Source organism: Coregonus clupeaformis, chromosome 15 (genome assembly GCF_020615455.1).
Source record: "Coregonus clupeaformis isolate EN_2021a chromosome 15, ASM2061545v1, whole genome shotgun sequence".
NCBI classification, from domain to species: Eukaryota; Metazoa; Chordata; class Actinopteri; order Salmoniformes; family Salmonidae; genus Coregonus; species Coregonus clupeaformis.
Genome location: NC_059206.1, coordinates 65422657 through 65486339, shown reverse-complemented (window position 1 = coordinate 65486339; position 63683 = coordinate 65422657). Strand labels below are relative to the sequence as shown.

The window sequence follows — 63683 nt, the reverse complement described above, 5'->3', positions numbered from 1 at the left end:
TTGTATCCCTAATTTACTCAAGTGTTTCCTTTATTTTAGCAGTTACCTGTAGATTACCTCTAAAGTCTGACGTATACCTCACGGCACAGTGTTTAAAGGTTGCTCACAGTGAATCATTGACTGCTGTTATGCCCTTATCAGGACTGCAACTAGAGTAATGACGGAGTCACGAGACGATTATTGAGAAATGTCATTGTTGTTATTCCATGTGATTCAGAGGCCATCGATGATCCCTCAGTTAATTTTGCCCCGGTTGAGGAGGAGCAGGAGGAGGAGTCCTGTTTGGAACAGATGACTGAGACTGAGGCCATTGGTCAGCAGCATGTGCAGCTCATAACACACCCCGATGGAACCCAACAGGTTAGTATAAAAGAAATGGAGCCTGCACACTAATTTAGTCATTTCACCGGAAGTGTACCACACCCATATTTATAGACATAGGACAAGCATCAATTAGGGTGGTCTATACATATTTAGGTTGAAAGGGGATTTTTATATATGCTGTGTATATGTATTTATTTATTGAATAGTATAACTGTATAGACATTTATATCAGGTAGCCAAAACGTATGTTAATACCCAAAAGTGGTTAACATAATAATACATGAATCAGATGGCGTTCACAGGAAATGACAAAGGATCAAAAGTTGTTTGTTTGTGAATAAAGGTGTGTGGTGGAGCTTATGAGTGTGCAGGCTCTATTTATTTTATACTTGCTTTTTCGGCCCTGCACCCCTCTAAAGGCTGTGCGTTTGATTACACTTGACTACCCAACAGGTTAGCAAATACTAAACTAGAATGAGCATATTCATTCTATTTCTATGTTAGCAACCTCTCTTAATTCATGTCTCAACAACCCCATTCTATCCCTCTACATCTACACACCTTTATACCCATGGCACCATACACTGAGTATGTTTACATCACACTAATAATTAAATATTAAACTGATTATGGCAGATGGCCGAGTATGCCATTAGTACATGTAAACAGCTTAATCGGCGTTCCAGCAGTGTGTTTGATCTGTGCATGTACCAGCACCAGTAGTGCAAGCCTTCCCTCTTATGCGCGAGTGAAGTGAGTTTGGCAGTGGTGTAAAGTACTTAAGTAAAAATACTTTGAAGTACTACTTAAGTCGTTTTTTTTAGGTGTCTGTACTTTACTTTACTATTTATGTTGTTGAAAACTTTTACTTTTACTTCACTACATTCCTAAAGAAAATATTGTACTTTTTTACTCCATATATTTTCCTTGATAAAAAAAACTACTTGTTACATTTTGAATGCTTAGCAGGACAGGAAAATTGTCAAATTCACGCACTTATCAAGAGAACACGTGGTCATTCCTACTGCCTCTGGCCTGGCGGACTCACTAAACAGAAATGCATCTTTTGTAAATAATATCTGAGTGTGCCCCTGGCTATCCGTACTTTGCTTAATATAAGGAATTTTAAGTGATTTATACTTTAACTTTTAACTTTTGATACTTAATATATTTGAGCAATTATGTTTTACTTTTTGATACTTAAGTATATTTAAAACCAAATACTTTTAGACTTTTACTCAAATAGTATTTTACTTTCACTTTTACTAAGTAACTTTCTATTAAGGTATCTATACTTTTACTTAAGTATGACAATTGGGTACTTTTTCCACCACTGGAGTTTGGAAGAACTGAAAGTATGCATCTTAAATAGTTTTCACATACAAACTTTATACATTGAATGTGCACAACATTAGGAACACCTTCCTAATATTGAGTTGCACCCCCCCTTTTACCCTCAGAGCAGCCTCAATTCGTCAGGCATGGAGTGTACAAGGTGTCGAAAGCGTTCCACAGGGATGCTGGCCCATGTTGACTACAATGCTTCCCACAGAAGACTGCTTTGTTTAACTGTACAATAATTAATAGAGGGCAAATGGTGAGTTACAGTTAAAGTTACACTTAGGTTGGAGTCATTAAAACTAGGAATAGACTAACTCTTTCCTAGAAACATTGAACCACTGTAGTTTACAACAATTATAGTTTCTGAGGTGGAAGTTGGGAGAGTTATATTTGGGTGTTTCAGTGAAACGTAAGTGAGGAGGCCCCGCTCTCTCGCTTTTCCCAGATGTTTAGTTCATTTCATTCCGATCTCCTTTGCATTATTGTAGCCTTTCTCTGTAGCCTGTCAACTATGTGTCTGTCTATCCCTGTTCTCTCCTCTCTGCAAAGGCCATACAAACGCTTCACACCACGTGGCTGTTGCCACTCTAATCTTGTGGTCCCTCGCGACGACCCACGTGGATTTCCAGGTCTCTGGCAGCCTCTGGAACTGCCATTCTCGGCCAACAAGGCAGAGTTTATCTCAGCCTATGCTACCCTCCAGTCCCTCGACTTCTTGGCGCTGACGGAAACATGGATTACCACAGAAAATACTGCTACTCCTACTGCTCTTTCCTCGTCCTAACCATGTGTTCTGATACCCCGAGAACATCTGGTCAGTGCGGCGTGGCACAGGAATCCTCATCTCTCCAAAGTGGACATTCTCTCTTTTTCCCCTGACCCATCTGTCTATCTCTCATTTGAATTCCATGCTGTCACAGTCACTAGCCCATTCAAGCTTAACATCCTTGTCATTTATCGCCCTCCAGGTTCCCTTGGAGAGTTCATCAATGAGCTTGACGCCTTGATAAGTTCCTTTCCTGAGGATGGCTCACCCCTCACAGTTCTGGGTGACTTTAACCTCCTACGTCTGCCTTTGACTCATTTCTCTCTGCCTCTCTTTCCACTCCTTTCCTCTTTTGACCTCACCCTCTCACCATCCCCCTACTCACAAGGCAGGCAATACGCTTGACCTCATCTTTACTAGATGCTGTTCTTCTACTAATCTCACTGCAACTCCCCTCCAAGACTCCGACCACTACTTTGTATCCTTTTCTCTCTCGCTCTCCTCCAACACTACTCACTCTGCCCCTACTCAGATGGTAATGTACCGTCGCAACCTTCACTCTCTCTCTCCCGCTACTCTGCTAAATCCTTCTCCCTCCGATCTCCTGATTCTGCCTCCTCAACCCTCCTCTCCTCTCTTTCTGCATCTTTTGACTCTCTATGTCCCCTATCCTCCCGGCCGGCTTGGTCCTCCCATCCTGCTCCGTGGCTTGACGACTCATTGCGAGCTCACAGAAGAGGGCTCCGGGCAGCCGAGTGGAAATGGAGGAAAACTAGACTCCCTGCGGACCTGTCATCTTTTCACTCCCTCCTCTCTACATTCTCTTCCTCGGTTTCCACTGCTAAAGCCACTTTCTACCACTCTAAATTTCAAGCCTCTGCCTCTAGCCCTAGGAAGCTCTTTGCCACCTTCTCTTCCCTGCTGAATCCTCCTCCTCCTCCCCCTCCCTCCTTCCTCTCTGTGGATGACTTCGTCAACCATTTTGAAAAGAAGGTTGACGACATCCGATCCTCATTTATTAAGTAAAATGACACCACTGGTCCTGCTCACACTGCCCTACCCTATGCTTTGACTTCTTTCTCCCCTCTCTCCAGATGAAATCTTGCGACTTGTGACGGCCGGCCGCCCAACAACCTGCCCGCTTGACCTATCCCCTCCTCTCTTCTCCAGACCATTTCCGGAGACCTTCTCCCCTTACCTCACCTCGCTCATCAACTCATCCTTGACCGCTGGCCATGTCCCTTCCGTCTTCAAGAGAGCGAGAGTTGCACCCCTCCTCAAAAAACCTACACTCGATCCCTCCGATGTCAACAACTACAGACCAGTATCCCTTCTTTCTTTTCTCTCCAAAACTCTTGAGCGTGCCGTCTCTAGCCAACTCTCCTGCTATCTCTATCAGAATGACCTTCTTGATCCAAACCAGTCAGGTTTCAAGACTGGTCATTCAACTGAGACTGCTCTTCTCTGTGTCACGGAGGCTCTCCGCACTGCTAAAGCTAACTCTCTCTCCTCTGCTCTTATCCTTCTAGACCTATCCGCTGCCTTTGATACTGTGAACCATCAGATCCTCCTCTCCACCCTCTCTCGAGTTGGGCATCTCTGGCGCTGCTCACTCTTGGATTGCGTCCTACCTGACAGGTCGCTCCTACCAGGTGGCGTGGCGAGAATCTGTCTCGCACCACGTGCTCTCACCACTGGTGTCCCCCAGGGCTCGGTTCTAGGCCCTCTCTATTCTATCTATACACCAAGTCACTTGGCTCTGTCATATCCTCACATGGTCTCTCCTATCATTGCTACGTAGACGACACACAATTAATTTTCTCCTTTCCCTCTTCTGATAACCAGGTGGCGAATCACATCTCTGCATGTCTGGCAGACATATCAGTGTGGATGTCGGATCACCACCTCAAGCTGAACCTCGGCAAGACGGAGCTGCTCTTCCTCTCTGGGAAGGACTGCCCGCTCCATGATCTCGCCATCACGGTTGACAACTCCATTGTGTCCTCCTCCCAGAGTGCAAAGAGCCTTGGCGTGACCCTGGACAACACCCTGTCGTTCTCTGCTAACATCAAAGCGGTGACCCGATCCTGCAGGTTCATGCTCTACAATATTTGCAGAGTACGACCCTACCTTACACAAGCGGCACAGGTCCTAATCCAGGCACTTGTCATCTCCCGTCTGGATTACTGCAACTCGCTGTTGCCTGGGCTCCCTGCCTGTGCCATTAAACCCCCTACAACTTATCCAGAATGCCGAGCGCGTCTGGTGTTCGACCTTCCCAGTTCTCTCATGTCACCCGCTCCCCTCCGCACACTCCACTGACTTCCAGTTGAGGCTCGCATCTACTACAAGACCATGGTGCTTGCCTACGGAGCTGTGAGGGGAACGGCACCTCCTTACCTTCAGGCTCTGATCAGACCATACACCCAAACGAGGGCACTACGTTCATCCACCTCTGGCCTGCTAGCTCCCCTACCTCTACAGAAGCACAGTTCCCGCTCAGCCCAGTCAAAGCTATTTGCTGCTCTGGCACCCCAATGGTGGAACAAGCTCCCCACGAGCCAGGACAGCGGAGTCACTGACCACCTTCCGGAGACACTTGAAACCCTACCTCTTTAAGGAATACCTGGAATAGTATAAAGCAATCCTTCTACCCCCCATACAAAAATAAGAATAAAAAAGTGGTTGTCCCACTTGCTACCATAAGTTGAATGCACCAATTTGTAAGTCGCTCTGGATAAGAGCGTCTGCTAAATGATGTAAAATGTTATGTAAATGAGAGATGGGATTGGAAGATTAGATAAGATAAGCCCTTTCAGTACTATGACTTCTATTGAAATATTTTATTTGATGAGAACAACTGATCTATTCAAATTCTACAGTTTCCTGACTCAAGGGTATTGTTCTTAAATCAAAACATGGAATTCTTTATTAAGATTTATAAATATACATTTTGATATGGCTGCACAAGAGTCTGTAATGCTGAAACATCCATTACTTTGTTGATTAAGATGTGGGGTTTCTACATTAATGAAATGTAATGTGTTTTTGGACTTTTGGTACCATTTTTCCATGTGTGAATATTGTATTCTGTGTATATACAGTAAATAGCCAATGTTTTGAATCCAGCATATATTTCAACTTTGAATATGTACAAATAATGGATACACGTTGGTTGTTAAATAAAGCAGTACAATACTGTATATTTGCACTAACTGTTTTTGTAATAATGTTGTGGATTTATCATCTGAAATCTACTTAATTACAATTGAAACAGGATATTGATTAGTATTTTATTGAATTTATTTGTATGTGTAAGACTCAGTATGATTTGTTTATGCAAGTGCTTAAAATGTTTCTACCACATCTTTACGTCATCAACTCAAACTATTATATGAGCAGTTGACAATTCTTTTCAACATAAGATGTTTTATGGTTTTGGGGCATATTGGCTTTTTGAGTAAATACTTAATGATATACCAAGCAATATCAGAAATAATCAACTTCTACATTTACATTTTAGTCATTTAGCAGACGCTCTTATCAAGAGCGACTTACAGTTAGTGAATACATTATTATTATTATTTTATACTGGCCCCCCGTGGGAATCGAACCCACAACCCTGGCGTTGCAAACGCCATGCTCTATCAACTGAGCTACATCCCTGCCGGCCATTCCCTCCCCTACCCTGGACGACGCTGGGCCAATTGTGCGCCGCCCATGAGTCTCCCGGTCGCGGCCAGCTGCGACAGAGCCTGGATTCGAACCAGGATCTCTAGTGGCACAGTTAGCACTGCGATCCACTCAGGAGTTCTATTATGAATGCTAGACGATCAGCTAATCCGATCAAGGGCAATTAATTACAATACAGTACAAGGGGGACTAATGTTGCGGACAAATTAATTAAACGCCTCAAAGGATGAAAAATATCAAAGGATTCAATTCGCGCCAAAGTGACGTTCGTCTTAGAAATTTACTTAGTGACGTAACACTTTGCTTCAGAGGAAGTAACATCCACGTTTCAAACTTCAGGAATGTGTTCTCATTGGCTGAAGATTGGAATAATTCTGCCAACGGTCACGGGTAGCGGAGCAGTATGGGCAGAATAAGTTGTGACAACAATATTTCGGGTAAACAAACAGTCGACTGCATTATTTGACCTGGCTGTGTTTTAAGTATTTTGACAGCTAGACACAAGTACTAAAGTAATTATTTTGTTTTTTTGTAGTAAATAAGCGCTCAGCATAATTTATCGTGCGTTTGGCAGTACAGCGTGCTGCTCCTTATGGGACGAAGCTAACGTTACCATGCTAGCTAGCTAACCTCTTTACTTACAAAGCTAGTGAGCGAACGTTAGCTAAATTACTTAGCTAGCTTCTTGCTAGCCACGTCATTTTGGATTACGAATTGACTCAAGATTGTAGCGCCATGGGCACACAGATGTCAAGCTACTCGGGATAATTTGAAAAACGATTAACGCCGCTAGCCACTTTTACGTTACAGCCAACGTTACTGCGCCTGGGAAGTGATGAGTTACAGTTGCCGAATGTTTGTCAGTACGTCCCCGAAGATGGGACCTATTCGACAGAGACTAGACTTCAACCAGAGCGACGGCGAGGACGATGGCAACAACAGCATTGGAGTCGAAATGTACTCTCCAGTGCAATCGCCGAGACAGAACTTAAACCAAGACGTCTGTAACAGCACCATGAAGATACCTACGGCGGAGGATCGCGTTGAAATTTGGGATGAGGAGGGGTTTGGATGTCTTTCTCCCCTAAAATCACCAGGGACTTACTTGATGAAGGGGTCCCCTTCTCCTAGAAAGGGGACCCGGCCCTACAATAACAACTACAACAGCTCGTCCCCGGAGTTTTCCGACAATCAGGAGGATGGGAGCTCTCCCATTCCTGATTGTCCGGACACGCCGCCCCATAAAACCTTCAGAAAACTCCGGCTATTTGATGTCCCCCACACACCGAAGGTGGGTTAACTACAGTAACATGTTATTGTTCTCAAATTTATTCTTTCAGATCCATAATATATAAGGTCAGATCAAATTATATTTTTAAAGTTTTCAGCCAGAGATAACCAGCCACTGTGCAAGAGTTCTATTTCTGTCTTCAACATGTTTGAAAATGAGACTGAAGAATAGTTTGATTCTGGTCTCTATTACCATTTGTTAAGGGCAATGGGATAGTTGAGTTTTCCCTGAATCATTGATCTCCTTGTGACTTATTTTTCATATTATTTGTATTCATATGACCCTCACCAACCATAAAAATGTTATTCTTATCTAATGCAACATAATTTCCCTTTCAGAGTCTGTTGTCCAGAGCCAGGGCAGAGGCCACAGGATCCACAGTCCACCGGGTAGGAGTAGGTGTCTACATGAATGGGGACTCAACAGGAAGAACACACACAGACAGCAGGAGTAGACAGACACCCATGATCAACATCAATCCATTCACCCCTGACTCATTACTGATCCAGACAGCAACGTTACAAAGGAACAACAGAAAGAGATCACACAGGAATGAGTAAGAGAAGAACCTTGTACTGATGTCATTATCTACCAGCTGTTACATTGAGATTTTGTGGAGTGGGACTCTAATGGGACTGACCTATAATGAACTCCATTTCCTCTTTATGCTGTCCCCTATCCTAAGGTAGTTGTGGAACTCTTGTTTGTCTGAATCATTTTCTAAAACTCAAAAGTAGTTGCGGTTTGCCAAGTGTTGTAAAGTAGATCATATTTTACTACCGTGCCACAACTCAAGTTCCTCTGACTGTTAGACAACTCAAAAAAGTGTCTTAGAATTGGGAGATACTTATTTCTGTTGGTGTAAATGGAGCATGGCCTATTCTTAGTTGACAATAGATTCAGACATGCTTCTGGAGTGTGTGTTAAATCAGTTGACTATTGCATGCTTGTTGGCAGCAACCTAAAGCCACATGGTCACACTCACTAGGTGCACTTGTAGGGATTGTCTGCCCTCCAGTGGTTGGAATGTGATATAACACATTTTGGTTACTTTCCTTTGTCTCTACAGCTCATGTGGAGAGGACATGGAAGCCAGTGATGCAGAGTGTGAAGAGGACATCATTCCACCTTCAAAGGTACATTTTTGTAATCACAAATATAGCTTTATTACACACACACACTCAAATTGTGCTTTAGATAAGTGTCTAAGCAGCGCTGTCCTTTTCTTGCAGAGAATGACTCTTCTCGATAGCAACATGATGTCAAGATATGCCACAGAGTTTCATGAGCTGGAGAAGATAGGGTCTGGGGAGTTTGGCTCTGTCTTCAAATGTGTGAAAAGACTTGATGGTTGCATCTACGCCATCAAACGCTCAAAGAAGCCCCTCGCTGGATCTGTAGACGAGTAAGAGAAGCCCATGGATTTTGAAAAGTTGACAATCCAAGTATAAATTGAAACGACTCATTCACCTTAATGCTATGTCATTTTTGTGCTAATATTGTGTTCTGTTTTCCTCAGACAGAATGCACTCCGGGAGGTGTACGCCCACGCTGTCTTGGGACAGCACCCCCATGTGGTGAGGTACTACTCTGCCTGGTCAGAGGATGACCATATGCTCATACAGAATGAGTACTGTAACGGCGGCACACTGGCAGACGTGGTCACAGAGAACTACAGAACCATGCGCTTCTTCTCTCAGCTGGACCTCAAGGACCTTCTCCTTCAGGTGGCCCGTGGACTGAAGTACATTCACTCCACCTCACTGGTTCACATGGACATCAAGCCAAGTAAGTAGCTGCAGAGGTTTGGATACAGCTCCGCTATTGAATCAAATAAAATATTTATGATTTAACACTTGCCGTGCTTTACTTTTTCTCAGGCAACATCTTCTTATCCCGGAGGACTGTGGTGTGTGTCGGTGAATTTGACGATGATGAAGGACCAAATACAAATGTTGTTTACAAAATAGGTACTTAAAAGTATAAGGTCATGCAAATGAAACAAGCTAATAATTGAGTGGACTTGTCGACCAGGCAGCCTGATTCTAATGTTTTTGTATTTTTCCCTCAGGTGATCTTGGCCATGTGACCAGGATGGACAATCCTCAAGTTGAAGAAGGGGACAGCAGGTATCTGGCCAATGAAGTCTTACAAGAGGTAATTGGATAACTCCTCCTCCCCCATACCACCTCATTTGTTAAATTATTCCAAATCCATCTTATGTGACATAACAAAACTGAACCAACATGTTTTTCAGGACTACAGAAACCTCACCAGGGCAGATATTTTTGCCCTATCACTGACTGTGATCAGTGCCTCAGGAGCTGAACCACTCCCAACTAATGGTGACAAGTGGCATGACATCAGACAAGGAAAACTACCTGCGATACCTCAAGTGCTCTCACAGGAATTCCTAAGTTTACTGAAGGTATGACTAGAAACGACAAGGGGTGCATTCCAAATGGCACACTTTCCCTACATAGTGTGCATATATTGGATGCAGTGCTTCATTCTGCAATGGTGGTTTGTGTGCAGGACAGGCATTAGTAATAATGTTTAATTAGTGGTATTAATGTCTTCTCTGTGTGCTGCAGTTGATGATCCACCCTGACCCTGCCAGGAGGCCGTCTGCATCTTCCCTCACCAAGCACCCCGTCCTCCTCACTGCCTCCCGCATGAGCGCTGACCAGCTCCGTGTGGAACTCAACGCAGAGAAGTTCAAAAATGCGCTTCTGCAGAAGTACGTACACTCTTCATATGTCATGTCTCAAGGCTTGCCTTCCTTTTCATTTGTTATCGTATCGTAAGTATGACTGTTAGGGAGAATACTACGACATAGTGTTAGTTTTGTGAAGAAATTACATGATGCTACCTACTCTTTAAGGATTTAGGAATCCATTTCAGATGTAATTACTATTTTCTTGGTAGTTATGAATGGCTTCTCTAACAATGTGTTTTTCTCTCGTGCAGGGAGCTGAAGAAGGCCCAGCAGGCCAAAGTAGCCGCGGAGGAGAAGGTTCTGACCTCCGATAGGGTCCTGACGCGCTCCACCCTCCAGTCCAGCAGGAGCTCCAGGCTCATCGGCAAGAAGATGAACCGCTCAGTTAGCCTGACCATCTACTGAGAGGGCCGACTGCCAACCCAAATGGGTATCAGACTGGGTCGTATTCACTAGGCACGACATGGAAACAAACAGACCAAAACGGTGAGGGACTACCTGAAATAGTCCAAATAGAAATGCTTGTTTTCTGTTGCAAAACGTTTTGCTACCGTGTGCGCTAATGAATACGACCCTGGTTGCACTCGACAGTGAACTGGGAAGGCCTCCCTATGCAGACATGGACAGATGGGCTTCAAAGCGTACAAACCGACTATGATAGTTCTTACTGTTTGGTACTTGGAAAGGGTTAGTAAGACAATGGACCAAATGTATTTGACTCTAAAGAGTGAAAGGGTTGTGACCTTCCCAAGCACTTGGCATGTTCTGGCAATTGGTATTAAAGAACAAAGCCGGTTTTGTTTTTAATGAAATGTGGGTGCATGCTAGAACTTTCTGTTGCCAGTGTGAGGGTTTGGGATGGTGTGATACAAATGTGCACCTTACTGTCTGTGTTTTACCTGATGTCAGGTAGTGGAACTGGACCATTGACTAAGAATGATACAATGAGCACTTTGAACTTGCCTTATGCAACTGTTTGCATCCTGTTTTGCTCAGTTGGTAGAGCATATCGCTTGCAACGCCAGGGTTGTGGGTTTGATTCCTACGGGGGACCAGTACGCAAAGTATGAAAATGTATGCACTCACTACTGCATCTGCTAAATGTAAAAATGCATACTGCTGCTATATATGTTGGTTTGTCTTGAACTGTAGTAGAGTTCAGTGAATTTATAAATTCCATTCAAAAGTTTAGAATAGTTTCAGTAATCAATATCTTCTGTAAAACATGGAATTTCAATGTGTTGCACCTGTAATACATTTCCTATCTGAAGTTCATTAAGTACTAGGTTTGTACACTGATTGTTTTAAGATGTTTTACACATGTTAGTTTTTCATGATGAGTCATCCAATCGTGTGTGTGATGCGGTTGGTCGAAGTGGATCATTGTGTCAAGCCCCGGTGTCATTTTATTTTATATATAAGATGCACGGAGCCACTGAACAATTGTTTTAGTAAAGTCAGTATTTTAAGCTTGGACTTCTCTCCCTCTGTTCAAAACCTATAACTGTAGCATTATTGACTCATTTACATTTTCTCATGTTTTGCAACTATGTATATTATGCATGTAGATAATTTTGACAGCTATTGGTTTCATGTTACTTGTTCCAATTTCAATAAATTCATTCCCGACAATAAGGATGCCTTGGAACTGTCAAATGTTTATGGATGAATGTTGCTGTAAAAGAACATACACAATAGTGACAGTATACAAATAACATGGGACTACACATGGTAGTCTGGGAAAGACGAGTTATCTAATGAAAATAAATGAGAGGAGATGGTCTTTCAGATTATACAGACTGAAACTTTGTTTCATAATATAGTTTCTTGTAAATTGATCGTCTGTACCAACATTGCAACATAGGCTTGTTCATTGTCGGGACATGTTTTTTTAAGCAATTATTTGTGGCCAACTGACCGTTTACTCATCACAGTTGACTACTGATTAAACTTGCAACACGTTTGACAACTATGCGCTATGTGGTGCTACCATTCAGTCATTGGGTGATACAAGTTTATTTTCCTGCTGCGACACTCGATCACGTGACTGTCTTATGTATCAGTGTCTGGAAAAAGTTGCAGTTTTACTTTATGACATCGAGAGCACCAGGGGCTACGAACATGGGACTACTACGGGATGAACTTCTGAAGTCAATATGGCACGCATTCACAGCCTTGGACGTGGAGCAAAGTGGGAAAGTGTCCAAATCACAGCTTAAGGTAGGCTTTAAAGCTTAGCTAGTAGGGCTACAGTATTATTCCATAATGAAGTAAAATTAACGATTGTTTGCTTTTTGATCAAATACCAAAATTAAAATTAATTCTAACCTCGGAATATTTTATCATGTTGCTGATCCGAATATCAGACCCAAACAAAAAGTTATGATCAGCTGGAGAGAAAAAAAGATTTGACCATGTGTCTGAGATATTCAATTTAATTCAGTGTACACAATAATTGTATGTGCTGGTTCGCTTCCCTCACATTTGGGAACTTTGTGTCAACTGCCAAGTGATAATTCAGTCGGCAACATCAACAGCAAAGGAAAGACAAACGTCTGCTGTCCCTCAACTCACAGGCTACTCAGACAGTTTCTGCTCACATCAGTAGTATTTTCCCTTACTCATGTCTACGTTTAGCCTTTTCTCACAAAAACAGGAATAACAATGGTTCTATGGAGATAACCTTTGTTGATTATGGCATGAAAGATACCAATGAATGTGGGACATGTATGCCTTTTTGATAATCGTGCCTTACACACGATATTCTGTAACTTGGACAGATTCTACAGTAAGAGTGTTGGGCTTGTAAAAGGCAAGGGGCACTGCTGTGGAAGGCTAGGGCTTGTTTTCCTGTCTGGGTCTGGCTGTCTGCCTGCCTGGTGGTCTGTGTGCCAGCCAGGCTCTAATGAAGACACTCCACTAAAAAATTTTTTGGTGCAGTCCAGACTGGCCTTGATTTCAACGTCCAAGGATGTTGATTTCTGGTCCGGACTTTATTTGGCCAAACATAGATGTCTGGAAAATATGTATTTTCCCCTTTCATTCAGCACCTAAAATGCACCTGACCTATCACAACACTGCATAGTGAACATCATAACTCAGCACTGAGTTTGACTGGCTCGGAAATGTTAATATTGTTTTTCAGACAGTCCAGTCTGTTCCGTTTGTCTAGATTATAGATGTTCATGAGTAGTTTGTTTATAAATATCATACGATTTATTTTGATATATTTACTTCACTCTACATCTCAACAGTGACCTTTTCAACACACTTGGGCAGCGATGCTTGAACTGACAGCAACACGTGCTTTTTCATGCATGTCAATGTGATCTTAGACTAAACAGAGGTCCTTTTGAAAAATCACCTTGTAATTGTGTTAATGGGAGTATGATGCCCACTTGTATGAGGAATCTTTTTGATATCCCTTGGACACCCCGATATTACTGTAACATCATCTCTCTACTATGCCCAGTGAATACCAACAGTATGACAGTAACCTTGCCCTCAGACTCATTGTTCATAGCCTGTATAATATGCTTCTGAGCATTGGGAGGAAGTATCTGGTGAATGATATTACTATGACAGCAACGGTTTCCCTGACTGCATGACTGATCTGACTGTGGCTCTATAGGTGCTCTCTCATAACCTGTGCACCGTGATGAAGGTTCCCCATGACCCGGTGGCCCTGGAGGAGCACTTTAAGGATGATGATGAGGGCCCTGTGTCCAACCAGGGATACATGCCCTACCTCAATAGGTTCATACTGGACAAGGTGAGTAGTAACGAGCACCTAGCCTGGTGCCAGATCTGTTTTTGCTCTTTCCAACTCCATTGCTCATTGTCATGCCAATAAGTGACAAGGAGGTGGCAGACTTCAAATCAAAGTTGATTGGTCGCGTACACAGTTTAGCAGATGTTGTAGTGGGTGCAGCGAAATGCTAATGTTACTAGCTCCTAACAATGCAGACATTGCACTCAGGCTGCTGAGCACCTGCGTCATCCTGCCTCCTCTCCTCACCTCACCTCAGTGGGTCTGTTAGTGGAGGTCTCTGTTTGGTGATTTCATCAGGGTGTTGGGTCCACAGAAATATAATCACTATTTCTCTGTCGACAGATACCTGAGTATGAGGTGTAACTCTGGAGTGCCTTATCCCCATAGGGGATGATAAGCCTTAATGGGAAGTGTTTTATGGGTGCCTTTAGAAAAATTGTTTAAATCAATGTTTTTCTGTAAATGACTCTCCTTGCTCATAATATGATGAGCATTATTGCTATTTTCAGTATTTATCTTAGTTTATGCATGTCACCCATATTAAAATGTATTGCTTTTGAGAAATAAATGGAGCAAGCAGGATCTGTTTGACCTTGAACAAGGCTGCCATTGTTATGGTAGGTCTACTGTGGGAGTGGGAGAATTGTTCTGTTTCACAGCCATCAAGGAGGTGTGAGACCCACCATTGTGAGTTATCGGAAGAAAAAAACATGTGTGCTGAAAATTACTTCAATGAGTGCAAGAAAAATAGCCTTAGTTTCAAAACAAATGTTCATTCAGCTTACATCAGCTACTCCCATTTCCTCCTGTGTCATAGATTGCATTTAGAAGTGAAGGGTTAACACACACACTACTATAGATAGATTCCATGACATGATGATTGCATGACACAGAGTCTTTGGTTTTCTCTGAGTCTGTTTTCTAGAAAAGCTTCACAATCTGATTGGTAAACACCTTGTTGTTACATGTATTGCAGGGGTTCTCAAACTTTATGGGGCCGGGGACCCTTTTTGTGATAGCAAATGTATAGAGACCCACTCATAATCAGAACACAACTCGAGTGAGATAAAAATAGCATACAAGGAGTTTTATTATGATTTCGGCACTGCATGGGAAGGAAGATTTTAAAGGCCCATCTATTGGCATCGGAGAGATAATAATTACTCATGTCCTTTTTAATATTCAATCTGTCAGCCATTGGTAATGAATGCACTGACTTGGTAAACACCAGTGATAAAGCAATAAGTGATCTTCAAAGTTTTTGTCCTGAGTTCTCTAGTTGGCAGACCTTCAGATGTAGCCCACATCTGTAGACTTGCAAGGCTTGCCAACTGTTTCCATAGCAATAACACTAACACTGATGTCAATTAGTAAACTGCTTTAGTCCTAGCACTAGTTGTACTTGGGGCTATTTCCTTGCCTTTCTCCTCCGGAATCTGACTTGAATTGAAATGAAGAGATGAAGAACATTATGTTTGTACTTCACATCCCGTGGGCTGATACGTAGGGCAGAGAAATATTAGGCTACTACTGACCCTTTCTAATCGTATTGCCCTTACTTACAGTATGTTGAAGAAAAATAGGGGAAGTTGTTTTGTTCTGTTTTGTGTAAATGTTGGCTTTGTTTATGTTAATTACAGGTTAGGGATAACTTTGACATACTGGAGTTCAACAATGTGTGCTGGACACTGTGTTTCAAGAAAAACATCAACATGAGCCATCTTCTCATCTCCAACGATGACGCCTTCAAGGTCTGGTGCATCTTCAACTTCCTGTCTGAAGACAGGTACCCACTGGTCATCATCATAGAGGAAGTGAGAGACAAGACAACACCTCTAATACACATACATAACTTATTTGTTTAGCAGTAATTATGCTCTTCCAGTTAAAATAATTCCCATTCATACCACAGGACTGACTCGCTGTGTCCTCTCCTCCTCTCCTCCCCCTCCAGATTGAGTACTTCCTGTGGAAGCTGATGGAGGCCATGGGAGGCATTTGGAATCAGGAGAGGTTTGAGGATTACAAGCTCACGTTGAACAGGAAGCAGCAATGCCTGAGTGCCTGGGAGCTGATAGAGCTGGTTGGCTTGGGCCACTTCAGTAAGGGCATGAACCGCCAGACCCTGTCCATGGGCATCTCTGAGGTCTTCCAGGAGCTCATACTGGATGTGCTCAGACAGGTTCGCCTGCGGTACCCTCTCTCACTGCTCTTTCTGCATCCCAAATGGGACCATATTCCCTATGTAGTGCAATACTTTTAACCAGGACCCATAGGGCTCTGGTCAAAAGTACTGCACTACATAGGGAATAGGGTGCCATTTGGGACACAGTGACTGTCTACTCTATACTGACCTCTGTTAGACCTCTGCCGGTGGTAACAATCAAATAGATATAGATACGATATTACAATCTTGAGTGTGACAGATTCATGTATTTCTTCCTGAAGGGCTACATGATGAAAAAAGGCCACAAAAGGAAAAATTGGACGGAGCGCTGGTTTGTGCTTGGACCAAACTATATGTCATACTATGTGAGTGAGGACCTCACTGACAAGAAGGGGGAAATTTTGCTGGACCGCAACTGTTGTGTGGAGGTAATAACACTGTATTATTCCTTTGGTCACTCTTAATGCGATCATTTAACTCCTAAATAAACTGTGAGGAGCATTGGAATGCTTGCTAGCCCACCTTTGTTAACCAGCTTCCTTTGGCATTGTTAACCCATAGCCTACAATTTCCAAGGCCCCGCGGAAATGTAATTAACATAATAAAACAATCCCTATCAAAATCCGTCTGTTTATGCTAGAGATATCTGTTTATTTGCATGGGCTGCATCTCAATCCACCGCATCCGCCGATATCTGTGGTGAAAGGTGGCAGAGCTAGAGTGGTGTTTGTCAGACCATGAGACATCCCGAAAGTCTGTCTGTTCACGAAAACGTCTGTAGCGTCCGAACGGTTTAGCCGACAAACTATTATGTAGTGAATCTGTACCATGTAGTGAATCTGTTATTCAATGCCTTTCTATTGGCTAATAGCAGTAATGCCAAATGTGACCGAACGCGCTCGATTCGGTCTTATGTAGCAACATTTGAAATTATGTTTTTTACATTGGATAAAAGTAGAGACTCAAAGCTAGAAAATGGTATATCATGCACTACAGTTTAGGAACAATGGGAAAGTAATTCTGCTTTGAAAGTTGATAAACTTGTAACCTCACTTTTGAGAAAATGGCCCTTGAATGTTTTGGTACACCTACTGGAGAGCTCTTCTTTGTCTACACCCATTCAGCATTGTTCACACCCTCTTAAGCTTTAGCCACACCCACCTCTTTAAGGATTCACAATGTGAGGCCATGTACTAAACAACCAAAGATTTCAAGACTAAAGGCTGGTTTATTCTACAGGTGTGTTCATAAATTCAATCTGGAGTGCCAGAGTGTGCTCAGAGTGCACTCTGGACGTTCGTAAACTCAGAGCGTTGTCAGATTGTCAGTTCGTAAATTCAGAGCGCTTCTATCTAGGAGAGTTCAGAGCGCACACTTGACCCTCTGGCCGAGGAGTAGGGTTGATCCAAGCGTTCTGACCTAACAACAGCAGTCAAGCACCCAAGCTAACTAGCTAACGTTGGCTAGCTTGCTAGCTACTTCCAGACACAAATGAAGGAACAGCTTATGGTTCATTGCTAGCTAGCTAAACAATGAACCATAATCCCAACTCATAACGTTACTACCCTGCATGAATCTGCAGGTAGCTAACCAACAAGGTTTAATGTTAGCTAGCTAGCTAACATTAGACTATAACTAGCAATGCAAATGGCTCTGCAATACAAATAATATTACTACACAGATCATATACGTAACGTTAGCTAGCGAGCCAGCCAGCTAACGGTACGCTTTAACTTTAAATGAAAACGACTTTCTGACAAAATTAGAAACGTGTCCCGAGTGGCGCAGTGGTCTAAGGCACTGCATCGCAGTGCTAGCTGTGCCACTAGAGATCCTGGTTCGAATCCAGGCTCTGTCGTAGCCAGCCGCGACCGGTAGACCCATGGGGCGGCGCACAATTGGCCCAGGGTAGGGGAGGGAATGGCCAGCAGGGATGTAGCTCAGTTGGTAGAGCATGGCGTTTGCAATGCCAGGGTTGTGGGTTTGACTCCCACGGGGGGCCAGTATAAAGAAATACAAAAAATGTATGCACTCACTAACTGTAAGTCGCTCTGGAAAAGAGCGTCTGCTAAATATGTAAAATGTAAAAAATGTGTAATTTCTGAAAATGTAGCTAGCTAGACTATCTTACCTGTATACATGGATGGACGCTTCTCCCTCTGTCCCGGTTGCCTTAGTTTGAAGATGTAATCCGGAGAAAGGTGTTTTATACAACAGCCTTCTGTGTGTTCTCTTTTCTCCATCTCATTTTACATTTGAGTCATTTAGCAGACGCTCTTATCCAGAGCGACGTACAGTTAGTGAGTGCATACATTTTCATACTGGCCCCCCCGTGGGAAACGAACCCACAACCCTGGCGTTGCAAGCGCCATGCTCTACCAACTGAGCTACAGGGTATCTCCTTAGCTATCATACTCTAATACCACCGTGCATTCCACGGATTTCAAAACTCGGTCCTCCAGAAAGTGGAGAGCAAGACCTTTGCAGTTCTACTACGTGATATCTTTCAAAACATCTGCGAAAGGATTACCTACTGTACCAGTCAAAAGTTTGTACACACCTACTCATTCAAGGGTTTCTCTTTATTTTTACTATTTTCTACATTGTAGAATAATAGTGAAGACATCAAAACTATGAAATAACACATATGGAATCATGTAGTAACCCCAAAACAGTGTTAAACAAATCAAAATATATTTTATATTTGAGATTCTTCAAAGTAGCCACCCTTTGCCTTGATGACAGCTTTGCACACTCTTGGCATTCTCTCAACCAGCTTCATGAGGTAGTCACCTGGAATGCATTTCAATTAACAGGTGTGCCTTGTTAAAAGTGAATTTGTGGAATCTATTTTCTTCTTAATGCGTTTGAGCCAATCAGTTGTGTTGTGACAAGGTAGGGTTGGTATACAGAAGATAGCCCTATTTGGTAAAAGACCAAGTCCATATTATGGCAAGAACAGCTCAAATAAGCAAAGAGAAACGACAGTCCATAATTACTTGAAGACATGAAGGTCAGTCAAACCAGAAAATTTCAGTCGCAAAAACCATCAAGCACTATGAGGAAACTGGTTCTCATGAGGACCGCCACAGGAAAGGAAGACTCAGAGTTCCCTCTGCTACAGAGGATAAGTTCATTAGAGTTACCAGCCTCAGATTGCAGCCCAAATAAATGCTTCACAGAGTTCAAGTAACAGACACATCTCAACATCAACTGTTCAGAGGAGACTGCATGAATCTGGCCTTCATGGTCGAATTGCTGCAAAGAAACCACTACTAAAGGACACCAATAAGAAGAAGAAGTGCTCAGCATATGTGGGAACTCCTTCAAGACTATTGGAAAAGCATTCCAGGTGAAGCTGGTTGAGAGAATGCCAAGAGTGTGCAAAGCTGTCATCAAGGCAAAGGGTGGCTAATTTGAAGAATCTAAAATCTAAAATATAATTTGATTAGTTTAACACTTTTTGGGTTACTACATGTTTCCATATGTGTTATTTCATAGTTTTGATGTCTTCACTATTATTCTAAAATGTTGAAAATAGTACAAATGAAGATAAACCCTTAAATGAGTAGGTGCGTCCAAACATTTTTGACTGGTACTGTACACATACTGACCAGCTCATGTTATAGACAGAAGCGTGCTACATGGCAAACCAATCCGAACTCATCTCTCGGCATGTCCAGGCAATCCATTATCTCAGCCAATCATGGCTAGCGGGAAGGTTCCTATCTTTTTCTGTGGCTAAACCAATTAGGCTCGTAATTTAACAATTTTATTCATATTTACAGACGGCATACACGTTTGTTATTAAGGCACATGAAAGTTCACATGTTCCAGAAGGCATTTCTGCCCCAAAACGCATTTTGATAAAAAAAAAAAAAAGTTTAAGTTCAAATGGCTCTCCTGTGAAGTAGTGACGCGCGACATATGCCTAGTTTCCTGAAATGAGTCACAAATTAAATGTTTCATCAAACAATATATGTATTTTTAAAAAAGTATTATACCTTAAGGGGTCTTAAAATTCTAAATCAAATAGCTAAATGATCCTTGGTATGACCATCTTAAAACAATTCCATATGTTAGCTTAGAACCCCCCCTCCCCCAGCTTAGACAGGGTTTAGACTCTAGAGGGTTAATGGTCAAACACAAGGAAGTGTGCGGTTAGTGTGTGTGAAGTCTTGTTCTCTCTGCAGTCTCTACCAGACAAGGAGGGGAAGAAATGCCTCTTTATAGTCAAGTGCAGCGACAAAAGATTTGAGATCAGCGCATCGGATAAGAAGAGGAAACAAGAATGGATCCAAGGTAAAGCGTCCAATCCCTCACCACCATCCTAACAGATTCTGTAAACAGCATAGCTTTTATCTCACCACATTAGGGTTTATTTTTAAATCTCAGAGGAACTTGCTCTCACATCGCTCTGTCCCAGCTGTGTGTTTATCAGGGTGTGGGTCGCTGCAGTAGATAAAGCAGCCAGCCTTTCTTTATCAGAGCTCTGACTCCCCTCTCCTCTCCTCCCCTCCTAGCCATCCAAACATGCATCCAGCAGCTGAGGTTGGGCCTGCCCTCTCCACACCGTGAGGCCAGGCTGCGGCGCAGGGAGCTCAGGCAGAAACAGCAGGCTGAGCAGGGGGAGCTGGAGGAGAGGATGAGGCTGCTGCAGACAGCCAATGAAAACAAGCATAGACAGCTGGAGTCTATGAGGAAGGTACTGTCTATTTCTCTGTCCCTCTCTCTCTCTCTCTCTCTCTCGCTCTCTGTGTTTCGCTCCCTCTGTCCCTCTCCTCTCTGTCAATTAAATTCAGAGGGCTTTATTGGCATGGGAAACATGTTTACATTGCCGAAGCAAGTGAAATAGATAATAAACAAAAGTGAAATAAACTATCAGAAATGAACAGTAAAATAATAGAGACATTTCAAATGATATATTATGGCTATGTACAGTGTTGTAATAATGTGCAAATAGTTGAAGTACAAAAGAGAAAATAAATAAATATGGGTTGTATTTACAATGGTTTTTGTGCTTCACTGGTTGCCCTTTTTTGTGTGGCAACAGGTCACAAATATTGCTGCTGTGATGGCACACAGTGGTATTTCATCTGATAGATATGGGAGTTGATCAAAATTTGATTTGTTTTCAACTTCTTTGTGGGTCTGTGTAATCCGAGGGAAATAATTGTATCTAATATGGTGCAGCTCACTTTCCACCTCATTTTGTGGGTAGTGTGCACATAGCCCGTCTTCTCTCGAGAGCCAGGTCTGCCTACGGCGGCCTCTCAATAGCAAGGCTATGCTCACTGAGTCGGTAGTCAAAGCTTTTCTTAATTTTGGGTCAGTCACATTGGTCAGGTATTCTGTGACTGTGTACTGTCTGTTTAGGGCCAAATAGCATTCTAGTTTACTTTGTTTTTTGGTTAGTTCTTTTCAATGTGTCAAGTAATTATATTTTTGTTGTCTCATGATTTGATTGGGTCTAATTGTGTTGCTGTCATGTGGCTCTGTGGGGTCTGTTTGTGTTTGTGAACAGAGCCCCAGGACCAGCTTGCTGAGGGGACTAGGGATGGGCATTTGACTCTCATGTTTTTTTTAGAGTACACAAAAAAATATGTGCGTATTTATCTACAGAATATGCCAACAATGAGCAACAATGCCTAATTTATCAGAATGTTACAGATAACGAATCCTAATTGCTAAATTGCCTCATATATATTCAGTCAATAAAAAAAAAAGTGCCATTTAAGATTAATTTATTGAAACTGTAACTGGCTATATTATGTCGTGGAACACAATCTTCAAAAAGGTAGTAGCCTCAACAGTGTGGCGCTGGCTTGTAGAAGTCTATGGCTGTGCAATGGCATATCCTTGTTTTGTTAATTTAGCAGACAAGATGCTCTTATTTCCTGAGCCCTTATCACATTCGACACCTATTTTATAGTAAACAAAACATGATGTTCCAATCCAAGATGGCGTAGTGGTGCAGTCCTGTTTTTGTCGTGTGTCTGTAAATAGCCTGTAAATACCCTGTTTCTTTTGTATTTTTCGTACATATTTCCCTATCAGACTTTTCATCCTTCTACAAAATATACTTTCCTGCAACCCGCCTCACTCAATGTGGAACGGATTATATTATTGACTTACCTTTTATCTAGAATCTCCAGTTGAAACTAGCTAGCCAGCTAACTAGCTACTTGCTATTAGCCACAGTTAGCGGTATTTCACCCAGAACATTGGATTTTCTGCGGGAATAATTTAATCACTGGACATTAATCACCGGATCGCAACTAGCTAGCCGCAACCGAATGGATGTTGCTGTCTGGCTAATTCACCACTGCCCCCGATGCAAGCACCAGTTAGCCTCGAGCTAGCCTAGAGCCAGGCTCATATCTACCTCTAGGTCTACCGGACGGGAGTAGCCAGCTAACTAGCTACTTGCTATCAGCTACCGTTAGTGGTTTTTTTCACCATTGTCCGTGGCCTGCACCACCCACCAGCCAGCTCTAGTCTGGACTATTATTCGGCCAGTCTGCACTGTCTGCACAGCGCGTTATCGACCCAGAACATATCAGTTCTTCTGCCGGAATCACTGAATCACTGGACCTTTAACTCCGGATTCATCGCTACCAGCTAGCTGCAACAAAATGGACGTTGTGGTCTGGCTAATCATCCTGAGCTAGGCCCATCTCCCGGCTATCTACCTCTACGTCAACCGGACGGGACCACCTAGTGTTGACACGGAGCCCCGCCGATCCTACACGACTGGTCTGCCGACGAAATCGTCTGATGTGATTACAACAGGCTTCCCGTTACCACGTCGACCACGAAGATTCCATCTGCTAGCCCCGGCCCGCTAGCACACGCTAGTGCTTTAGCAGCCCCCGAACTATCCTATTGCTGTTCACCGGACCTTATGATAACTCAGCTATACTGCTGATGCCTGCTGGACTGTTCCTTTTTATGGTACCGCATCCTGTTTATGTTTAGCCTCAGCCCAAACTGTGTCGTCATTACCAGCTGTTGTCTTAGCTCTCTCAAATTACACCGTGATTGCTTTATACCTCTCTCCCATCTCAATATGGTTAGCTTATTGTTGTTTCGGTTATTTCTAATTGTACTATTTCACTGTAGATCCCTCAGCCCAGCTAAACCTGCCTTAGATAGCTCCTTTGTCCCACCCCCCATACACGCGGAGACCGACTCAATTGGTGCCTCCAGTGATGCTATCTCTTTCATTGTTACCCAACGCTTAGGTTTACCTCCACTTTACTCATATCCTTCCATATCGTTGTCTGTACATAATGCCCTGAATCTTTTCTACAACGCCCGGAAATCTGCCCCCTTTATTCTATGTACCCAACGCACTAGAAGACCAGTTCTTAAAGCCTTTAGCCGTATCCTTATTCTAGTCCTCCTCTGTTCCTCCGGTGATGTAGAGGCTAACCCAGGCCCTGCAGCCCTCAGTATCACTCCTACTCCCCAGGCGCTATCATTTGCTGACTTCTGTAATCGCAAAAGCCTTGGTTTCCTGCATGTAAATATCAGAAGTCTACTTCCTAAGTTTTAGTTATTCACTGCGTTAGCACACTCCGCCAACCCTGATGTTCTAGCAGTGTCTGAATCCTGGCTTAGGAAGGCCACCAAAAATTCTGAAATTTCCATCCCCAACTATAACATTTTCCGTCTAGATAGAACTGCCAAAGGGGGTGGAGTTGCAATCTACTGTAGAGATAGCCTGCAGAGCTCTATCATATTATCCAGGTCTGTGCCCAAACAGTTTGAGCTTCTACTTCTAAAAATCCACCTTTCCAGAAATAAGTCTCTCACTGTTGCTGCTTGCTACAGACCCCCCTCAGCCCCCAGCTGTGCCCTGGACACCATATGTGAATTGATTGCCCCCCATTTATCCTCAGAGTTCGTACTGCTTGGTGACCTAAATTAGGATATGCTTAATACCCCGGCCATCCTACAATCCAAACTAGATGCCCTCAATCTCACGCAAATTATCAACGAACCTACCAGGTACAACCCTAAATCCGTAACCATGGGTACCCTCATAGATATCATCCTGACTAACTTACCCTCTAAATACACCTCCGCTGTCTTCAACCAGGATCTCAGCGATCACTGCCTTATTGCCTGCGTCCGTAGTCGGGTCCGCGGTCAAACGACCACCCCTCATCACTGTCAAACGCTCCCTAAAACACTTTAGCGAGCAGGCCTTCCTAATTGACCTGGCCCAGGTATCCTGGATGGATATAGATCTCATTCCGTCAGTAGAGGATGCCTGGTTGTTCTTTAAAAGTAATTTCCTCTCAATCTTAAATAAACATGCCCCATTCAAAAAATACAGAACTAAGAACAGAAATAGCCCCTGGTTCTCCTCAGACTTGACTGCCCTTGACCAGCACAAAAACATCCTTTGGCGTACTGCATTAGCATCAAATAGCCCCCGCGATATGCAACTTTTCAGGGAAGTTAGGAACCAATATACACAAGCAGTCAGGAAAGCAAAGGCTAACTTTTTCAAACAGAAATGTGCATCCTGTAGCACTAACTCCAACAAGTTTTGGGACACTGTAAAGTCCATGGAGAATAAGAACACTTCCTCCCAGCTGCCCACTGCACTGAGGCTAGGAAACACTATCACCACCGATAAATCTACAATAATCGAGAATTTCAACAAGCATTTTGCTACGGCTGGCCATGCTTTCCACCTGGCTACCACTACCCCGGCCACCAACTCTGCACCCTCCACTGCAACTTGCCCATGCCCCCCCCGCTTCTCCTTCACACAAATTCAGACAGCTGATGTTCTGAAAGAGCTGCAAAATTTGGACCCCTACAAATCAGCTGGGCTAGGCAATCTGGACCCTTTCTTTCTAAAACTAGCCGCCGAAATTGTCGCAACCCCTATTACTAGTCTGTTCAACCTCTCTTTCGTAACGTCTGAGATCCCCAGAGATTGGAAAGCTGCTGCGGTCATCCCCCTCTTCAAAGGGGGTGACACTCTAGATCCAAACTGTTACAGACCTATATCCATCCTGCCCTGCCTTTCGAAAGTATTTGAAAGCCAAGTTAACAAACAGATCACCGACCATTTCGAATCCCACCGTACCTTCTCCGCTATGCAATCCGGTTTCCGAGCTGGTCATGGGTGCACTTCAGCCACGCTCAAGGTCCTAAATGATATTATAACCGCGATCGATAATAGACAGTACTGTGCAGCTGTCTTCATCGACCTGGCCAAGGCTTTCGACTCTGTCAACCACCGCATTCTTATTGGCAGACTAAATAGCCTTGGTTTCTCAAATGACTGCCTCGCCTGGTTCACCAACTACTTCTCAGATAGAGTTCAGTGTGTCAAATCGGAGGGCCTGTTGTCTGGACCTATGGCAGTCTCTATGGGGGTGCCACTGGGTTCAATTCTTGGGCCGACTCTTTTCTCCGTGTATATCAATGATGTCGCTCTTGCTGCTGGTGACTCTCAGATCCACCTCTACGCAGACGACACCATTTTGTATACATCTGGCCCTTCATTGGACACTGTGTTAACAAACCTCCAAACGAGCTTCAATGCCATACAACACTCCTTCAGTAGCCTCCAACTGCTCTTAAACACTAGTAAAACTAAATGCATGCTCTTCAATCGAACGCTGCTGGCACCCGCCCACCCGACTAGAATCACCACTCTCGTGGGTCTGACCTAGAGTATGTGGACAACTACAAATACCTAGGTGTCTGGTTAGACTGTAAACTCTCCTTCCAGACTCACATTAAGAATCTCCAATCCAAAGTTAAATCTAGAATCGGCTTCCTATTTCGCAACAAAGCCTCCTTCACTCATGCTGCCAAACATGCCCTCGTAAAACTGACTATCCTACCGATCCTTGACTTCGGCGATGTCATTTACAAAATAGCCTCCAACACTCTACTCAGCAAATTGGATGTAGTCTATCACAGTGCCATCCGTTTTGTCTCCAAAGCCCCATACACTACCCACCACTGTGACCTGTACGCTCTTGTTGGCTGGTCCTCACTACATGTTCGTCGTCAAACCCACTGGCTCCAGGCCATCTATAAATCACTGCTAGGCAAATCCCCGCCTTATCTTAGCTCATTGGTCACCATAGCAGCACCCACCCGTAGTCTGCGCTCCAGCAGGTATATCTCACTGGTCATTCCCAAAGCCAACACCTCCTTTGGCCGCCATTCCTTCCAATTCTCTGCTGCCAATGACTAGAACGAATTGCAAAAATCTCTGAAACTGGAGACTCTTATCTCCCTCACTAACTTTAAGCATCAGTTGTCAGAGCACCTTACCGATCACTGCACCTGTACACAGCCCATCTGAAATTAGCCCACCCAACTACCTCATCCCTATATTGTTATTTATTTTGCTCTTTTGCACCCCAGTATCTCTATTTGCACATAATCTCTTGCACATCTAGCATTCCAGTGTTAATACTAATTGTAATTATTTAAATAAAATAAAATAAAATAAAAAAATTAAATGTAATATAACAGAATAAAATATAACAGAATAGTGCGAAGAGTGATCATTTGAAACGGAGCTCAATTTGGCAAGTTGAAGACACATTTTTCAGGGTTACAAACCAAACTCTGTCTTCTTTTCAATATACAGACGTTCGATTTAATTTATTATACCTGTTCCTTGTAATTTTCCAAATGGATTAACAATTCTACATAGGGATGAATTATGGCCAGGACATCTGTTTGGTGAGTAGGCCTAGGCTTAATGATTCTGATGAAAATGCGCTCTTTGTCTTTATCAAACAAAAGTTTTAGCATATTTTCAGTGTGGAACTTGTCTATGGCTAGGCTGACCAATTCTAAACGCCACTACTAGTGGCACTAGCAGTTTGCAAAGTAGAGTCGTCACTAACGTTAGTTACCACAGCCACAAAGTCATAAACCCTGCCTGTTTCTACAATTTTGTTTCTTAAAATCTGATTTTAAACCTAATCCTTAACCCTAACCACACTGTTAATCTTATGCCTAGCCCAACCTTAAATTAAGACCAAAAAGCTAATAATGGGTTTCATTAATTTTTACGATATAGCATAGTAATTAGTGACAACCGCAAAGTAGCCTAAACGGAAAATGACGCAATTATTCCAAAACTGCAGCTCATTGTTGGAACACATATTTCCCTACTTCAGTCAACCAGTCCATTAAGAATTTGTGATAAAACTGTCGTCATTTGGCAAGGAATGTAACCTGTGTATCCCATCAGTTAGATATGTTTTTATAGGCATTTATCTATGTTGGCACACACAGCACGCGTGTGTAGAGGGAGCAGTCGGAATGCAATTGAGTGAGTGAGACTGTGCGATGTTTGTCTTGGTTTATTTTTGGTTTCGTTTTGCAAATGCACATGTACAAATGGAACACTAGAGTCAAAGCAAATTAACGTTGTCTTTTTTGACCAAATAGTTTTACAGTATTGGAAAAAATTAGATCTCTGGTTAAAGATAAAGTTTTGACGTCAGTTCAAGTCCTCAAGTACTTTATTTCTCTTGCCCATCCCTAGAGGGGACCCTTCTCTAGGTTCATCTCTCTGTAGGTGATGGCTTTGTTATGAAACGGTTTGGGAATCGCTTCCTTTTAGGTGGTCCTAGAATTTAACAGCTCTTTTCTGGATCTTGATAATTAGCGGTTATTGTCCTAATTCTGCTCTGCATACATTATTTGGTGTTTTAAGTTGTACATTTGGTGTTTGTCCCATTTTGTGAATTATTGGTTGGTGAGCGGACCCCAGACCTCACAACCATAAAGGGAAATGGGTTCTATAACTGATTCAAGTATTTTTCGACAGATCCAAATTGGGATATTTAATTCTATGTTCCTTTTGATGGCGTAAAGGCCCTTCTTGCCTTGCCTCTCAGATCGGTCACAGCTTTGTGGACGTTACCTGTGGTGCTGATGTTTAGCCCAAGGTAGGTATAGTTTTTTGTGTGCTCTAGGGTGTCTAAATGGAATTTGTATTTGTGATCCGCGCAGCTGGACCATTTTTGGAACACCATTATTTTTGTCTTAATGAGATTCACTATTGGGGCTCAGGTCTGACAGAATCTGTGCAGAAGATCTAGGTACTGCTGTAGGTCCTCTTTGGTTGGGGACAGAAGAACCAGATCATCAGCAAACAGTAGACATTTGACTCAAATTCTAGTAGGTGAGGCCGGGTGTTGCAGAATGTTCTAGTGCCCTCAACAATTCGTTGATATACAGTACAGTCGTGGTCAAAAGTTTTGAGAATGACACAAATATAAATTTTCACAAAGTCTGCTGCCTCAGTTTTTATGATGGCAATTTGCATATACTCCAAAAGTCCCTCTTTGCCATGAAAATGAACTTAATCCCCCAAAAAAACATTTCCACTGCATTTCAGCCCTGCCACAAAAGGACCAGCTGACATCATGTCAGTGATTCTCTCGTTAAGAGTGTTGACGAGGACAAGGCTGGAGATCACTCTGTCATGCTGATTGAGTTAGAATAACAGGCTGGAAGCTTTAAAAGGAGGGTGGTGCTTGAAATCATTGTTCTTCCTCTGTTAACCATGGTTACCTGAAAGGAAACACGTGCCGTCATCATTGCTTTGCACAAAAAGGGCTTCACAGGCAAGGATATTGCTGCTAGTAAGATTGCACCTAAATCAACCATTTATCGGATCATCAAGAACTTTAAGGAGAGAGGTTCAATTGTTGTGAAAAAGGCTTCAGGGCGCCCAAGAAAGTCCAGCAAGCGCCAGGACTGTCTCCTAAAGTTGATTCAGCTGCGGGATCGGGGCACCACCAGTGCAGAGCTTGCTCAGGAATGGCAGCAGGCAGGTGTGAGTGCATCTGCACGCACAGTGAGGCGAAGACTTTTGGAGGATGGCCTGGTGTCAAGAAGGGCATCGAGGAAGCCACTTCTCTCCAGGAAAAACATCAGGGACAGAATGATATTCTGCAAAGGGTACAGGGATTGGACTGCTGAGGACTGGGGTAAAGTAATTTTCTCTGATGAATCCCCTTTCTGATTGTTTGGGGCATCCGGAAAAAAGCTTGTCCGGAGAAGACAAGGTGAGCGCTACCATCAGTCCTGTGTAATGCCAACAGTAAAGCATCCTGAGACCATTCATGTGTGGGGTTGCTTCTCAGCCAAGGGAGTGGGCTCACTCACAATTTTGCCTAAGAACACAGCCATGAATAAAGAATGGTACCAACACATCCTCCGAGAGCAACTTCTCCTAACCATCCAAGAACAGTTTGGTGATGAACAATGCCTTTTCCAGCATGATGGAGCACCTTGCCATAAGGCAAAGTGATAACTAAGTGGCTCGGGGAACAAAACATCGACATTTTGGGTCCATGGCCAGGAAACTCCCCAGACCTTAATCCCATTGAGAACTTGTGGTCAATCCTCAAGAGGCGGGTGGACAAACAAAAACCCACAAATTCTGACAAACTCCAAGCATTGATTATGCAAGAATGGGCTGCCATCAGTCAGGATGTGGCCCAGAAGTTAATTGACAGCATGCCAGGGCGGATTGCAGAGGTCTTGAAAAAGAAGGGTCAACACTGCAAATATTGACTTTCCCGCCAAGTGTCATACAAAAGCATTATAAAGCATATAAATAGGCCTGTCTGAATTTGATTAGAGCTTTGATTGAAAATTCAACCCTGATGCTACCTGAGTGTGATAGGTGATTTGAAGGAGTCTGGCGCAGGAGGGTAAATCACAGAATACAGAGTTTATTCCGTTGCACAGAGTTACGCTGGATAGCATCAAACAGTCCAGTGCGCAAAACAGGCGCACTGGAACAAAACAAGCACACGGGGAAAATATACCCCGGCAATACAAAATAAACGTAGCTCAACCGAGCTACTCTCTCCTCACAATAAACAATCACCCACAGGGACAATGGGGGCAGAGGGAACACTTATACATGTACACATTTTTATTTTTATTTTTAATTTTTTTATTTCACCTTTATTTAACCAGGTAAGCCAGTTGAGAACAAGTTCTCATTTACAACTGCGACCTGGCCAAGATAAAGCAAAGCAGTGCGATAAAAACAACAACACAGAGTTACATATGGGGTAAAACAAAACAAAGTCAAAAATACAACAGAAATAAATATATATACAGTGTGTGCAAATGTAGCAAGTTATGGAGGTAAGGCAATATGAGGGGATATGAACCAGGTGTGTGTGTAATAGACAAGACAAAACAAATGAAATGATGAGATATGGACCGGCAGTGGCTAGAAGGCCGGTGACGACGAACGCCGAAGCCTGCCCGAACAAGGAAAGGAGGCAGCTTCGGAGGAAGTCGTGACACTGAGCCTGATGAGCCATACATTAAATACATTTTATGAGCCTTACATTGAAGACATTTAATGAGCCCAAGCCCAAATGATTGTGTCGTTATCCAATACACATATGATATAGGCTACTGCACATTACACATGACAGAAAAACATAGCCCATAGATGTAGCTAGCTATATGCTCTCTTGGGTAAATAAATGAAACTAACTCCTGTAGGCTAATCTTTTTGAGTGTGAACTGTATTACTGTACTGTATTATGTGGGCTGGACATGCGCACGTTGTTCAAACCATGATAAAGCAGGGAGAGAACATGCAATTCTGGTGCAGCACATGCGGCCTACAAAGTTACAAGTATAGGCTAGCGAATTAGATTTTAATTTTGAATTATAATAGGGCCTATTTGTATAATTAGTAGGCTGACGCATATATAGGCCTACCTTTCATAATATTTACCCTAATGTTATTAGCCTACCTCCTCTTTCTCTCTCTATTGTTGCTTTATTCCATCCTCGCTTCCCACAGTTAAATTAAATAAGTTTCATTGTCCTTATCGTCATCATTCTAATGGCATCCTTGAATAATATAGGACTATAATTAGATGCAGATGGCTTTCACTTCTCTTCATGAAAATTGAATGGTTATGGGTCTGAATTAGGGGTGTAACGATCCATCTACTACATCGATGTATCGATTTATATTCCTATGATCCAACTACATCGATCTGTGCTCGGCGAGTTGGCCTTTTGGACAACATATATCAATCTAACATCGTTTTAAAATGTAATAAATCGATTGTATCGATACTAGGAAATAACCCATTGGATTTAAGCACGTCAGACTTTATATGGATGTTTTTTCTTAGCACTTTTAATGATAAAGGCTTTAAACATTACTCGATTCAGTCTGCCTATCCGTGACGTCATCGCCGCGCCAGCAGCAGCGCAAAGGCGCAAAGACAACAAAACATAGCATGGCGGACGACAGAGGAGAAGCCGACGAGCGAGAAATTATCAAGCCACCATTGCGGTCCTTACAAGAAACAGGAATCTAGGAAACTTCACCTGCACTGTCCAGTATCCAGGTATTTATTTCAGTCACACTGGTTGAATTTTTGGCTAAAAGGTTACTGAATCGATTTCAAGTCACTGAATCGTTTCGGATCGTATCGTTCTAAATGAACCAATATCGTCCTTGAATCGTATTGACAACCACGAATCGTGATACAAATCGAATCGTTGTTAAAACGAATCGTTACACCCCTAGTCTGAATAAATAACTGCTATAGCCTATCGTAATCGTGCGTTCGCTCTTCTTTCAAACAACCCGTGAGTTCTATTGGCTGCTGTATTTAACGTTCAACAAACAAGAGCTTGCGTTCCTCTTCGAATAGTATATTGGTATAAGAAATGAAAAAAAAATGTCCAGCAAGCTATTCCAGTCTAGCGTTTCCTGCATAGAACTCCAAGAGCTCAGGAGCGTTATTTAAGGAGAGAGGCCAGCGGAGCACAGGGTGTGCGTATTGTGCAAGAGACAGAGGCTATAAGTTAGAAGCTTATTATGCATAACCATCGATAATTAGCTAAATATAAGGCTAATACTGCATTGAATTTATTACCTGAAAGAGGTAGGCTACGACATCTATACAGTGGCTTGTGAAAGTATTCACCCCCCTTGGCATTTTTCCTATTTTGTTGCCTTACAACCTGGTTTTAAAATGGATTTGTAGGGGGTTTGTATCATTTGATTTACACAACATGCCTACCACTTGAAGATGCAAAATATTTTTGGGTGAAACGAACAAGAAATAAGACAAATTACAGCTGCAAGTCTCTTGGGGTATGTCTCTATAAGCTTGGCACATCTAGCCACTGGGATTTTTGCCCATTCTACAAGGCAAAACTGCTCCAGCTCCTTCAATTTGGATGGGTTCCGCTGGTGTACAGCAATCTTTAAGTCATACCACAGATTCTCAATTGGATTGAGGTCTGGGCTTTGACTAGGCCATTCCAAGACATTTAAATGTTTCCCCTTAAACCACTCAAGTGTTGCTTTACCAGTATGCTTAGGGTCATTGTTCTGCTGGAAGGTGAACCTCCGTCCCAGTCTCAAATCTCTGGAAGACTGAAACAGGTTTCCCTCAAGAATTTCCCTGTATTTAGCGCCATCCATCATTCCTTCAATTCTGACCAGTTTCCCAGTCCCTGCCGATGAAAAACATCCCCACAGCATGATGCTGCCACCACCATGCTTCACTGTGGGGATGGTGTTCTCGGGGTGATGAGAGGTGTTGGGTTTGCGCCAGACATAGCATTTTCATCTGACCAGAGTACCTTCTTCCATATGTTTGGGGAGTCTCCCACATGCCTTTTGGCGAACACCAAACGTGTTTGCTTATTTTTTTCTTTAAGCAATGGCTTTTTTCTGGCCACTCTTCCGTAAAGCCCAGCTCTGTGGAGTGTACGGCTTAAAGTGGTCCTATGGACAGATACTCCAATCTCCACTGTGGAGCTTTGCAGCGCCTTTAGGTTTTATCTTTGGTCTCTTTGTTGCCTCTCTGATTAATGTCCTCCTTGGCTGGGCCATGAGTATTGGTGGGTGGCCCTCTCTTGGCAGGTTAGTTGTGGTGCCATATTCTTTCAATTTTTTAAATAATGGATTTAATGGTGCTCCGTGGGATGTTCAAAGTTTCTGATATTTATTTATAACCCAACCCTGATCTGTACTTCTCCACAACTTTGTCCCTGACCTGTTTGGAGAGCTCCTTGGTCTTAATGGTGCCGCTTGCTTGGTGGTGCCCCTTGCTTAGTGGTGTTGCAGACTCTGGGGCCTTTCAGAACAGGTGTATATATACTGAGATCATGTGACAGATCATGTGACACCTAGATTGCACACAGGTGGACTTTATTTAACTAATTATGTGACTTCTGAAGGTAATTGGTTGCACCAGATCTTATTTAGGGGCCTTCATAGCAAAGGGGGTGAATACATATGCACGCACCACTTTTCCGTTATTAATTTTTTTCATTTCACTTCACCAATTTGGACTATTTTGTGTATGTCCATTACATGAAATCCAAATAAAAATCCATTTAAATTACAGGTTGTAATGCAACAAAATAGGAAAAACGCCAAGGGGGATGAATACTTTTGCAAGGCACTAGGGCTAAATTTAATCTAGAACAGAGTTATCTATTTTGGATGCAATTTGAATGGAGTTGATAAAGAGAGAGAAAGACTGTGAGAGAGTGCTCGCGCATGCACTGATTTACAACAACAATATTCGAGTGATAGGCTGTTTTAACACTCTGCAGCTGCAATTTAAGAAAACAAATCTTTACAATTAAAAAATAAAGAGACCCCCGAAAGCCAGATGGAGAAGGGTAAATTAGATGCGCATTCGGTCTTTATATTACTGTAGCATAGGCTATGCTGTAGCAAATGTAGGCCTACCTGTCACAAGAAAAAAAAGTTACCATGATGATAGGTCTACATGCATTGTGAACAGCGCTCCATACTGAGATGGGCAGTCTGTCCCCACCCTGAGCGTTGATGATTCATCATGCAGAGGCTGTAGAGAAGTCAGATTTAGACATCGCATATGATTTAACAGTTCCATTTTACGCCATGCTGTTCATATAAATTATTTATTATCATTTACTGGTTTCTCACAGTTATTTATCCCGGGAAAAGGGAGTGGTTTTGAGCGGTAAATCCCGGTAAATCCCGGTAAATCTCGGTAACCGGGTTCCCGCCATTCAACCCTACCCTTGAAGTGTAAAAAAAGATATACAAATTATTTGATGAAAATTGTTATTTGGCCTTACTGCTATTAACCCATACAAATGCATTGAAACAAATGCATTGAATAACATATTCACTACATGGAACAACAGATAGTCCCCCCCCCCCAAAAAAAGGAAGGAAGTTTGTTCTGAAATGTCTGTACTGTATCTGAGGGTCTCCTGTAGCTCAGTTGGTAGAGCATGGTGCTTGCAATGCCAGGGTTGTGGGTTCGATTCCCACGGGGGGCCGGTATGAAAAATGTATGCACTCACTAACTTTAAGTCGCTCTGGATAAGAGCGTTGACGAAAATGTAATATAAGGAGATCAGGAATTAAATATATGTATTTAATCCCTAATATTTGGCACTAAACAGTCTCCATATATGCAGTACTTCCATTCATTTTTTCAACTGGTACCGGGGGACCATCATTCGTGGGGGACGACATGTTTACTGTTGCCTTGTTTTTCATTAGATCTGAGAGAAGGAAAAAAAACGTATGCAAATGTGCTGGCTCAGGGACACCTGTGAAAGAGCTGATGCCTGTATTCCGGTGCTGGTCTACTGGTTATTTAGATCTCTCAGACTACCCACTTCCCCCTTTGCACCAGCATCTGGAGGCCCAGGTTTTCTTCTTATGCGTCTTTCTTTGCTATTCAAGTTCTCGACTCAAATTAGATCAAGTACCACTGTCCTCCTCTGAAAGAAGTCCTTATCTCTTTATATTATTTGGTTGCTGTTTTGTGACAATTATAAAGGATAAACATATGATAAAGCGGTCTGATAAGTCTAATGATTGTAGCTTGTCTGTCCCACTGAAAAGCACCAGCCTGTCCAATATCCGTTTCTTCTCCTTTAGACCAAACTCAATGGCAAGTTCATTTTTAAAGCCTGTTGAATTGAGATGGATTTTCCCTAGCAGTTTCCCTAAAGTAACCTGTAGTTGAGAGTGTAAGGGCTGAATTAACACCGTCACGTTGACTCAAAACAAATTTTTAAAGCCATGTCCCCCCCATCCTTGACTTTTCCTAAATAAGTCTATATAACACACTGTTGTTGTTAGAATCTTAATATCACGAACAGAATTTGTGTTATAAGCAATTTTAAGAGGACATGGCTTCCCCCTGCCTCTTATTCAATGCCAGTCATTCACTGGCAGACAGCCTGCGCAGCAGATGATGGCCCATCGAAACTACACCTAAACTATATAAAAATTTATTTCACACATATAATAATAATTGAGTTAGCCTAAAGACAAGATTAAATTGACAATAGATTAAGATTAAGATCACTTTATTCATCATATGTACACAAGGTCCAACTAAAATGTGACTTCTGCTTTATCCCAACCCTTCCGAAAGACACACACACATATACAGGCTGGAAAGGTTGGAGCAGGGGGCTGCCACACTGGGCGCCCATGGAGCAGTTGCTAATAGTCTGATGGGTGAGAACATTATCTATTGAGTAATTGTAAATGAAGAATCTGATTAACAGCGCAGCTTGGAATTCAAAGTTTCAAGTTTGGAGTTTGAAGTTTTATTTGTCACATGTACAAGTACAGTGAAATGCATAACTTGCAAGCCCTGCCCTGCCCAACAGTGCAGTATTACATATCAAAATAGTATAGTGAAAACAACCACGATAAATAAGAAATAAGAGAGGAAGCTATATACTTGAGGTAGATATGTACATGTAGGCAAGATATTAGGAGAAAGTAACTGTTAGCAGGATAAATAATAATATTAAACAGTATGGCAGCAACATAAATGGAGGGTGTTTGTGTGTATGTAAGTGTGTGGGTGTAGGTGAGTGTGTGCAAGAGTGTCAATGTAGGCCTAAAAGGTGGATGGATATACATGTAAACAGGGCTGAAAAGTGACTGGTAGCAGGAATATATAAATACTTATGGTAATATACTAATGGTAATATATTCACGTAAACAGGAGTAATAATGACCAGTAGCAGGATAAATGGATAGATACTTATGGTAATGGTAATCAATAATCAATGAACATCTTGACACAGAGGCAGGGGAAGGAGAGCCAAAAAGTGACATTCAAATTCTCCTACAGAGTCACAAGCTGGTAAGACGTTGTGATGTCTATATATATATGTATAGTATCAAAAAGAGCAGATTCTGCAGTTTCTAAATCACCTATCCTTGCTAAACTACTCTTAAAAATGACCCATTGAGCTCTATTTCAAAATATAACTTTTTGGCAGATTTACTGCGATTCCATGCGCAACACTCAAACCACAGTAATATATTTAAACTCAAAATATGCCATTCTGTTCTTTTGAAATGCATTTTCTTAAATTCATAATGTTCCTTAAAGCCTCCATGCAGTCTTTTTAATGTTATTTTTTAAATCATCACTGTATGTCTAATAAATCACTGTGTTTATTTCCCTGGGCCTCCTTTTGCCGTTGAAATGCTTTAGACCTCATAGAGTGGAAGTATCATATCCCTTTTCCAGTGTTAAGGCTTCCTCTCCCTTGGCTCCTGACAGAAACTGGAGGAGGCAGCGGCCACAGCGACTCTGGAGGAGCAGAGGAGAAAGCAGACCCAGACTGACCTGCAGGACCGCTACAGAACAGACCTGGAGAGAGAGAAAATGGTAACCAACCACAAAGCTGCATTCTAGCTCTGTTCCAGGAAGTGCATACTCAGAATGAGTGCAACAACGTATTGCTCAGTGAGACTTATCAGTGAGTTATCTGGGAAAAACACCATTGAATGACACATGCACAGCACATGCTACTTTGTACTGTGTGTCCGTGCATTAATGTCTGTGAGTCCAGATGATCATATCAAACTGTGTGTGTCCACTGTCCTCCGTCAGGTGCGTCAGCAGATGGAGGAGCAGGTGGCCCAGAAGTCCAGTGAGTTGGAGCAGTACCTGCAGCGTGTCAGGGAGCTGGAGGATATGTACCACCGCCTGGAGGATGCACTAGAGGACGAGAGACAGGCCAGGCAGGATGAGGAGACCATGCGCAAACTACAGACCAGGTTAGGCACAACACACACTTGACACACTCATAGACAGTAGCCTTACACTGAGTGTACAAAACATTAGGAACACTTTCCTAATAGTGATTTCCCCGCCCCCCCCTTTTTGCCCTCAGAACAGCCTCAGTTCGTCCGGGCATTTTATTTTATTTTTTTATTTCACCTTTATTTAACCAGGTAAACCAGTTGAGAACAAGTTCTCATTTACAACTGCGACCTGGCCAAGATAAAGCATAGCAGTGCGATAAAAACAAACACAGAGTTACATATGGGGTAAAACAAAACAAAGTCAAAAATACAACAGAAATACATATAATATACAGTGTGCAAATTTAGCAAGTTATGGAGGTAAGGCAATAAAATAGGCTATAGTGCAAAATAATTACAATTAGTATTAACACTGGAATGATAGATGTGCAAGAGATGATGTGCAAATAGAGATACTGGGGTGCAAAAGAGCAAAATAGATAACAATATAGGGATGAGGTAGTTGGGTGGGCTAATTTCAGATGGGCTGTGTACAGGTGCAGTGATCGGTAAGGTGCTCTGACAACTGATGCTTAAAGTTAGTGAGGGAGATAAGTGTCTCCAGCTTCAGAGATTTTTGCAATTTGTTCCAGTCATTGGCAGCAGAGAACTGGAAGGAATTGCGGCCAAAGGAGGTGTTGGCTTTGGGGATGACCAGTGAGATATACCCGCTGGAGCGCAGACTACGGGTGGGTGTTGCTATGGTGACCAATGAGCTAAGATAAGGCGGGGATTTGCCTATGGACTCCACAAGGTGTCGAAAGCGTTCCATAGGGATGCTGGCCCATGTTGACTCCAATGCTTCCCACAGTTGTATCAAGTTGGCTGGATGTCCTTTGGGTGGTGGAAAATTCTTGATACACACGGGAAACTGTTGAGCGTGAAAAACCTAGCAGCGTTGCAGTTCTTGACACACACAAACCGGTGCGTCTGGCACCTACTACCATACCCCATTCAAAGGCACTTCAATCTTTTGTCTTTCCCATTCACCCTCTGAATGACACACATACACAATCCATGTCTCAATTGTCTCAAGGCTTAGAAATCCTTCTTTAACCTGTCTCCTCCCTTTCATCTACACTGACTGAAGTGGATTTAACAAGTGACATCAATAAGGGATCATAGCTTTCACCTGGATGCACCTGGGCAGTCTATGTCATGGAAAGAGCAGGTGTTCCTAATGTTTTGTACACTCAGTGTACGTGCACTGATTAAAGGTAGTACACTATATAGGGAAAAGGGTGCCATGTGGGACACAACTTCACACGACACACACAGATGTAGTGTACAGATCGCACAGTTGTGTATCAGTAGGCTGTGTATAGATGTTAATGTTCACATTCTCAGGCGTCTGCACCCAGCATTTGTTTGAGTGTCTGTCTGTGATTGGTTCATGTGGTGTGTCTGTTTCTGCATGTACTCAGGCTTCTGGAGGAGGAGTCAGCCAAGCGGGCAGAGCTGGAGCAGATCCACCTGCAGCAGCAGAGGGCCATCTCCCAGACCCAGGCTGAGAAGCAGGAGCTGGAGAGCGAGCGGCTGGCCAAGGAGACGGCCCTGCAGGCAGCCATGCTGCAGCTGGAGAGTCTTGAGAGAGAGAGGCACGGAGCGCTGGAGCAGTACGAGGTCAGAGAACACCCTGTCTGTGTTTCAATATGGCTGCTAGTAGGGACCATGTCCCCTATTAACACATCACTTAAAGTAAGGTGTTACCAGGCCATTTCATAAACAAGATTTAAAGAAATTGGCAGGAAGTACTTCCTTTAGACCTATATGTCTTTATCTTGTGTTGTTGCTGGTAGCTGTAGGTCTATCTGTGAGCAACCACTGGTCTTTATTCAGCTGAAGATAGTGTTGAGTCAGTGGAAGGCTGGCTGACGTTTGAACCAGAAACAGACAGTCCGTCCCTGACCACCACCCTGACAGTAAGCACAACTGACCGCAACCGTCTAAAGTGGTTTGGCACCAAACTAGGCTTCTTCTTGAATTACTCGCAACACAAAACCATCATAGAGGTCTCTCCTTGCACTCTGTTGCCATCTAGTGGTGATTTCACTGAGAACCGTCTCTACTTCAAGAACAACATCATATCTTCTTTATTACTCAAAGGGACTTCTACTTGCCGTCATTTAGATATATGTGTGTGTTTGTGTTACAGGAGGTGAGAATGAAACTGGAGCAGGCAGCTAATAAGACCAAGAGCTGGAAGGACAAGGTGGCCAAGCACGAGGGGCTGGTCCGTCTCATCCAGCCAGGTAAGTAAGAATGGTAGAATGTCCTCCACTGCATATTCATGTTCTGTTCTGTTCTCCTTTCCATACTCATATTACCATGTTATTGATGTCTTTGTTCTATTGATATGTTGTTTCAATACAGTCTGTGATGTTTTCTTTCTCTGTCTGTCTGTCTGTCTGTCTGTCTGTCAAGGCGATAAAGGACCACAGAGGATGACTAACTGGGGCCCAGCAGCATTCACAGACACTGAGCTGGACCTGAGGAAGAAGTCCTGGCAGGAGAGGAAGAACCACAACCAGTCAGCCCAGTAGACTAGAGACGGTGCTTCTTACCTGATAGTCCAGACATCTTACTGTGATCTTGTAGCATCAGGATACTGTTGTCGTATTGTTGTTGAGAATTAAATAATGTGTACAGTTGCAAAATTCCGGAAACTTTCTGAAAATGTCCAGGATTTCCTGCTTATTTTCTCATAATTCTGGTAATCTTCAAACCGGGATTTCTGGAATTTTGCAACCCTACTGTGCCAATGCTTTGACATTCCAAGTGTTAGCCCATTCTGATAACAGAGGTCTTTAACCAGGAAATATAGCTGTAGATATTCAGTGAATAATATGTAAAAATAAAAATAAATAAATAAAGTGAGTGTCATGTGAATGTAATAATATTAAAGTAGTAATAAACATAAAGTAATAAGATTAAAGTAATAAGATGTTTTATATTTAAAATGGCAATGCATAAGTAGCGCATCTTATAAAATATATTTAAAGACATTTCTTTATACTGTTGCTGTCTGTTTTAATGGATGAGGGATGTGAGAATTATATGTTAGAATAGTAGGCGAGTAGTGAAGGTTAAAATAAAATAGATATGGCATGTATATATGGCTCTGGGTTAGATATGCTCAGCCTTGATATATATTTTATAAATTTAATTTAATTTAATTTTTTCTGTCAATCGAACCATTTAAAATGTAATTTCCTGGTTTGCCTGTGGGAACTGTGGAACCTTGAGTAATATTCCTATGAAATACTTGGCCGATGCCCTCTTGTGGTTTCATGAGTTAAAGCATCTGTTGGCTCTGCTGTAACTCACAGTAATATTATACTGTGGTGGGCTGAGAGTTACTGTAGATACCTTGATCTACTTGAGTCCATAGCTATAGTTCCCCTTGTGTTGTTGTAGTTAGGTGAAGTTAAATTTAACCAAACATAGGCGAGTGTGAGCTGAGCTCTGTGCTTGTGTGTGTAATAATGAATGTTGGTGCAGTGAGAACTCATGAGATCTGACTGCAGGGATGAAACTGCTGGGCTCTAGTGTTTCTCTGCGAGCTATGAGCTGGGTTCTATTCTCTCTGGGGGAACCAGGGCCCTGGACTGGGATCCATTCTCTCTCTCTTGGGACCCCAGGTCCTGCTGAACTCCATTCTCCACTCTGCACCACATCTCAGCCAGGAGCTGCAGATTGCTGTAATGGATGTTCTGTAGAGCTTCAAAGAGCTGGCCTGGCCATCTGTCTGTCTGTCTGAATCTGTCCAGGCAGGCTGAGGTCCAGCTCTCTCTCTCTGAGCCAGCCTGACCAAACCACCCCAACCAGGTGAGACTGATACTGACATCCCCCCTCATTTATAAACCTGTGGTTTTCATTACAATAACGTCCTACTTTGTGTCACGTCGAAACAAATACAAATCTGACTTTCTGTTTTTTGGGGGCCAAATCCTGCTTTTGATTTGCTAAGTCCCGTGTGTGTGTGAGCATGTTCTCCTCACATCTGGAGCTCACTAGGTCTAGGTCTTCTAGACCTTGTAGAAGAACAGTCAGTCGTGACTAAGTTGGAGTATGAGGAGATCTGTGCAGACTGCTACCAGCCCTTTTCCTTTATGAGAGCTCGGACAAACAATTATGAGGATTAATAAATGCTACAGCACGGGCAGGCCCGCTCTCACACCCCCTTACACCCTGACCCGCGCTCTCGTCCACCCTGCTCGGGTTGCACTGTGCGCTGACTTCACAGAGCGGTCCGGTCAGAGGGCTCGGCCTGGGCGGCTGCAGATCAAAGCCATGTCGATGGGAGGAGACAGGAGACCTGGCCACTTGGAGTGTGGAAGCACAGGCCTGTCTGTCAGGATGGAGAAACACGCCAAGCAAACATGTAAACATCACAACAGCCCCATCACGCTGTCACGACAGCCATGCTGCAGCATGATACACATAGTAAATCATTTTCATAAAACATGATTTCTCCCTTTAGGCGTATCTCTTCAGGAAAGACTCAAGGATTAAACATCCTAGTATAGTATAACTAAGCCCTTTGAAGAACAGAAATACAAGTAAGCATAGCTGAAGCAACACAATCCGTCAAAGACTCCCAGACAGAATTGTTCCAGACCAACCCAGTTCAGAGTGCCTCTCTCCATGTAAACAAAGAGCTGGGCAGGCTTAAACAAAAACATGAGACATACGTGGTTCTGTTGTAGCTATCTCTCTTGTTGTTGCTCCGGTAATTGGGCATTCCAGCCTTTTTTCTGTGCTGAATATATATTTTTCCGTTCAACTGTTTTATTTCATCGTGGAGAAATCTGCTGTTTTGCAGGGATGTAAAGTGACTTCCATCCTCACTGACAGACCTGAGACTCTGAGACCTGAGAACACCAGGCTCCACACCTTACCTACAGTCAACCAGTAGAAGGTTGGTTGAGGTATGAAAAGAACCAGTTCAACTCATACTGCATTTACAATTTAGACATTTAGCAGATGCCCTTATCCAAAGCGATGTACGGTTAGGCGTTACTCTCTGTCAAATGAAATGATTTTTTTGTCTTTGATGAGGAGAATGATATGAGTTGAGAATGAGGCTTTTGAGAACTGTTAAAGGAGGAATTTTAACAGGAATGACTTCAAATCCTGGAAGGTTGTTTCTTGGTGTCCTGCATTGTCCTGAGTAACACTGTCAATAAGGGTGTCTGCCAACTCTTAAGCCACAACCTTCAACACTGAGCATTCCATCCACCACTTCCTGTTTACTAGCTCTGACAAATGGCCCAGTGCCACTACTCCTCCTCCCTCTCTTCTTCTTCCCTTTCTCTCCTCCTCTTCTTCTTTCCTCTCCTCTTCCCCAAGAACTTAATGAGTCTCTCTCCTCTGCCATCCATTGTCGTCCTCCTTCTCCTCCCCTCTCACTCCTCATCATCCTCCCTTCCCTCTTTCCCTTCTCTTTCTCCTCCTCCACCACAAGAAGTTCATTAGTCTCTCTCAGTCTCCAGTTTACTCTCCTCCCTCTTCATTTTCCTCAATGAAAGAACCACAAATAAGGTGGTTGAGGGTTTTCAATCTGCTCTTTAATTGCATCTTGCCCTGAGCCAATTACCCCTGTGTGAAAAGTAACTAATTGACCCAGATAATTCTTGTGACATAACAGGAAGGGGAGTGAAGACCGGTGATGAGCAGGTGCACAAGGTGTTGGAATGGTTGAATGAAACTGTTTATTAGGTTGTAATTAAATTTATGTTGCATCAACTTTAAAGGAAAGTTGTTTTAAAGAGTGTGACTTGCATACATTTGGCCACCCATATGAGCTAGTCAGGGCCAGCCCTAGCCTTTTGGGGGCCCTAAGCAAGATTTGGTTCGGGGCCCCCCACCTTGCAGGCAACACATTTTGGTGGCGGAGAGAAATTTGTCGTTTAAAAGTACATTTCTGCAATTCCTCACATTTTGCCATGGGGCGTTGAGAAAATGTTGCTGTTTTAAAGCACATTTTCTACACATTTTGCCATGACTTATGCCATGTTCATATAATATCTGAGTGAAAGTGAGTAATACAATCAATTGGGGCCCCCTGGAAGTCAGGACAGTGTCTCAGGGGCGTCATGCACCCCAAAAAGCCATAATCATTATGCTTAATTCTATGTAAAAGAAATATGTATATTTTTCTGCATATCTAAGCATACCTCTTGAGCTTTTTGTATCCTCCTGACTGGTGGTTAATTAAAAAAAACTAAATATGTGTAATGAATACTCGGACAGAGTGGTAAGATCCAATCGCAGAATAGCGATGCTTTATTAGAGTACAGACAAGGGAATAGCTTAATCGTGGTCGGGCGGGCTGTGGTCAAAACCGGGCCAGGCATAGACAGGCAGAGGTACCAATGGAGTGGGCTTAGTCGTAGTCGAGGGCACAGGCACAGGATCAGAGGACGGTAATCACTGGGGTAGACAAGCAGAGGATTAAGCAAGTCGGGGAGTCAAACAACAAGGCACAGGTCGGATACACGGGTAATCAAAACAACAAACTCTCTCTCTCTCGGAACAAAACGCTTAGCAAGTCACAAAGGAACAATACCTCGCGCCGACTGAGCTTCTGAGCACACCTTAAATCCTACCCTAATTACTGACAGGTGTGCTCAGAACTCAGGTGAACCAGATCGAGTCTGATGACTCCCCTCTCTGTAGATCGGGGAAGTGTCAGACTCTGTCTAGACCCCTGCCAACCCCCGATCCCTTACAGTATCCCCTCCCCAGGGCCGGCTCCTGACGGCCTTCTACCCCTCTACCGGGTGGTCTTCCTCTGGGTCGGGGTCTTGGATGATCTGGGTGCTCAGCGTGGAAAGTGGCCTTGAGAGCGGGATCCAGTATGTCCTTAGCCGGAACCCAGGACCGTTCCTCAGGTCCATATCCCTCCCAGTCCACGAGATATTCGATGCCCCCTCGTCTCCGTCTTGACTCCAGTATCTCGTGGACTGTATAGGTGGTGTCCTGTTCATCCTCCAAAGGTGGTGTAGTAGGTTGTTGAGCGATTGGTGGATACATCGGGCTATAATGGACAGGTTTCAACAGGGAGACGTGGAATGTAGGGTTTATCCTGTAGTGTCGAGGGAGTAACAGACGGTAGGTGACAGGGTTAATACGTCTCTGAACTTTGAAAGGACCAATGTACCTGGGTTGGAGCTTCTTGCAGCTCCGTCGGAACCGCAGGTCTCGGGTAGACAGCCACACTCGTTGTCCGGGTTGATAAGTGGGAGTAGGTCTCCGGCGTCGGTCGGCGTAGGTCTTTTGCTGTTGTGAGGCTTGACTGAGATGTTGATGGGCCGTCTCCCAGACCTGCGCACTCCGACGGAACCACTCGTCCACCGCCGGTACCATCCCTGATGCGGTATCCCACGGGAACAGGGGGGGTTGATACCCTAGAACACACTGGAAGGGCGTTAAGCGTAGGGAGGTGTGAATGAGTGAGTTCTGAGCATACTCTACCCAAGGAAGGAATCGACTACACTCTTGCGGCTGCCGTGAACATTGTTGCCGTAGATATTTCCCAATTTCCTGGTTGAGCCGTTCTGTCTGCCCATTGGCCTGGGGATGATATCCGGAGGTTAGGCTAACCGAGATGCCCAAGCGTTCGCAGAAGGCCTTCCATACCCGGGATACAAACTGGGGTTCCCGGTCGGAAACAATATCCTCCGGGACACCAAACTGCCGGAACACCTGGGTAAACATAGTCTCAGCCATCTGAGTGGCGTTAGCAAACGGGTCATGGGTACTAACCGGCACATCTTGGAGAAACGATCGGTGACCACGAGATTACAGTATGGCCCTCTGATTCTGGTAGGTCGGTAACAAAGTCCATAGCAATGTGCGACCATGGTCGTTGAGGAGTTGGCAATGGCATCAGCTTACCCTCCGGTAGTGCACGAGGTACCTTGGACTGAGCACATACTGGACAGGATAAGACATAGTCTCTGACGTCATCTGTGAGGGAATCCCACCAGTATTTTTGGCTGATGAGTCGTGTAGTTCGAGTGATTCCGGGATGACCAGATCCCAGCGACGTGTGGCACCATTCCATCAGTTGAGATCGAAGAGGAGCTGGCACAAACACCTTAGACCCCGGGGTTTCTGGAGGGGCTGGTTCCGCTTGTAAGCTCTCCTGAATCGTGTCATCAATAGCCCACCTCACCGGACCAGCACGGTAACTCATGGGGAGAATAGGTTCTGGCTCCACGGGTCTTTCCGTGCGCCGAACTGCCGGGAAAGCGCGTCCGCCTTACCATTCTTGGACCCGGGGATATAAGAGACAGTGAATCGAAACGGTTGAAGAATAAAGACCACCTTGCCTGTCGGGAGTTCAGTCATTTGGCACTGTGAAGATACTCCAGGTTGCGGTGGTCCGTGAGCACTTGGAACGGATGCTCTGCTCCCTCCAACCAATGTCTCCACTCCTCCAGTGCTAACTTCACCGCCAGTAATTCCCGATTACCCACGTCATAGTTCTGCTCGGCAGAATTCAGTTTCCTTGAAAAGAAAGCACAGGGTCGTGATTTAGGCGGCTCACCTTGGCGTTGGGATAACACGGCTCCAACTCCAACCTCCGAGCGTCCACTTCCACGATAAACGGTAAGGTAGGGTCCGGCTGACATAGAATAGGAGCGGTGGTAAAGCGTTGTTTCAACGTCTCAAACGCACGCACTGCCCCCTCCGTCCAGTTCAGACCGCGACCCTTGTAGCTGGTCATCGCCGACAGGGGGCGCTGCGGTTGTGCTGAAATTACGTACGCAACCGCCTATAGTAATTGGCAAACCCTAAGAACCTCTGGAGCTCCTTCACCGTCTGGGGTTGAGGCCAGTCTTGTACCGCTTGCACCTTGGATTCATCCAGTTTAACCCCGTCGGGAGTGAGTATGGCCCCAAGGAAGGAAATCGTAGTGACATGGAATTCACTCTTTTCTGCCTTCACAAACAGAGAATGTTGTAGGAGCCGATCCAGAACCTGTCGTACATGGGACACATGTTCACTCAGAGAGTTAGAATATATTAGGATGTCATCAATGTACACTATAACAAATCGATCAATCATGTCCCTGAAAATGTCATTCATGAATGCCTGGAATACTGAGGGCGCGTTGGTAAGTCCATAGGGCATGACACAATATTCGTAGTGTCCTCGATGTGTGATGAAGGCGGTCTTCCATTCATCCCCCTCTCTACGCACCAGATTGTACGCACTCCTGAGGTCCAGTTTACTGTACATGGAGGCCTGTCCCACCTGTTCAAGGGCTGCTGGAATCAAAGGAAGAGGGTAACGATTTTGATGGTAATATCGTTCAACCCTCGATAGTCTATACAAGGACGCAGTCCGCCATCCTTTTTCTTCACAAAGAAAAAACTGGATGCGGCGGGAGACGTCGATGGGCGAATGGCCCCTTGCTGTAGCGCCTCATCAATATACTGGCTCATCGCTTCTCGTTCCGGCTGTGACAACGGGTAGATTCTTCCACGAGAAGGTGTAGCTCCGGATAGCAGATCAATCCCGCAGTCCCAGGCCCGATGAGGTGGTAACACGGTAGCCCTCTCCTTGGAGAACACCTGCGCGTAATCCTGGTATTCTGTAGGGACCACAATAGACACCGCACCCTGCGCATCCTCCACAGTAGACATTTTGCACTGTAAATTGAGGCACTCTGCCCTACATACCTCACTCCAAGCTGTGATATCGCCTGATTTCCAGGAGATGACCGGATCATGGAGGACGAGCCAGGGGTGGCCGAGAACTAGTGGCTCCCGTGGAGCGGAGATGACGAAAAAAAAGATGTTCTCCTGGTGTATGGAGCCCACTTGCAACTTGATTACCTCTGTACGGTGCGTAATGAACCCAGTGCCCATGGGCTCACCGTCTAGCGCGTTGACTCGCAGGGGAGGTTGAATTGGGATAAGTTGAACTCCCAACTCCTCAGCAAGACCCATATCCAGAAAGCTGGCAGCCGCTCCGGAATCAACAAGTCCTTCCAACCTGCGCACTTTCTCTCCGACAGATAAGGTAACTGGCACATACATTTGTTTCGATGTAATGTTCAAAACTTGATTCTCACTCACCGGTTTGGCAGTTCCGAGGCGATATCCTGGTGTACGGTTAGGTCGTACCGGACATTGACGAACGAAATGACCCGACTGACCACAATACAGGCATAGTCCGTCTTGCCGACGTTGTTGTCTCACCGAACCTTGTAGAGGTGACCGTCCCAGTTGCATAGGTTCCTCCTCAGATTCTCTCCTCCGCTCTGTCGATTGCATAGGACCAGTGATCGAGGACTCCCGGACTGTGGATGCCTTGTGTTGCACTATAAGATTATCAATAGAGATGGCTATTTTGATAAACTCATGTAGCGCAGTGATATCTCCTCGACAAGCCAACTCAGTCTGTACGTCTTTGCGCAGCCCTCTTCGGAAAACTGTGAGCAAAGCAGTCTCGCTCCATCCGCTACCGGCTGCTATAGTACGGAACTCTAAAGCGTAGTCGGCTACTGTGCGACGGCCCTGCTGAAGTTCGCATAGTTGGTCTCCCACACTACGCCCAGATACTGGGTGGTCGAACACCTCTTGAAACAGTCTCTTGAACTGAACTTCCGCATTCAACTCGGGGACCTCAGCTGCCCAAAGCGCAGTAGCCCAATCCAGTGCTCTTCCCGTTAGCAGAGAAATCATGAAATCCACCCTGCTACGGTCATCGGAAAACATAGTACGATTATACGACATATACAGGGACGTCTGGGTAGAAACCCCTGACATTTGCCAGGTTCCCCGTCGTACCTTGTAGGTAGAGAAATCGGAGGTGCATGACGAGGACTGACCGTGCTCGGGGTGGTGCCTTCAGCCGCACCAGCGTTGAGTAGCTGTAGGAGTTCATCCATCCGTTTCTCCTGTATCTCCCATCGCCTCTGTAATTCCGCTGGATCCATGGTATTGGCGAGGTATTCTGTAATGAATACTCGGACAGAGTGGTAAGATCCAATCGCAGAATAGCGATGCTTTATTAGAGTACAGACAAGGGAATAGCTTAATCGTGGTCGGGCGGGCTGTGGTCAAAACCGGGCCAGGCATAGACAGGCAGAGGTACCAATGGAGCGGGCTTAGTCGTAGTCGAGGGCACAGGCACAGGATCAGAGGACGGTAATCACTGGGGTAGACAAGCAGAGGATTAAGCAATTCGGGGAGTCAAACAACAAGGCACAGGTCGGATACACGGGTAATCAAAACAACAATCTCTCTCTCTCTCTCTCTCTCTCTCTCTCTCTCTCTCTCTCTCTCTCTCTCTCTCTCTCTCTCTCTCTCTCTCTCTCTCTCTCTCTCTCTCTCCTCTCTCTCTCTCTCTCTCGGAACAAAACGCTTAGCAAGTCACAAAGGAACAATACCTCGCGCCGACTGAGCTTCTGAGCACACCTTAAATCCTACCCTAATTACTGACAAGTATGCTCAGAACTCAGGTGAACCAGATCGAGTCTGATGACTCCCCCTCTCTGTAGATCGGGGAAGTGTCAGACTCTGTCTAGACCCTGCCAACCCCTGATCCCTTACAATATGCTTCTCTGCATCGCTGCTAAAATCTGGGTAAAAGATTGAAAGGAGTCTTATTCAGTACATTTAGTAATTGCTTGCTTTTCTAAAGTCTACCAACCTTGCCAGCAGTCATGCCAGCTAAGATAGTTAGACATTAGACAAGCTAGCTACTCTAACTTGATTGATAGCCTGAAATGGCTTCTTGGTACAGGTAGCTGTAGTTATGAGGTTGGGAGATTGGGAGCCTATCTGGGATAGCTAAAGCAAATGTAATACAATTGCTAGGTGGCTAGTAGTATTACAGAGAAACAACAACAACAAATGAAAAACATTTTTTAAACAGGACAAGTCTGAGGGGGTACGTGCCCCTGGGCTCACTATGGGCATGATGCCTCTGCTGGCTCTCATCACTCTTTGTCAGTGTCATCACACTGCCTTCTGGGTGATAAGAGCCAGAGCAGGTTCTGTGGTTCTGCTGTGGGTCTGTGGTTCTCCTCTCCCAGCATGTTGCTGTGTCCTGCACATCTACCAGATGTAGTATCGCTAGCTGGTTAGCCGAGCGTACTGTTGCCCTTGCTAAACCAAGACCATAGTTACCACACACAGGAATGACTGTATCCCATAACAACCATTATAGACTCTCCGTTCTGTGTGTCTCTGGCACTGACTCCTTTTGCATGCACTCCAAAGTCTCTCTTCCGAGAAAAGCCTCTCTTCCTCCTTAACTCTCAGAGTGCGTCACCACAGCTTTGTTCCCATGCCAGACGAAATAAATAAATGAGACAAAACACAGAGAGTAAACATATAATGAGAGTCATATTATGTGACAGTGATGTCGTTAGGGGGCAGCGATCCAGCAGAGGCTGGTTTAACAGGAAGAGAGCAATGATCATAGGAGGAGAGGGGAAGAGAGATTGTGAGCCTTGCCGCTGTGGAGCTGCCAACAGAGCTTGTTCTGGTGTCCTAAGGGACAGAAGAGCACCACCTCCTCTCTCACATCTCATATTAACCCCCTGTCCCCTATCTCCCCCACACCCAGGGTGGTGTTCATTGTGTCTGGGATCTGCTCTAGGTCCAGACCACACAGCCTAGAGACTTCCACATGAGCTGCCTGGAGGAGGGCAGAACACCACACAGCCGGCTGCCATAAGGGAAACTAAACACTGTGCATGGTTGTTTATGTGAGCCCAAGCTGCAGTACTTTCTCCTAACTCCAACTCCACATGTGTGAATGACATCTTTGTTTGGCAAAGCCAGATCCTTTGTTTGTCTCCTCCCTGATCTTCCTCACTGATTTTCTCAAACATCTCATTTCAGACCAGAGGGTATTTGTTCTTAATCTGGATCATTCGAAGCGGGACTGTGATCAGTCATACACTGGAGTGGAGAAAGACAACATTTCATGTCTCAGGTAATGTCCTATTACATCAATAGTTCTCACTGCTGAGACTTGAATGCTTCAGCACCCCCTACAACTCAACCACACACACAGAACCCACAGTCATTGAGAAAACCATATTGTGGAATCCCAAGTCATTTGGTCCCATGCTAACGTGGTATAACACTTAAAGTGCAGGACTATTAGCCAGATAGTTTTGAACTAACGACAACCAACATTGTGATATAGCTTCTTATACACCACCACTGCTGCCACAATCAAGACCTTCTCAAATTCCAAATGGGTATTTTACAAGAATGAAATAGTAAAACCAAACATTTAAACAGAGGGATTTGAGGCCTCCTCTCTGAGGGGGTTTTGCCCACTGTCACCATCTGCTTCTGCTTACCAGCACATTTACAGTTGAAGACAACCGCTTCTCACCCATTTTAAGACTGCGTCCTAGTCCTATATAATACATCTGCTGTTAAAGACTGTAGGGTTTATTTGTAGCCTGCGGTCCAATTTGTTTGGTATTAATTTAAATCACTGAGCACATAACTAAGTCAAGGCCTCTACACCCCTGTCAGACCTTCAATACATAACCTGTAGGCCACTGGGGACAGGCCCTTAGTAGCTACATAAAGAAATGAATTTTATTTACCACAGATTTCTCTGGTTCAACAACGTTAGGAGCACAGAGGGTATATCTGATCATATGAGCTGGTATCGCAAAGGGAAAGGTAGCTGCAGGGCTTGTTTGATGAAGGTCAACATTGATCATTAGGCTATGGTCCTGGGGAGAAGGAAGTTCCCTGCTCCTCTCCTTCATTAAATGAAAGTGGAGTGATTAGCCAGAAGAGCCTGGTGCTGTGTGGACACAGAGCAGGACTTGGCTTCAGGTCTGCCACTAAACTGCCCCTGACTCAGGGAGAGGAATTGCACCACACACACACACACACACACTAACAAACACTTCCATTCCCTCTGGGACTATGTCACCTACAAACTGAGTTAGGATGTTGAACTATTAACTTTAATGCAAATGACATGATTAATTCTCTCCTTCTCTGTCACAGTGTGTGTTCCACTACTTCAAGTCCTGCTCTGCCACCACCACCACCCCTGTGACTATGGGAATGGGAATGTTTGCCCCAGCTCAGCTGCGGTAGGTACAGCACATCACACTGAGGTCTGATTAACTGACAAGAAGTTCACATGATCTTTTCAGAGCTACGTAATTCACAGCTCCCCCAGGGACATTCGTCTGTATTTTTCCATTCTGTTCTTTTCTTCAGTGGGACATCAATTAGAATAGGCCAGAAGTAGTGTGAAGTGAAGGGAGGGGGGTTCAGTATTGCCTCCCTTCCTTTTGTTTGCTCTCGTTTCTCTCTTTAAACTCTGGGGAGAGAATTTTTAAGATCTGGTTTCAATCACATGCTATTGTTTTCTGTCTATCTACAGTGTTTGAGCAGTGTGTCCCAGCATACTGCACGTTCCAATGCACGTTTCAATATCAACACTACCACACTACTTAGAATGAACGGCCAATACATTCTAAGTGGTTTGCTAGTGTGGACATAAGGATGTAGTATACTCCATCCCCATACTCCTGGTTTATTGCTGCACAGCCGTTCTCTATAGTAACCAGCGAGTTACTGTAAGTGTGTGAAGTCAGTGGCTGGTCCATCTCCAATTCTGAAGCTCTCTCTCTCTCTCTCTCTCTCTCTCTCTCTCTCTCTCTCTCTCTCTCTCTCTCTCTCTCTCTCTCTCTCTCTCTCTCTCTCTCTCTCTCTCTCTCTCTCTCTCTCTCTCTCTCTCTCTCTCTCTCTCTCTCTCTCTCTCTCTCTCTCTCTCTCTCTCTCTCTCTCTCTCTCTCTCTCTCTCTCTCTCTCTCTCTCTCTGAGGTAGGAACCAGAGGAGAAGCAGAGAACAGGAATCTCCTGGTCCGTCCCTGGGGGTCACAGCCGTGCCGAGATGCATTCCAGACATAGCCGCCTCTCTGCTCGATTAAACCCCTCTGATCACTGCACACACAAAGTGAGACCTCAGCACCAACCAGCCAACCGGCCAGACAGTCAGCCAGGCCACGGTGCTACTGTACTGTAGGTTCAGCACCAGTCCCTCTCAAGTCTCCCTACTCTTCTCTGAGTGGCTTGTTTTAATCACCTCATTCCATTTGATGTGTAGTCCACTCCCCGCTCTTAACCACTTCCGGTCTGTTACTGTGTGTGTATTTTTGTCACAACTCACAAGCCTAATCCCATCTGGCCCATGTTTTTCTCTACATCCTGCTGCCTGAGCCTGAGTGTAGGAACAATCATGGTCCACACCAGCAGATGGCCAGGCAGTGTGCTTGGGTTCCAGATGAGGTCTTAATCGTGTCAAAGCTCTTCCACCTCCTGCTGGGAGGCTCGGCTCTGTTCAATTCTGTCTCCGGGCCGGCTGCTGGCTGCTGGGAGCACCTGTGGGAGCAGGGGAACTGTCCTCTCCAGCCTCCTCAAAAGTTGAAAGCCTCCAACATCGAATAAATCAGAGGAACATGGAGGTACATGGCACACACAAACACAAACAAACACACACACACACACACACACACAGAGAGAGAGCTGGTGGAGCCCCAGTCGTACCAAAGGGGTGGTATGGTGTGGGTAATCTAAGTCAACCATTAGACCCTCTCTCTTTTATTATAGCATGGACGTTTCTGGAAGATAATAACCACATCCAGGTCACAGTGTACCCAAAACCGCAACAGGGACCAACAGCAGAGTGACTTAGTGTCATTCCTCTTCTAGTACGCCATGAACAACATGTATTTCATCACATGAACAGGTTTTCGGCTGCATGGAAATGTACTTAGGACCCCTATCAAACTCCATACACGTGCAGAGGAGAAGTGTCAATAAATCACTGTTAGGAGCAAAGGCCTGGAGACACAGCTGGGAGTCATGGGGCTAAAAAACAGCAGGATGAGGGAGGAAAAGTCTGTAAATCGGTAAATCGTACTAAAGAAATCAGTTCCACTGGCAGCAGGATCAACCCTCTGGACATTATTAGAAGCAGAAAATCAACACGATAAGGAATCAGAGTTTTTGCAGTTAGAATTTGATGAAACAACTGGAGTTGATACCCTTGTTCCTTTACAAGTCTTTGCCTTGTCCCAGTGCTGTAAAGCAGGGTTTCCCAAACTCAGTCCTGGGTCCCTCCCTTGGTGCACGTTTTGCTTTTTGCCCTAGCACTACACAGCTGATTCAAATAATCAAAGCGTGATGATGAGTTGGTTATTTGAATCAGCTGTGTAGTGCTAGGGCAAAAACCAAAACGTGCACCCAGGGGGGCCCCAGCACTGAGTTTGGAAAACCCTGCTGTAAAGGACGCATGTGAAATAAAGCATGTATGGTACCTCAACCTCAGGGCATGCATAAATGTAACAATGAGGCCCAATAAAGAACAATGTAAAAATCTATCTGCTGTCAGAGTCAGCTCAGTTTGAGAGGTTGAGCAATTCTTATTGCTTCTGTACAGTACAGACAGTCTTATAAAATACAGATTTCTCTGAAAACAAAAGCAAAACGTTTGTCCAAAGTTTGTCCAGGTACGTTTTTATTTTTGCCAATGCCTACAACTAATTCCCCATTAGTTTACATAAGGAACTATTAATATGTGAGAAAAGCATATTTCCATTATTTTTTAAATATATATTTATTTACATCAAGCTGTGATAAATCGTGTCGGATCTGTCAGGCGTATACTGCTGTAATGGAGTCATGAGAAAACTATCTTCCAGGGTTTCTAAGGTGACACTGACACAATACAAATAGACAAATAGACTGCTATGAGTTACTGCAACCAATACAAGACAAAGGGGGAAAACAGCCTCCAGCCCAGGCCCTGCTTGCTTCACACATTTCAACTGCTGTATTTCATCCCATGACAGTTCTGGATGGAGCGGTTGCTATAGCAATATATAAATGGCATAAATAAGTATACATCAAATAGATAAGTGAAATAGCTGTCTGAAGTGACTGTGGAAAGCTGTTACTTTTTTTCCATGTCCATCTCAATAATATCATGTATTTCCCCATTTGATCCAGAGATGGTGTTTGTCAGAGTGTTCTTTTTCTGTTGATGTGGAACCATGGACTAGAGGACCAGGGAAGGCATACATTCCTTACAACAGTCAGAGAACCATTACTAAAGCAACAGAGGGTCTGACAGAAATGACACAGAGCAGTGTCCAGTTTACGCAATACAAATAAACGAAAGACCTGGAACATGCATGGTGTATCCCCATCCTTTTATTTCAGCTAGCTGGGATATTGTCAAAGTATTATCTCTTACTGCATACAGTACATTTCAGGATTGGACTGTTTCACCCAGAAGATATGACAGTAAGCTAAAGACACTGCCGTGTATGTGGCCCCAGCCTGCAATGAAAAACACATTTATACTGGTTTCAATATATGCAGATAGACAAACACCAAATAAAACCCCAAACCAAAGTAAACCAAGAGAGGAGCTCCATTCCGTGGGAACATGAGTAGGCATGGGCTCTGTGGTCGTCATAATGAACTAGAGACTGCAGTTTCTACCATCGCCTTTTTCTGTGGTTCTTTAATAATGCTTCTTTATATATTTTATACATTTATTTGATTCTAGTGGGAACGTAACAAAAACAGACTAGGGAAGCAGTTTCATTCAGTGCGTTAGGCAAGTGGGAGGGGAGACTGAAGGACAGATTCATTTGTGGTGAATAAAACCATCTGTTGCAATTGACTGGTGGCCAACAAATCCACTAGAGGAAAAGATACAGAGAGGCTGGATAGAAGACAACTGAACACAGCATTACACTCTACAAATAAAAGGCTCCTGGAATATCCTTTAGGGGTTCTTCAAATTGAAAATGTGGGGGAACCCTTATAAGTTCTTCGAAGAACACTTTTAAATGGATCCTCAAATAACCTTTTGAAGAACCTTTTGGGGTTAATTTTTTAACTACCCCCCTCCCCTATTATTATTATTAATACACATAAGGTTCTTCAAAAGGTTATTTGAGGATCCATTTAAAAGGGATCTACATTGCTATTCATAGCAGAGTAGTACGACTGGGGTTTATATATAAATGCCTGGAGCATTTCAATTTTGGAGAATCTCTTATAAAATGGGTCAAAATCATGTATAGTAACCCTAGGTGTAAAGTAGTAAATAATGGCTATTTCTCAGAAAGTTTTAAACTGTCAAGAGGAGTGAAACAAGGTTGTCCACTATCGGCATATCTATTTATTGTGGCCATCAAGATGTTAGCTATTAAAATCAGATCCAATAATAATATCAGAGGATTAGAAATCCAGGGCTTAAAAACAAAGGTGTCATGGTACGCTGATGATTCATGTTTTCTTTTAAATCCACAACTAGAATCCCTCCACAGCCTCATAGAGGATCTAGATACATTTTCTAATCTCTCTGGATTACAACCAAATTATGACAAATTTACTATATTACGTATTGGATCACAAAAAAATAAAAATGTTACATTACCATGTAGTTTACCAATAAAATGGTCTGATGGTGATGTGGATATACTCGGAATGCATATCCCAAAGGAAATAAATGATCTCACTTCAATAAATGTTAATAGAAAGTTAGCAAAAATAGATAAGATCTTGCTACCATAAATACCTGTCAATTTGTGGAAAAATCACCCTGATTAACTCTTTAGTATTATCTCAGTTTACCTATTTGCTTATGGTCTTGCCTACGCCTAGCGAACAATTTTTTAAATTATATGAGAAAAAAATATTCAATTTTATTTGGAACGGCAAGCCAGACAAAATTAAAAGGGCCTATTTATATAATGAATATGAATTCGGAGGACAGAAATTATTAAATATTAAAGCATTAGACCTATCACTAAAAGCTTCAGTCATACAAAAGTTATACTTAAATCCGAACTGGTTCTCAAGCAAATTAGTAAGATTGTCTCACCCAATGTTCAAGAATGGCCTTTTTCCCTTTATTCAGATTACAACCACTCATTTTCAGTTATTTGAAAAGGAAATAATCTCCCAAATATCACTATTTCTAAAACAAGCCATAGAAAGTTGGTTGCAATTTCAATTGAATCCTCCAGAAACGACAGAACAAATAATGCAACAAATATTGTTGTCACGCACGTTGACTGATGACTCGTGGAACCAAGGCGCAGCGTGATAAGCGTACATTTTATTTAGTACACAACACACAAACAAAACAACAAAACGAACGATACGTGAAGTCCTGAGGTTACAACAACACAAACCTTTACGGAACAAGATCCCACAAACTAACTGGTGCCAACAGGCTGCCTAAGTATGGTCCCCAATCAGAGACAACGAGCTACAGCTGCCTCTGATTGGGAACCACCCTGGCCAACATAGAACTAAACGATCTAGAACAAAAAACATAGAAAACTAAACATAGAAAATCCACACCCTGGCTCAACATTTAAGAGTCCCCAGAGCCAGGGCGTGACAATTGTGGTTAAATTCAAATATACTAATTGTCAAAAAACCTTTATTTTTTGACAAAATGTTTAAAAAAGGTATAGTCTTCGTAAATGATATCATCGGTAGGACTGGTGGAGTTATGTCGCGCATGCAGCTAACAAAAACATATGGAAATGTCTGCTCTACCCAAGATTACAACCAAATAATTGCAGCCTTACCGCAAAAATGGAAGAGGAAAGTGGAAGGGGGAGGAAGTAAGGAACTTGCCTGTCGGCCTTGAATTAAAGAACATAATTGGTTAAGGAAAACTGTGATAAATAAAAAAGTATATCAGTTTCATTTAAGGACCAAAGGATTGACAGCCGTCCCATATAGATTGCAAAATAGTAGGGAAGAGATTTTTGACGTACCGATCCCATGGCATAGTGTTTATGAACTGACATGCAAAATGACACCGGATTCAAAAATTAGAATCTTTCAATTTAAATTATTATATAAAATTCTTGCAACCAATAGAATGTTATTTACAGTGGGGGAAAAAAGTATTTAGTCAGCCACCAATTGTGCAAGTTCTCCCACTTAAGAAGATGAGAGAGGCCTGTAATTTTCATCATAGGTACACGTCAACTATGACAGACAAATTGAGAAGAAAAAAATCCAGAAAATCACATTGTGATTTTTAATGAATTTATTTGCAAATTACGGTGGAAAATAAGTATTTGGTCACCTACAAACAAGCAAGATTTCTGGCTCTCACAGACCTGTAACTTCTTCTTTAAGAGGCTCCTCTGTCCTCCACTCGTTACCTGTATTAATGGCACCTGTTTGAACTTGTTATCAGTATAAAAGACACCTGTCCACAACCTCAAACAGTCACACTCCAAACTCCACTATGGCCAAGACCAAAGAGCTGTCAAAGGACACCAGAAACAAAATTGTAGACCTGCACCAGGCTGGGAAGACTGAATCTGCAATAGGTAAGCAGCTTGGTTTGAAGAAATCAACTGTGGGAGCAATTATTAGGAAATGGAAGACATACAAGACCACTGATAATCTCCCTCGATCTGGGGCTCCACGCAAGATCTCACCCCGTGGGGTCAAAATGATCACAAGAACGGTGAGCAAAAATCCCAGAACCACACGGGGGGACCTAGTGAATGACCTGCAGAGAGCTGGGACCAAAGTAACAAAGCCTACCATCAGTAACACACTACGCCGCCAGGGACTCAAATCCTGCAGTGCCAGACGTGTCCCCCCTGCTTAAGCCAGTATATGTCCAGGCCCGTCTAAAGTTTGCTAGAGTGCATTTGGATGATCCAGAAGAGGATTGGGAGAATGTCATATGGTCAGATGAAACCAAAATAGAACTTTTTGGTAAAAACTCAACTCGTCGTGTTTGGAGGACAAAGAATGCTGAGTTGCATCCAAAGAACACCATACCTACTGTGAAGCATGGGGGTGGAAACATCATGCTTTGGGGCTGTTTTTCTGCAAAGGGACCAGGACGACTGATCCGTGTAAAGGAAAGAATGAATGGGGCCATGTATCGTGAGATTTTGAGTGAAAATCTCCTTCCATCAGCAAGGGCATTGAAGATTAAACGTGGCTGGGTCTTTCGGCATGACAATGATCCCAAACACACCGCCCGGGCAACGAAGGAGTGGCTTCGTAAGAAGCATTTCAAGGTCCTGGAGTGGCCTAGCCAGTCTCCAGATCTCAACCCCATAGAAAATCTTTGGAGGGAGTTGAAAGTCCGTGTTGCCCAGCGACAGCCCCAAAACATCACTGCTCTAGAGGAGATCTGCATGGAGGAATGGGCCAAAATACCAGCAACAGTGTGTGAAAACCTTGTGAAGACTTACAGAAAACGTTTGACCTGTGTCATTGCCAACAACGGGTATATAACAAAGTATTGAGAAACTTTTGTTATTGACCAAATACTTATTTTCCACCATAATTTGCAAATAAATTCATTAAAAATCCTACAATGTGATTTTCTGGATTTTTTTCCCTCATTTTATCTGTCATATTTGACGTGTACCTATGATGAAAATTACAGGCCTCTCTCATCTTTTTAAGTGGGAGAACATGCACAATTGGTGGCTGACTAAAAACTTTTTTTCCCCACTGTATATGGGGGATACAATCTTCCCAGCTCTGCAGATTTTGCTGTGAAGAGACAGAATCATTAGATCATTTGTTTTGGTTTTGTCCATTTGTAGCTTGTTTTTGGACACAGGTCCAGGAATGGCTAAAGGATTGCAATATTTACTTGGAGCTAACCTTGCAGATAGCATTACTGGGTGATCTGAAAAGTCATAGTCAATCGATCAATAATACAATAATACTTTTAGCAAAAATGTTTATTTTTGGTGTTGAATGGAGTGTGTTGAATGGAGTTGAAGGATGGGACTAATAACAAATAACAACAAATAATAACAAGATAACTAATAAGGTAAGCATACTGTGTCCATAATAAGTATATAGGTTGTATGTTGGGAGCTTTTGGGAAAGAGCACAGTTAGAAAGATACGGCATATAGAAGCAAACCGGATGGACATCATGAAAATGATTGAAGAGGTTCAGAGTAGAAGAAGTTCAGGAGCAAAAACAAATAAAATTGAATTATTGTAAAATTGACTGTGTCCATAAAATTTAGATAGTAAGTATAAGTTGTATAAGTTGTTCACTAATTTACCCCAAGTAGGGAAAGGATGGCGGGGTTGAAAAGTAATAAAGGGGAGTATACAGTGGGGGAAAAAAGTATTTAGTCAGCCACCAATTGTGCAAGTTCTCCAACTTAAAAAGATGAGAGAGGCCTGTAATTTTCATCATAGGTACACGTCAACTATGACAGACAAATTGAGAAGAAAAAAATCCAGAAAATCACATTGTAGGATTTTTAATGAATTTATTTGCAAATTATGGTGGAAAATAAGTATTTGGTCACCTACAAACAAGCAAGATTTCTGGCTCTCACAGACCTGTAACTTCTTCTTTAAGAGGCTCCTCTGTCCTCCACTCGTTACCTGTATTAATGGCACCTGTTTGAACTTGTTATCAGTATAAAAGACACCAGTCCACAACCTCAAACAGTCACACTCCAAACTCCACTATGGCCAAGACCAAAGAGCTGTCAAAGGACACCAGAAACAAAATTGTAGACCTGCACCAGGCTGGGAAGACTGAATCTGCAATAGGTAAGCAGCTTGGTTTGAAGAAATCAACTGTGGGGAGCAATTATTAGGAAATGGAAGACATACAAGACCACTGATAATCTCCCCTCGATCTGGGGCTCCACGCAAGATCTCACCCCGTGGGGTCAAAATGATCACAAGAACGGTGAGCAAAAATCCCAGAACCACACGGGGGACCTAGTGAATGACCTGCAGAGAGCTGGGACCAAAGTAACAAAGCCTACCATCAGTAACACACTACGCCGCCAGGGACTCAAATCCTGCAGTGCCAGACGTGTCCCCCTGCTTAAGCCAGTACATGTCCAGGCCCGTCTAAAGTTTGCTAGAGTGCATTTGGATGATCCAGAAGAGGATTGGGAGAATGTCATATGGTCAGATGAAACCAAAATAGAATTTTTTGGTAAAAACTCAACTCGTCGTGTTTGGAGGACAAAGAATGCTGAGTTGCATCCAAAGAACACCATACCTACTGTGAAGCATGGGGGTGGAAACATCATGCTTTGGGGCTGTTTTTTCTGCAAAGGGACCAGGACGACTGATCCGTGTAAAGGAAAGAATGAATGGGGCCATGTATCGTGAGATTTTGAGGAAAATCTCCTTCCATCAGCAAGGGCATTGAAGATGAAACGTGGCTGGGTCTTTCGGCATGACAATGATCCCAAACACACCGCCGGGGCAACGAAGGAGTGGCTTCGTAAGAAGCATTTCAAGGTCCTGGAGTGGCCTAGCCAGTCTCCAGATCTCAACCCCATAGAAAATCTTTGGAGGGAGTAGAAAGTCCGTGTTGCCCAGCGACAGCCCCAAAACATCACTGCTCTAGAGGAGATCTGCATGGAGGAATGGGCCAAAATACCAGCAACAGTGTGTGAAAACCTTGTGAAGACTTACAGAAAACGTTTCACCTGTGTCATTGCCAACAAAGGGTATATAACAAAGTATTGAGAAACTTTTGTTATTGACCAAATACTTATTTTCCACCATAATTTGCTAATAAATTCATTAAAAATCCTACAATGTGTGTCAAGTTCTGCGTGAATTCTGGCTGACCACAGCTCTGCCCAAACTTGAAAACGGCTTTATCCTTGATGAACGCAAAGGACAACTCAAAACTGTTCACTTTATGATTTTTTATTGTCATAAAGATGGAACAGAATAGGTTGATAACCTTCAAACACACAAACAAAAACCCATGGATTAGTTACAAATAACTCTCAATTCCACTTTCTCAAAAATAAGCATAAACTAATGTTACTGAATCCTCAAACCTAACCAAACAATCATTTCATCATTTAGATTAACCTAGGATCATTGCAAGTTAATAATTAAATATCAATATCATAATTAAACATTTAACAATACACATGATTATAGTAACGTTACTGTCAAACAAAAGGGCATATAGAAGCATGAATTCACAACACATTCTGTCCTACCAGTTGCGTCTTTGGATGATCAGGAGCTTTGGTCATTGGTATCTCTTCTCAGGAATGAGTGAGAGCCAAGTAAGCTTTTGCCAAACATTTCGATGCCATGCACATGCACTGCTTGTGGGTGCGCAGGTTAATATGGTCCCCAGAGCACTTCCTGGTGGTTGGTTTCAACAGCTCCGGTTGCATGGTTGCCCCCTGCAGGTTGGGAGTGCTTTGAGTCCCCTGGGTGGATTTAGGCTTGAGTGCTCGGTATAGCTTGTAGTCAGGAATTGACACAACACCTCCCACTTGACCTCCTGGTTCTTCAACCCAAGGAGGTCACACAGAACTGTGATGTGTTGGATTCAGTTACTCTATTTTTGATCCTGTTGCTGCTGCTCTTCAACTGGAAGCAAGACAACTCCCGTCTGACATCCCTGTGAAGAACTGTTGCTGGTATCTTGATTGAATGTTTTTCCATCTTTTTAGTGGGCTTCACAGTTGCGACTGGGTAGCTGGGGAAGGATCGGAGATATACATCCCTCACAATTCCCTTCTTGTCCGTGTTAACGTCAATAACTCTGGCAAGCCTGTACTGACCTCTCAAGGCGTTCTGGTCGGCCAGCCAGACGACATCTCCAATTGCCACATTCCTGTGAGCGGTGTGCCACTTGGTCCGGACAAACAGGTTTGGTCCGGCTAACTGACTCCATTTCCTCCAGAATCGGTCAACTTCTGTTTGGATGGTTCTTAATCTCTTGTAGGAGTAACCTTCAAAGTCAAAGGTCCCTGGATCTCCTCTGGGTCCGGTTCGTCCGAGTAAAAGTGAATTTGGGCTAATGTATTCTACACAGTCCTCTCTGCTCTGAGTCCTGGCATCAATAGGCCGCTCATTGGCAAGGTTGGAAGCCATATAAAGGAAAGTCTGAAATTCACCCCATGTGAGGACTCCATTACCTCCCAGATTGTGTAAAGCCCGGCTTCACAGTTCGGACAGCGGCTTCAGCAGCTCCGTTTCTGTGAGGTGAGTCTGCTGGATGGATCCTCCAGCTCCATTCTGTGCCATGCTTGGAAACGTCGTTTTCAAGCTTCGACTTCTCCAGCCGGTGCAGAAACATGTAGAGTTCTTTGAGGGCAGGTCTGGCTCCGACAAAGTTTTTTCCAGGATCCGACCACAATTTCCTTGGATGCCCTCTCAGTGCCGTAAATCTTTGGTAGGCTAACAGGAAGCCTTCAGCTGACTGGTCGCTGACAAGGTCTGTGTGCATAGCTCTTGACACCATGCAGCAAAAGACAATTCCCCACACCTTAAGTTTCACCTTCTTTCTCACCTCATCCTTCACTGGTTCTCCCTTTTGGTCAAGTGGTGTAAGCTTGGCTTTGGACTCAACAAGTCGGACCAGGATGCCTTGCTCGGTCTCCCACCTGAAGTATGCCACTGCTCCATAACTCTGGTCACTCCCATCTGAGAATGTTATTCCCCAGGGTTCTCCAATCCTTTTGACTGGAGTCAGGCTTCTATGGAAGGTAATTTGGTTGAGGTGTCTGTATTCCTCAAACAGGCGGATTGCCTCTCCTCTAAGTTTCTCAGACAGAGGTGTGTCCCATGTGTCTCTTGTTAGAGCTTTGCCTCCAGTTTCTTGGAATGCTTTTCTGACTAAAATAGCTCCTTTCTGTTTGGCAGGTGTTGCAAGGCCTATTGGGTCATACAAACTAGCTACTTGGCTAAGCAGTTGCCTTCTGGTCAGTGGGTTTGGAGTTTTCATTCTCACTTCCTCTCCAACGAGATCTTGACTGATCCTCATCTTCTTTTGTCTCTTTGAAAAGTTTATCGAGGTCATGAGGTACAATTTGTCTGATTCGACTAAATAACCAACTCCAAGGGCTCTGTTGTCTCCTTCTCTCACTTGGTTGGGGAGGATGAAGACTTCCTCTGATGATGTTGGATGTTCTGATGTAGATGTTTGCCTCCCACTTTGGCCTGATCGGACCCACGGCTTGAGGAAGAATCCACCTGCCTTTAGGATTTCTTCGACTTTTTTGGTGGTTCCGTCTAGCTTTTCCAGGTCATTATGGGATGTCAGGATGTCATCCTCTTCAAGGACCCTCCGTTCCTCTTTCAGATGTGTGAACATGGGCAACTTCGCTGTTTCTCTCATGGCTAGTTGTGCGATACACCCTGCTGGTCGATCGCCCATGTTGACCCTGGTGATGGCATATTCCTCAATGTCCCCATCATCACCGTCTCTCCAGAGGAATCTATGGAGGTGCATCTCCAGGTCTTCGAGCCACACAGAATTGTACATCTTTTTGATGTCGCCGAGAGCAGCATGGATTCCTCTCCTGAACCTTAGCAGTACCGCTCGAATAGGATTAAGTACATCAGGCCCTTTCAGAAGAAGGTCATTCATGCTGCTTCCTCTAAACCTCTGGCTGCT

General features: G+C 43.7%; 2 protein-coding genes across 2 annotated transcripts; both read left to right on the top strand.

Moving 5' to 3' along the window:
* Positions 1-6455: 6455 nt before the first annotated feature.
* On the top strand, positions 6456-11769 carry LOC123492671 (wee1-like protein kinase 1-A). The gene is made up of 10 exons (XM_045225425.1): positions 6456-7415; positions 7754-7971; positions 8485-8551; positions 8648-8820; positions 8935-9203; positions 9296-9385; positions 9487-9572; positions 9673-9843; positions 10010-10155; positions 10386-11769. Exons 1-10 carry the CDS (start codon positions 6960-6962, stop codon positions 10537-10539), a joined length of 1830 nt encoding a protein of 609 aa, XP_045081360.1. The 5' UTR covers positions 6456-6959; the 3' UTR covers positions 10540-11769.
* Positions 11770-12197: 428 nt separating this feature from the next.
* Positions 12198-40104, top strand: LOC121583028 (switch-associated protein 70). Its single transcript, XM_041899237.2, has 12 exons — positions 12198-12354; positions 13766-13906; positions 15547-15720; positions 15861-16088; positions 16355-16501; positions 20267-20375; positions 20597-20778; positions 36695-36802; positions 37028-37194; positions 38646-38844; positions 39377-39473; positions 39646-40104. The coding sequence occupies exons 1-12, from the start codon at positions 12226-12228 to the stop codon at positions 39762-39764; spliced, it is 1800 nt and encodes a 599-aa protein (XP_041755171.2). The 5' UTR covers positions 12198-12225; the 3' UTR covers positions 39765-40104.
* Positions 40105-63683: the final 23579 nt, after the last annotated feature.

Bases quoted from the DNA above. Each gene is read 5' to 3' on its own strand.
- LOC121583028 (XM_041899237.2), top strand. From the start codon at position 12,226: ATGACATCGAGAGCACCAGGGGCTACGAACATGGGACTACTACGGGAT. The intron at 12,355-13,765 runs GTAGGCTTTAAA...GTGGCTCTATAG, and splicing joins TGTCCAAATCACAGCTTAAG to GTGCTCTCTCATAACCTGTG. The intron at 37,195-38,645 runs GTTAGGCACAAC...GCATGTACTCAG, and splicing joins ATGCGCAAACTACAGACCAG to GCTTCTGGAGGAGGAGTCAG.
- LOC123492671 (XM_045225425.1), top strand. From the start codon at position 6,960: ATGAGTTACAGTTGCCGAATGTTTGTCAGTACGTCCCCGAAGATGGGA. The intron at 9,386-9,486 runs GTACTTAAAAGT...TTTTTCCCTCAG, and splicing joins AAATGTTGTTTACAAAATAG to GTGATCTTGGCCATGTGACC. The intron at 10,156-10,385 runs GTACGTACACTC...TCTCTCGTGCAG, and splicing joins AAAAATGCGCTTCTGCAGAA to GGAGCTGAAGAAGGCCCAGC.